General features: G+C 41.0%; 4 protein-coding genes across 6 annotated transcripts; all 4 read left to right on the forward strand.

The window, feature by feature from the left end:
- The first annotated feature begins 7,791 nt into the window (after positions 1 to 7,791).
- Positions 7,792 to 24,941, forward strand: ap1g2 (adaptor related protein complex 1 subunit gamma 2). 2 transcript variants are annotated; one of them, XM_053627941.1, is made up of 22 exons: positions 7,792 to 8,026; positions 9,775 to 9,977; positions 10,090 to 10,214; positions 12,495 to 12,636; positions 12,989 to 13,085; positions 13,178 to 13,254; positions 13,371 to 13,466; positions 13,581 to 13,661; positions 13,774 to 13,872; positions 14,166 to 14,221; positions 16,695 to 16,808; positions 16,958 to 17,098; positions 18,781 to 18,835; positions 19,002 to 19,124; positions 19,789 to 19,878; positions 20,005 to 20,132; positions 20,248 to 20,352; positions 20,499 to 20,646; positions 20,732 to 20,885; positions 21,206 to 21,357; positions 23,771 to 23,869; positions 23,949 to 24,941. In XM_053627941.1, exons 2-22 carry the CDS (start codon positions 9,777 to 9,779, stop codon positions 24,048 to 24,050), a joined length of 2,385 nt encoding a protein of 794 aa, XP_053483916.1. In that variant the 5' UTR covers positions 7,792 to 8,026; positions 9,775 to 9,776; the 3' UTR covers positions 24,051 to 24,941. The 2 variants fall into 2 exon arrangements, with proteins under 2 accessions (XP_053483916.1, XP_053483918.1); XM_053627943.1 differs by having other exon boundaries at positions 7,794 to 8,026; positions 20,732 to 20,876.
- Positions 24,942 to 25,550: 609 nt separating this feature from the next.
- Positions 25,551 to 30,523, forward strand: zp3f.2 (zona pellucida glycoprotein 3f, tandem duplicate 2). Its single transcript, XM_053630051.1, has 7 exons — positions 25,551 to 25,683; positions 27,407 to 27,489; positions 27,677 to 27,780; positions 28,159 to 28,250; positions 28,314 to 28,509; positions 28,607 to 28,709; positions 29,134 to 30,523. Exons 1-7 carry the CDS (start codon positions 25,551 to 25,553, stop codon positions 29,224 to 29,226), a joined length of 804 nt encoding a protein of 267 aa, XP_053486026.1. The 3' UTR covers positions 29,227 to 30,523.
- A 90-nt stretch (positions 30,524 to 30,613) lies between these two features.
- LOC128609469 (RING finger protein 212B-like) lies at positions 30,614 to 37,124 on the forward strand. Its single transcript, XM_053627944.1, has 13 exons — positions 30,614 to 30,772; positions 31,340 to 31,467; positions 32,201 to 32,253; positions 33,395 to 33,469; positions 34,751 to 34,857; positions 35,120 to 35,180; positions 35,279 to 35,307; positions 35,428 to 35,471; positions 35,736 to 35,760; positions 35,888 to 35,945; positions 36,029 to 36,089; positions 36,399 to 36,429; positions 36,533 to 37,124. The coding sequence occupies exons 2-13, from the start codon at positions 31,368 to 31,370 to the stop codon at positions 36,615 to 36,617; spliced, it is 729 nt and encodes a 242-aa protein (XP_053483919.1). The 5' UTR covers positions 30,614 to 30,772; positions 31,340 to 31,367; the 3' UTR covers positions 36,618 to 37,124.
- A 5,381-nt stretch (positions 37,125 to 42,505) lies between these two features.
- Positions 42,506 to 57,793, forward strand: dhx9 (DEAH (Asp-Glu-Ala-His) box helicase 9). Of its 2 annotated transcripts, XM_053627945.1 has the most exons (28): positions 42,506 to 42,602; positions 43,519 to 43,643; positions 43,735 to 43,875; positions 44,041 to 44,149; positions 44,242 to 44,378; positions 44,566 to 44,714; positions 47,058 to 47,104; positions 47,257 to 47,393; positions 47,489 to 47,578; positions 49,250 to 49,405; positions 49,548 to 49,625; positions 49,753 to 49,944; positions 50,081 to 50,222; positions 52,363 to 52,445; positions 52,568 to 52,724; positions 52,850 to 52,947; positions 53,112 to 53,325; positions 53,426 to 53,520; positions 53,606 to 53,679; positions 53,822 to 53,974; positions 54,163 to 54,323; positions 54,446 to 54,557; positions 54,661 to 54,822; positions 54,996 to 55,123; positions 55,293 to 55,522; positions 55,620 to 55,735; positions 55,858 to 56,058; positions 56,247 to 57,793. In XM_053627945.1, exons 2-28 carry the CDS (start codon positions 43,533 to 43,535, stop codon positions 56,584 to 56,586), a joined length of 3,813 nt encoding a protein of 1,270 aa, XP_053483920.1. In that variant the 5' UTR covers positions 42,506 to 42,602; positions 43,519 to 43,532; the 3' UTR covers positions 56,587 to 57,793. The 2 variants fall into 2 exon arrangements, with proteins under 2 accessions (XP_053483920.1, XP_053483921.1); XM_053627946.1 differs by lacking the exons at positions 42,506 to 42,602; positions 43,519 to 43,643; positions 43,735 to 43,875; ... (1 more) ...; positions 44,242 to 44,378; positions 44,566 to 44,714 and adding an exon at positions 45,707 to 46,843.
- The last annotated feature ends 3,155 nt before the right edge of the window (positions 57,794 to 60,948 follow it).

Here is a 60,948-nt window from a genome sequence, read left to right on the forward strand (position 1 = left end):
ATGGACCGGAAATTCCAACCTGGAAGTCTGGCTGGCCGAACCCTGAGATCAGAAACAGGACGTACTCATAGACCTCAGTTCTCTCAGTCTCCTCCCTCATGGCTGAATTACTGACTGTCAAACTAGTGCAAAGGAAAAAAGTGTCAAATGAGGAAAATAAATAAATATGTATGTGTGTGTGTGTGTATATATAATATATATATCACACACACACAATACCCGTCACATCCAATCAGTTGAATCATCAATGTGATCCCAGCTCCACGTGTGCCACCACGTAGCAGATATGTGCTGCATGGATCAACCCTCTGGAGGCTAAAGATAAAAAAAAACATGCAGGTAAGGATCCAGAGTTCATAATATACACCAACTGTCCACGTGCCAAATCATCCATCATGCAATCAACCAATCATCCCTGCTGAAAACAAACAAACAAACAAAAAACCCAATAGAACCCATCACAGAAATTCTAATGGTTTCCACTACAAAAACCATTACAAACCATCAGCTAACCATTAAGACCAATACTGGTCCTTAATGGTATCCATTAGATATGTGGATGCCACCGATAGACTGCAACAAATTACCAGTAGAGATTACACAATTACAGCTTCCATTAAAACCATTACAAATTCTATGTGGATTTTTATTTCAGCAGCGATCTTTCTGAGATACTCAAACTGACACCATCACAGATCCCCCCCCCATCCCATTCTGATATTTGAACATCGTGAATATTAATTGAAGCTCTTGACCTGAATTGACAAGAGTTTATGCTGATTGGATAATTACAACAAGCAGATATACAGGTGTTCCTAATAAAGTGGATTGTGAGTATAATTACATTACGTTCATTCCAGGGAAAAAGATGGAGTGCATCTGTACCGAACTCGTTTCCCATTACAGTGATGGCTTTTCTGTGTTTGTCCTCTGGAGCAGCGGAGCATAAAAGACCGGCCAGGAAGACACCGGTTCTCCCTTTTCACAACACGTCCGAGCTGTATAACGGAAAGTGTCATGTTAGTCCATGTGATGCTGACAACAACATGCACACAGTACGGATAGAAGGTGATGCGGATACACTCAATTTTGACACCTTTTTCTTCAGAAGGTGGTAGCCCTTAAAGAGGATTGTGGCAATTTAGACCACTGTTGTTCTCCGTAAAAGAACAATAACTTTAACTAGCATGTTTAATTGATGGATATTTACTCATTTGTGCACAAAATCTCTGACTAAAATGATTTCATTACTCATTCTTTAAAAAAGAAACATGCTGAAATGATTTTAAATATATATTTTTCTCATGCCAGCTAGTTAGACCTAGCTCGTATAAGCTAGCTAGATAGCTAAGAACAAATCAGTATCAAATCAGCACATAGCTTTCAACAAACTTCAAAAACAACACCACAACACTCCTCATGCTTAAATGCTGGCAAGTGATACGTTTGGTTTATTTTAACACACATAATTTAGTTAATAATACAGCTAATTCAGTTAATTAAAAGCTATGTACTATCAAGCTAATTTAGCTAGTTAGCTACCATTCTTGCTCAACTCACAGGAATAATCTTTTTTTTTCTTCTTTTCTTTTTTTTTTTTTTACAGTGTAATGAACTCCAGGACTTACCCCATTTTGATTACAGAAGCGTTCCATAATCAGCCAGAAGAAATAGGTATAATGTTGCTCAGGTTCATCCAGTCATAGCAAACATTCCTGATTTTCTCCTGGATAAATCTGATCGTCATCTTTCTTCATCTTTTCACTGTAACAGATGTTGGAACAGCTGACTTGGATTATTGGATTATTGCACGTGCGCACACACATACTTTAACCCCCTGATGATATGGTTCTGAACATTACTGCTGAAATACTGAATGTGTGAGAGGAGAAAGAGCATCTCACCTGATCAAAGGGCCCAGAACTGGAGGATTCTGCCCATCAGATACGTATTTACCATCACGCTCCAGGACATCGGGCTACCCTGGAGTCAAACTGAGAAAGAACGGGGAAGAAAGGTTGTTCGTCATGGCCGTAGCTAGCTAAAAGGGCATCAAGTATTGAACACGTCAATATTTTTTTCAGTGAGGTTATTCTATACATGAAATTTTCACCAGACATCAGTATTAACTCAAGAAATCCACAAATATAAATATTTTTTATATTCACAACACTGAAGTCCTTAAATAAAGTTATGTGTAATAAAGTGGAATGACACGGGGAAAAAGTATTGAACACGCTAAGAAAAAGCAGTTCTCCAAGGCAAGGTAAGGCAAGGAAGCAGCTGAAATCTGTAAGTAGTTACCAAGGTGTCACACAAGAAAGATCTCATGAAGGGTAAAAGCAAAGAGCTCTCGCAAGACCTTCACAACCTTATTGTGGTGAAACATATTGACGGAATCGGATACAGACGTATTTCAGAATTTCTGAATCTTCCAGTAAGCACCATTGGGGTCATTATCCACAAGTGGAAGCAACATCACTCCGTCATCAACCGGCCACGCACAGGAGCTCCTCACAAGATTTCTGACCAGGGAGTCAGAAGAATAGTCAGAAGAGTAGCCCAAGAGCCAAGGACCACTCGGAAAGAGCTCCAGAAACACTTGGAGGCAGCAGGTGCCATCGTCACAGAGAAAACAATAGGCAATGCACTCCACTGCTCATGCTCACCCCGCAAGACTCCATTACTAAAGAAAAGGCATGTCGACGCTCGTTTAAAGTTTCCTACAACTCATTTGGACAAGCCTGTGAAATACTGGGAGAGTGTAGTCTGGTCAGATGAGAGCAAAACTGAACTTTTTGGCTGTCAGACTACACACCATGCTTGGAGAAGAAATGGCACTGCACATCACCCTAAAAACACTACACCAACAGTGAAGTTTGGAGGTGAAGCATCATGGTGTGGGGCTGTTTTTCATCACATGGTCCTGGCAGACTTCATATAATTGAAGGAACCATGAATGGTGTTACGCTCCCGCAGGCAGATGGCACTGCAGCGTTGACATGCACGCGTGGCTTTAGAGCGTGCATGCACGAGACTTTTGTATTTGGACACGAGCCTTTGTGTTTCGATTCTCCCTGTGTGCAAGCATTGGTTGATTTACTCCAGGTGTCTGTGATTTAGTTTAATTATGTTTGTTATTTAAACCCCTCGTGTTGCTGTGCACTTCGCGCAGTATTATTCGTTTACGTTACGTTAACCAAGAGTATAGCTATATGTTTGAATGTAGTAGCGAATGCGTGTAGCCTGTTAGCGGTCTTATTTCCATGCCCGGTTCTCGTGTAATGCCTAGACTTTAGTCTCATGTTTAATCTAGATAGTCTTGTTCAGTATAGACCGCGTTCCCTGTGTTTTGTTTGCTTGATTTGTTAATAAAGACATTGCTCTTGCGCTTACTTCCTGTTAACCGTCTCGTATCGTTACAGAATACTGCGCCCGTCATGTGGAAGCAGCAGGTCACCATGAGCGCCGCCAAAGCGGGCGAGTTTGAGGCGTGGCGTCGCTCGTTCTGAGAACAGAGCAAACAGCTCAATGAGGAAATCGCTCAGCTCCACCGCCTTCTGAAGCCGCCGCAGCAAGCCGGGCCACGTGCCACGTCGCAACCCACGCAAGTTCCCCCACCCCCGCTGCCGGAGAACTACGCCGCGCTACGCAGGCAGCAGAGTTACCCGAATTCCTGGGGCTTCCCACTGCAGGGGAATTACACAACGCCATGCAGCCGGCAGAACTACTAGAACTCGTGGGGCTGCCCACTGCAGGGGAATTACACCACGCTGCCCAGTCCGGAACCGAAGGCTGGCCTAGAACTTTTTTTTGGGGGGGGGGGGCAACTGCAACGTCAGAGCTCCAGCTGGAGACCTACAGGGAGGTCTCAGCTGTGGAGTTCCAGCCCGAGGTCAACATGGCAGCCTCAGAACTCCAGGCCGAGACCTACGGGGAGGTCTTGGCTTCGGAGCTCGACAGCATAGGGCGCCAATACTTTTGAGAGCCGGACTTGCACAGCGTTCGCTCCACTTAATCTAAGCCTAATAATAAATACAGCTAATAAATTTTACTGTACAAAGACTAAAAGGAGCTCCTTCGTTGTTTTTTTTGCTCCCTGATTTTGAATGAAAATCTTGGCCATGGTCTGCCCTCTTCTTACAGTTTCAGTTTCAGATGCTTTTCTTAAATAAGGTCAACATGAGCAGTGTCAGCTATTTTGTGCCATAAAGTAACTAGGTTGCGAGATGAGGAAAGAAGTGACAACTACTGTATCTAGCCAGACTTATAAACAAAACATTTCACTTGTAGTAGCAACAACTCTGGATATTCCACTGCAAGCACATCCATATTATCCAGCCAGATTGTGGATGTAGTCCCAGATGTTCAGCTGCATAAGGAGGGGGATGAGGACGCAGTGAATTAGGATGACAAAGAGCACAAGTCTCAGGAAGCCGAGGTTCCCTCCAGTCATACTGGCCCTGCATCTTCAGCTTTAGGTTCGACCATGCATTAAACCAAGCCTGCCTTGGAAGCTTGCTGAACCTTGCACAATGGTGACTTCCCACCTACAAACCACCAGGAAGGAGGCTTAAAATAAGTTGTAGTAATGATAAGCTTTGCCATTTGCTCAGCGACAGCAATGTCCAGTCTGGTCCATACAGTACGTATTTGAAACGTCGGACAATTTTCAGAATTTTGCTTCTGTACACCAGGTCAATGGATTTGAAATGAAGTAGTCAAGATGTGATTGAGGTGTAGACTTTCAGCTTTTATTGCGTTAACTGTTTAGGAATTACAGCCATTTATAACATTTTTTACATAGCCCTTCCATTTTCACAGGCTCAAAAGTAAATGGACAAACTATCAATTATAGAGAAAGGATTATTTTTAATACTTGGGTGCAAATGCTTTGCAGTCAATGACGGCCTGAAGTTTGGAACCCATGGACATCACCAAATACTGAGCTTCCTCCCTTGAGATGCTTTGCCAGGCCTTTACTGCAGCTGCCTTCAGTTGCAGCTTGTTTGTGGGTCGTTCTGCATTCAGTTTTGTATTCAGTAAGTAAAAAGCATGCTCAATTGAGTTGAAGTCAGGTGACTTTTAGAACATTGAAGAACATACCATTTATTTTCCTTTAGAAGCTCTTGGGTTGCTTTTGCAGTATGTTTTGGGTCATTATCCATCTCTATTGTGAAAGGCTGTTCTATTAGTTTTGCAGTATTTGACTGAATCTGAGTAGAAATTATCGCTCTATAGGCTTCAGAATTCATCTTGTTACTTCTATCAGCAGTCACATGATCAATAAACACCACTGACCCAGTTCCACTGGCAGCCGTACACGCCCATACCATAACACTTCCTCCACCATGTTTGACAGATGATGTGGTATATTTTGGAACATGAGCCCTTCCTTTCCTTCTCCATACTCTTCTCTTCCCATCATTCTGGTACAAGTTAATCTTGGTTTCATCTGTCCAAAGAATCCTGTTCCAGAACTGGGCAGGCTTTAAAAAAAATTTTTTTTTTAGCAAAGTTTAATCTGGCCTTTCTGTTCTTGAGTGTTACCAGTGGTTTGCAACTTGAGATATACCTTCTGTATTTATATTCATGAAGGCATCTCTTGATTGTAGACTTTGACAATGATACCCCTATCTCTTTGAGAGTGTTCTTGACTTGGCTAGATGTTGTGAAGCGGTTTTTCAATAGCAAGGAAAGAAGTCTGCGATCATCCACTTTTGGTTGTTATCCGTGGTCTTCCAGGCCTTTTGTTGTTTCTGAGCTCGCCAGTGCATTCCTTCCTTTTAAGAATGTACCAAATTGTTGATTTGGCCACTTCTAATGTTTCTGCTGTATCTCTGATAGGACTGTTTTGGTTTTTTCCACCTAATAATGGCCCCCTTCACTTGCATCAACACCTCTTTGGATCACAGATTGAGAGTTCCCAGGAACAGCTACCAAATGCAAATTCAACACTTAGAATCAACTCCAGACCTTTTATCTCCTTAATCTGTCATGAAAAATGTGGAAACAGGCCACACCTGGCCATGAAACTGCATATCAGTCAATTGTCCAATTACTTTTGAGCCTATGAAAATGGTGGTACACTGTAAAAAAAAAAGGATATAATTCCTAAACAGTGAATGCAATATGTTTGTTAAACCTCTTGAATTAAAGCTGAATGTCTACACTTCAAGCACACCTTGATTGCTTCATTTCAGTTCCATTGTGTTGGTGTACAGAGGCAAAATTAGGAAAACTGTGTCACTGTCCAAATACTTATGGACCAGACCATATGTGTGACAAACACAGCACCATTTTATTTCAACATCAAGTCTGTAGCAGCATGGTGAGTCTCACTGGCTTTCAGGAGCTCTGAGTGTGAACAAATATTATGGAATATCAAAAAAGTGATTCTATTTTTAGCTGTCATTTTGTCTCCTATCGCTTGAGTATGCCAAAATTTTACAGGGCTGTTTTATTTAAATATAAAAATAAAACTCCTGATGGTGTAAACTGGAGTAGACTTCAAGGTGGTGGAGGAAGCAGTATTCAATGTAGGTTTGTTGTGATTCTTTCCACCTTAGAAATTCAGCTAGTTTACTGTGTGGTTAACGTGCTTGCCTCGCACCTCTAGGGTTGGGGGTTCGAATCCTGGCTCTGCGTGCATGGAGTTTTCACGTTCTCCCCAGTTTCCTCCGGATACTCTGCTTTCCTCCCCTAGTCCAAAGACACGTGCTGTAGGCTGACTGGCATTTCCGAATTGTCTGTAGTGTGCGATTGTGCCCTGTGATGGGATGGCACCCTGTCCAGACCTGCAGAAAGAAAAAAACCCAATAGAAACCATCCATCCATCTTCTATACTGCTTATCCTTTTCAGGGTCATGGGGAACCTGGAGCCTATCCCAAGGAGCATCAGGCACAAGGCGGGGTACATCCTGGACAGGGTGCCAGTCCATCACAGGGTACAATCACACACCCATTCATACACTATGGACACTTTAGACACACCAATCGGCCTACCATGCATGTCTTTGGACTGGGGGAGGAAACCAGAGTTTACCTGGAAGAAACCCCCGCAGTACAGGAGAACACACAAACTCCGCACACACAGGGCCACGGTGGGAATCGAACCCCTGACCCTGACCCTGGCGGTGTGAGGCAAACATGCTAACCACTAAGCCACCGTGCACCCCGCCGATAGAAACCATCGCAGAAATTCGAATGGTTTCCCCTACAAATACCATTACAAGCCACTAGCTAACCGTTAAAACCATTATTGGTCCTTTATGGTATCCACTAGTCATAACATGCCACCACCAACAAATACAAGGCAACAAATTAGGGAAACATTACAGTTTCCATTAAAACCATTACAAATTCTATGAGGGTTTCTATTGTTGGGTGTTGGGTGTCTCCTGGGTTCCCTGTGAAAGGCTCCAGGCTCCTGTGTAATAAGCAGTATGGAAAATGGATGGATGGATTGATGGATATTCAAAAAGACACTACTCAAATCAAATCATACAGCTGGTCATGTCAAGCTGTATACACTTTTCATTCTTGCTGCACTTTAGCGATGGTCCCTAATGTTTCAGCGACAGAGGGCTGTTTTCTACCCGCATAGCGACAATCCCCGCCTCCTGGGTTAGGATTGGACTGTCCTGTCTCCTGTAGGCTGGTCGCAAGTGTATTCTTACACTCCATTGGACCAGACCGGGCGCAAAGGGCGGGACATGTCGGAATACAGGTTGGAATAAGGGGGGGGGGGGGACAACAGAAAATGGGGAAAGGTGCTTCTGACGCTGGTTTGTGTACACACACACGCACACACACACACACACACACACACAAACAGCCGGATGGAGGTGGCGCTGGTGCTGTCGGGCTTGTGTGTAATAGCGAGTTGATCGTATTCGGTTTCACAAGCAGGAAATAGGGTTGTTTGAATGAGTCTGCTGATGATATGAATGACATTGATACGCTGTGTACACTGTTGTTGTGAAGGGACAGAGCTGGAGATCTTCTGGAGATCTTCTGAGGTAAGGTAAGATCGTAGCAGATGTTTCCGTGTCTGTGATCAACACTGAACCTGACTTTATTTCTATTTTAACGACACTATCCGGACATTATAGTGCGACGTTATGAAACCTAACCTACAGAACTGTGCATGCGCGTGGGCTTGGTGAAAATAAGTCAGCTGAATAAACAAACACAAGCGCTTGCAACAGGGTTCTTATATTTAAAAATAATAATAATAATAATAAACGATATGAAAGCTGTGAGGTATTTCTGCTTGCATTTAAAATACAGTATGGCAAGGATAGTGCTGGGACAGGTGTACAAGTCTCTTTCACCTGCGACACGGAAGTGCCTACAGCCTACTTCCTCTTTACACAAAAAAGAATGTTCCATAAGGGTTCGTGGTAATAAGACACCACAGGTGAACAGGATGATACAAACAATAGATAAACAAATTGAATTGAATATCCCAATTTATCTTTTACTAGAATTTGCTACAGTGGATTTTTTTTTTTTAAAGGTGCAGTCGTCAATATTTTACATTTCTTACTAATATACATGATGTAGAAAATGATTTTCAAATTTAGCTTAAGCTATTCTCACAGAACAAGTGTGTTATGTAGCTGAAGGTAAAAAAAAACAAAAAACAGGTTGGACACCCAGCTTCCAGTCCGGAATTTGGATCGGCCTCTTGTCAGTCATTTTATAGCCACGCCCCCAACACCCTTTCACCTCCTAGTAAGACCAAGAAGTTGCAGGTTTATAGAGTACTAACTCTGCTTTCCAGGGGTTGAATGTCCGAGTGTGCTTGAACGTGATGTCATGACAGTCCTTGTTAATGCTAACCCAGGTTCAACCACCATAAGTTTTGGGGGTGGAGCTTTGTTTGCATGAGTGGAATTTGGGGAGGGGTTATGTGAATTAGGTGGTGAATTTGTATATGATGTACACGAGTTCGGGCACTGGTATGGACCCTAGCTCACACGCACTTCTATCGTGGTACTTCTTCAAAATCGTACTCAAACAGACCGTATATAGAACGTCAAATAAAGTTAAACAACGCTAACTTGAGTAATCATTTGAGAGCCACAAGAACTCTGCCATCTTTTTCGAGCTGAGAGGCTTCAGAAAATATGATGTTTAGAAAATATTTCCAGTAAGGGAACATAGTGAGCATCGATGCTCCCTGGATTTTTATTTATTTATTTTTTTAAGGCAGCAAACGTTCCAGTGCATTGGAAGGATTTTAGGATTTAGACAGCCCTTAAAATGGCCAGCTCCCTGATCAGTGTCCTGAAGACTGAACTAGGGAGCTGATTGCGACATACCCTTTATTCAACTCAATGTATTTAGTCATTAGAGACCGTACCCCCGCACCCCACCCCACCCCAGTTGTCACCTAATGCACCTTTAAAACAAAAATTCAGTATAATAAATATTTGCTGGTTGACTGTTGATGATCTACTTACAATTATTTTATTGGAAGTTTTCTTCCCACCAAAAATGTACATTTATTTATGTATTTATTTATTCTTGCAAATAAGTCATCTTTTATTTCAGTGTTCATGTACGTAATCAAGACTCTAAAGGTGAATCGACTATTTCTTTTTTGCCACTTGATTGCTGATATTGTTATTTTATTGACGTCACCTTTCAGTGGTTTTAATGTTATGACTGATCAGTGTGTGTATATAAATTAGATAACAAGCTTTTCAGTGTTGTGACCTGATGAGGGTGTACTTATACTTATACATGCATTATACACACATGCAGACATGGCTCCATCAGTACGCCTACAGGAAATGATCCGGGCAATCCGGAGTGCCCGGACTCAGGCAGAGGAGCGGGCGGTTATCCAGCGAGAGTGTGCTGCCATCCGAGCGCAGTTTCGTCAAACTGACACCGATGCCCGCTTTCACAACCTAGCCAAGCTGTTATATGTGCACATGCTGGGCTATCCTGCACATTTTGGGCAGGTAATGTTGTCGTGTGACTTCTGCATGGCCTCTTTTTAATGTGTCTATAGCGTCATGCATGCATACATTACCTCCTAGACATGGCAAACAAATAACCAATGTTTTTTTTCAGATGGAGTGTGTACACATGATAGCCAGCTCACGATACAGCGAGAAAAGGATCGGTTACCTGGGTGCCATGATGCTCCTGGATGAGAAGCAGGATGCCAGCCTGCTTATCACCAACTCTATCAAGAAGTAACCTCCTTCATCTCTTCTCCTCTAACCACCATAATGTGGGATGAACTCGGGTAATTTGGGGACTGTGGTAAATTGTTGCTTTGTAATTGCCGGTAAGAATCATGCAGTTAGCAATTTCAAGCAAAAATCAACAGCTCCAGAATCAGAGCAAGTCATATTTCATTACTTGAACATGGTGCTAGACTACTCGTTGCAGAGCACACTGTTAACACACTGTTAACGGTAAACACTCGCCTTGAGATGTTTTTTTTTTAATTATAGGATTTAGTACCGTAATTGCGCACATCAGTATTCAGATGTCAGACGTAACTACAAACTATTCAGAAGTTACACAAGAGTAACACACATGGGGCAGGGTTAGAGTAAAAACAGAGGTGTGTCTCGGGTTACACATGATTCCCACCTTATTCTTAAGCCCGTTTTTCTTGCACAATATCAGCTTGAGTGAGGAGCGGAATTAAGTCCAGCTGAAATTTATGCCGTGGGCTGTAAATAGACTCCCTGTTAATGACACTGTTATTTACAGTATACTAGACTTCTATTAGACTCCTCTCTCATCTTCTGTAGTATCTTCTCACTTATCGCTGTATTAGTCTTTATGTCTAATGACCAGACACAGAGCTATAAAATCTTAATTAAAGAATGAAAGTTTCACTAAAACAAGGCAATGCTAATGAAGCATGTACAGTTAAGTGAAAAAATAAGTACACCCTATGGAAATGTTTGGCTTTTTTGACATATCTGGACACGCAAACATTTGATCATCTTTGAAACAGTCATTATTCATGAAGTTGATATACTTGAACAAAACCACAAGAATAATCATTTATTCAACAGAAATATCAATAGATGTGATATTTTTCTGTGGAAAAAGTAAGTACACCCTTGGTCTCAGAAGAAGTGTTGCCCCCTTTAGCAGAAATCACTTCTTGTAGGCGTTTTTGCATAATTGTCCTCCAGTCTTGTTGGAATTTTTGACCACTTTTCCATGCAATATTCTTTCAGTTGCGAGATGTTTTAGGGTTTTCTTACATGTTGTGCACGTTTCAAATCCCACACAACATTTCAATGCAGTTCAAATCCGGGCTTTGACTCGGCCGTTCCATAACCCTCCATTTCTTCTTTTTCCTTTGTAGAAAAATCATTCCTTGGTAGATTTGTAAATCATTCCATGGTAGATTTGCTAGCGTGCTTAGGATCATTATCCTGTTGAAAGGTCCACTTTCGGTTCAACGTCAACTTTCAGACAGATGTCCTCACATTATCTTCAAGCACTCTTTGACATGATGCAGAAGTCATAGTTAAATCAATGAATGCAAGCTGTCCAGTCCCTGAGGAAGTGTAGCAACCCCAAACCATAACATTTCCACCACCGTGCTTCACAGTTGGTATAAGGTGCTTCTCCTGAAAAGCTGTCTTTGGTCTGCGCCAAACATGTCTGATGTTTCTGTGTCCAAACAACTCTATCTTTGATTCATCTGTCCAGAGCACATTATCCCAAAATACCTGGTCTTTGCCTGTGTGCTCATTGAAAAATTCTAGTCTTGCAAAGGCTTTTTCCTGACACGCCTCACATGCAGGTCAGATTTGTGCAATCTCTTTCTGATTGTAGAAGCATGCACTTTGATACCAAAAGCTGCAAGACTTACTGCAGATCCTGTGATGAAATGTTGGGGTTCTCTGTGACTTCTTTTTCATCAGACAGTCTGCTCTTGGGCTGAATTTGCTGGGGCGGTCAGTCCTGGACAAATTGGCAGTCGTTTGAAATCCGCGCCATTTGTAGATGATTTTCCTTACAGTGGAATGATGTATTTCAAATAATTTGGAGATCTTTTTAGATCCCTCGCCAGACTCTTAGGCATCCACAACCATTTTTCTGAAGGCCTTACAGAACTGGTTGACACCACACACCTCAATAGCAAAGGGAACACCAGACACTAGATATGAGAAGGGTATAAATAAGACCGGTTCCACCTGCACTCCCTAAACAGGATCTAATCACTGGCACTCAATCTTGAACACCTGATTCTAATTTTATGGATTTGACGGTGTGATAAATGTAGGAGTGTACTTACTTTTTCCATGTGACTGACATAATACACACTTTCACGTAGAGATGACCTCATTTACTGACCTATGATTTTAGATCCAGACATAGGCAGTAGGATATCAACATGTACTGGTCCAAATTGTCCCACACCACCAGAGTTCACCCTACATTCTGTAACTCTTCTTACTTGTTTTAATTTCGTTTAATTGCTGTGTGTTGTTTCGCAGTGACCTTTCACACGGGAGTCAGCATGTGCAGTCTCTGGCCCTGTGCACTCTGGCCTGTATGGGTTCTGCGGAGATGTGTCGAGACCTGGCCCCTGAAATCGAGCGCCTCCTCAGGTCCTCCAGCTCCTACATCAGGAAAAAGGTATATGGCCTGTGGGATAGCCTAGACTGTCCGCATTTCCACAGAGACCTGAAGAGAGGTTTCAATTCGGTCAAATTCAGCACACTGCAGCACAGCAGAAGTAATTTTCGTTTGAACTGTCCGTGCGAGTCAGTGATGAGGGAGGACAAAAATCATGTTAGTAGGTAAAACAGTTGTGCACTCACCGGCCATCTGTAATTTGTGCAATTATTCAACCAACCAATCATGTTGCAGCAGCACAGTGCTTAAAGACATGCAGATTCACGTCCTTGCGATGTCCGGATGGTAGCGCAAGCTGCAGTTACTATGAATTCATAACGAAGTGGTTGTAACGATGATTTTGCTACTCCAGGCAGCTTTGTGTGCCGTCCATATCGTGAGGAAAATTCCTGACATGGGAGAGATGTTCACACCTGTTGCAGGCTCCCTGCTCTCGGAGAGGAACCACGGTTAGTCTGTCTTTTCTCAGGTCGTCTGTGTCTTCCCACGTGTCTCCCGTCGCTGTTCAGTGCTTAATCTAACTGTTGAAAATTTCTGTCAGGAGTTCTACACGGTGCAATGGTTCTGATCACGGAGCTGTGTAACCGCAATCCTGACACTCTGGAGCAGTTCCGCAAGGTATCGAAGTAGCACGTAAACACGTTGATACCTAGGGGAGGGTTAACGAGGAATCGGGTATTGGTGAACGCGTGCATTACTTTTAGTTCTAACGTCTTTTTCGTTTTCGCTTTCAGTCTGTTCCACAGCTGGTTCAAATAATGAAGGATCTGGTCACGTCAGGTTATTCTCCAGAACACAACATAGCCGGCATCAGTGACCCTTTCTTGCAGGTCAGCCTGTATCTCCGCGTATTGATCGCTCAGTCGGCATAACAGCCGACTAATTCGTTTATCTAATACGAGATACGAGACCATCTGTTAATCACATCTGTCTTTCTCTCATAGATTCGCATTCTCAGATTGCTGAGGATTTTAGGTCACAATAACGACGCAGCAAGTGATCTTATGAATGATCTCCTAGCACAGGTATACAACGAACCATTTCTTTTTTTCCCCTGCAAATACATCTACAGTGGGTTTTTTTAAAATTTTATTTTATAAATCTCTTTAAGGATTGTTATTTGGTCTTGATGTGCAGGTGGCCACTAACACCGACAGCAGTAAGACTGCAGGCAGTGCTGTGCTGTATGAAACAGTTCTCACTGTCATGGACATCAAATCAGAAAGTGGTCTCCGGGTACGTGGTCTCCGTAATGTCTTTAGCCTTTGGTGGGGATGCATGGGTACCGATACTAGTATGGGCACAGCATATTGTTTTTTGAAGATCAGCCACTAGCAGTCCTTGACAGTGAGGGATTGGGACACGGGGAAAACAATGACGACACCTTCATAAAAGCTAAATAGTATCGATGCATCACTGGTCTTAAGCTTTCTTCCATTTAGGTGTCTGCATCAGCGGTCTCTCCACATATTATCTGTCTACTTTCCACATAAGTAAGTAACCATGCGTGCTTGCGTGTTCCCTGACAGGTTCTTGCTGTGAATATTTTGGGACGGTTTCTTTTAAATAATGATAGGAATATCCGGTGAGTGCCTTTCTTTCGTCTTGTTCTCTCTCTCTCACTCTCTTTTTTTTTTTTTTTTTTTTTTAATTAAAAAAGAAATTTAATCTCAGGATTTAGGGTGCTTTCACATAAAGTTCCAAACTATTGGAACGGCAAGGCCAATTTATTTGTTTGTGCTATACACCAAAGACCTTTTGGGTTTGAGAGCAAAAGACGGATATGAGACGAGAGTTTAGGATTTCAGCTTTTATTTCCTGGTATTTACAGTTAGATGTTAAACAACATAAAACATAGAACCTTTTGTATCACACCAGACAATTTTAAGGTGAGCAAAAGTATAGGAACAGACAAGCCTTGAAGTAAATTCAAGTAAATTGCACTTAATGTTTGGTTACAATAGCTGCATCAAGCCTGTGACTCATTGACCTCACCAAATTGTTAGTTTCATAATTTGTGATGCTTTTCCAGGCTTTTCCTACAGCCTCTTTCAGTTGTTGTTTGTTTCAGGGGGTTTCTCTCTTCAGTCTCCTCTTCAGGAGGTGAAATGATGCTCAACTGGGTGAAGGTCTCGTGATTGACATGGCCAGTCTAAAACCTTCCACAGTTTCCCCCTGATAAAGTCCTTTATTGAGTTGGCAGTGTATTTTGGATTGTTGTCTTGCTGCATGCTAAAGTTCCTCCTGATTAATTCGGATGCATTTCTCTGTAGTTTGGCAGACAAAATGTTCCTGTAAACTTCTGAATTTTTTCATCATGAGTTCATCATCAATAAAGATTAGCGAGAATGTTCCAGAAGCAGCCATGCAAGCCCAAGCCATGACACTACCTCCACCATGTTTCACAGATGAGCTTGTATGTTCTGGATCATGAGCAGATCCTTTCTTTCTCCACACTTTGGCTTTTCCGTCACTTTGGTAGAGGTTCATCTTGGTTCCTGAACTTTTCTGGCTCATCTCTGTATTTCTTTGTGAATTCCAATCTGGCTTTCTGATTCTTACTGCTGATGAGCGGTTTGCATCTTGGTTTGGTATGATCTCTTTATTTCTGCTCTGGAAGTCTTCTTTGAACAGAGGGTTGTGATACCTGCCCTGTGATGGTTGTTGGTGATGTCACTGTTGGTTTTGGGTTTTTCTTCACAGATGAAAATAACGATAATGTTTGTCATCAGCTGTTGTTGTTTTCCTGGGCCGACCCATTCGCTGTCTCTTACTCAGTACATCAGTGATTTCTTTCTTTTTCAGGACATTCCAAATCGTTGTATTGGTTATGCATGTTTGTGCAGTGCTCCGATTGATTGTCCCTCTTTTCTGAGCTTCAAAATGGCTTGCTTTTCTCCCATAGACAGCTCTCTGATCTTCATGTTGGCTTGTCCTTTTTAATGAACAATGCAGTCTTCACAGGTGAAACTGAAGGCTAAAACCAAGAGGAGATGTTCAGAGCTGTTTATTGTTCAAAACGTCAGTCTAACCGAACACACCTGGGTAACAAGACATTCATTATTCCAATATTTGCTTGCCTACAAATTGGGTGGTCAGATACAAAATGTGTTATGTTCTTTGCCATTTAACACATCTTCACATAAATACCAAGAAATAAAAGCTGAAATTCTAAACTCTATCCCCTTTTGATCTCAAACCCAAATGTCTTCAGACTACAGCAAAAACAATTGAAATGGCCTTGTCGTTCCAATAGTTTCAAAGGGTATGCAGTGATTAGTCCAACATGATATATGTTATGTCCTTATGTAATCATTTCTTTTTTGTTCTTTGTGCTCTCTGTGCTTGGCTTATTTGTTTACCTTTCTCTGTTGCCGTATTTCTGAAGAATGCATGAAGGAGTTTTGTGAGCACGTTTTCAGCCATACATATCCCTCATCCACTTTTTTGCTTCCTGGTTTATTTGAAGCCAAACCAACATGATCAAAACAAACCAAGTAGCAAATGAACCAAAAATGTCAGTTTTCTCTCTGATTCAGACTCGACAAACAGCCTAACAGGTGTGAAAGCACCCTTGAACCAGTACAGACATAGAGGAAAGTCAGACGTGATGTGCTATCTGATTACGTTTAGATTTTTATCACTGCATGTGGGCTAATCATGGTAATTATGCAGAACAATCAGGCCTAACAGGACTGTCTGCTTTCCTCAGCTTCTCCCAGTTCTTACACCTTTTCAGGATGACAGTTGGCCTTGATTCCCATTCAGGCCTAATAGACACCTTTTGGTTTTTATTTTGATGTCTAAAATGGCATGTAATTTGAGCATTTGATTTGAATTTGTTTGATTTTTTACAAAATACAGGCCCCAGAAGGTGTACATCCACTAAATAAATGATTAAATAAACAAAATTTCTGGTTTGGTGCAAGTGGTTAGGTAAAGTTTTAGAAACCAATGATGAGGCATTATATTATCACAACATGATCTAGCTCTAGTTCACTTTTGAAATATTTGGGGAAAAAAAATTCCTGATGGATCCCTCCATATGGTTTCCACAGCTATATATCCATGACCTCGCTCCAGAAGATTGTTCAGACAGATCACAATGCAGTGCAGCGACACAGGGGTACTATCGTGGACTGCCTGAAGGACCAGGATGCTTCAGTTAAACGGTAGTGTATATACAGGACTTATGGCATAGTTGGACATTCCTTTACCTTAGTTTTATCCTCGATTTAAGTTTATTATTTGTCCTCTTTTTTTTAGCTATACATGATCATATGTATGTATAAAGGTAATATTTTGTCTTCTCGTTTCCCAGTCGCGCTTTACAGCTTTCCCTAGCTTTAGTAACTGCAGCGAACATCCGCACCATGATGAAAGAGCTTCTCGCTTTCCTCTCTACCTGTCCACCAGAACTTCGATCAAACACAGCATCTGGCATATTCAACACAGCTGAAAGGTACTGAAACGTCTACAAGCGTTCTCGTCATATACAGTCATGTGAAAAAAAGAAAGTACACCCCATGGAAATTGTTGGCTTTTTTGGACATATTTGGACAAGCAAACATTTGATCCTCTTTGAAACAGTGCCTATTAATGAAGGTGATGCACTCTATCAAACGACATGAAATTGACATTTTGTAGTAAACAGATCAGTTACATGGAAAAAGTGAGTACACCCCTACATTTATCACACCTACAAATCCATATAATTAGAATCAGGTGTTCAAGATTGTTACGGGTATTAGAATCAAATATGAGTCTGGCAAAAGATTTAAAAAGATCTCCAAATTATTTGAAATACATCATTCCACTGTAAGGAAAATCATCTGCAAATGGTGCAGATTTCAAACAACTGCCAATTTGTCCAGTACTGGCTTTCCATCCAAATTTGGCACAAGAACAGACTCTCTGATGCAAAAGAAAGTCTCCAAGAACCCCAACATTTCATCACAGGATCTGCAGTAAGTCTTGCAGCTTTTGGTATCAAAGTGCATGCTTCTACAATCAGAAAGAGATTGCACAAATCTGACCTGCATGTGAGGCGTGTCAGGAAAAAGCCTTTGCAAGACTAGAATTTTTCAATGAGCACACAGGCAAAGACCAGGTCTTTTGGAATAATGTGCTCTGGACAGATGAATCAAAGATAGAGTTGTTTGGACACAGTAACATCTGACATGTTTGGCGCAGACCAAAGACAGCTTTTCAGGAGAAGCACCTCATACCACCTGTGAAGCACGGTGGTGGAAATGTTATGGTTTGGGGTTGCTTCGCTGCCTCAGGGACTGGACAGTTTACATTCCTTGATTTAACTATGACTTCTGCATCATGTCAAAGAGTGCTTGAAGATAATGTGAGGACATCTGTCCGAAAGTTGAAGTTGAACCGAAAGTGGACCTTTCAACAGGATAATGATCCTAAGCACGCTAGCAAATCTACCATGGAACGACTCGAAAAGAAGAAATGGAGGGTTATGGAACGACCGAGTCAAAGCCCGGATTTGAATCCCATTGAAATGTTGTGTGGGATTTGAAACGTGCAGAACATGCAAGAAAACCCTCAAACATCTCGCAACTGAAAGAATATTGCATGGAAGAGTGGTCAAATATTCCAACAAGACTGGAGGACAATTATGCAAAAACGCCTACAAGAAGTGATTTCTGCTAAAGGGGGCAACACTTCTTCTGAGGCCAAGGGTGTACTTACTTTTTCCACAGAAAAATCTCACATCTATTGATATTTCTGTTGAACAAAACCACAAGGAAAATGAGCTTTTTCAGTCATTTATTCAAGTATATCAACTTCATTAATAGGCACTGTTTCAGAGATGATCAAATGTTTGCTCGTCCAGATATGTCAAAAAAATCCAAAGGGATGTACTATTATTTTTTCACATGACTGCACATGTGCCACTGAATGCCACGCAGCAGGGTCTCGCTGAATACATCTCTCTGTTCACCGAGCTTAGTATGTCTTTGTGTTCACAGTGAGGCCTCTGGGGAAAAGCCACTCTCTCTTAACTTTGTGAACGCGTACGACTTTTTTTCTTTGTGTTCAGTGTGCCAGCCTGTGCCCAACTGTGTCACAATGGCATAACACAGGCGCTGGACAACACTAGGTCTCTCTCTGTGTCTCTGTCAGGTATTCACCATCTCAACGCTGGCACATCGACACCATCCTGCATGTCCTCATCACGGTAAATCTCTTCGACCTGTTCCATTAACCTCCGCTCCGGTTTCTTCTCCAAATAACTCGACGCCAACAAATTTATCCATTACACCTACTGCATATGTATTTGTTTGAATTTTATAATATAACGCTTCACTGCGTATTCCTAATATTCTTTTTTTTTATTCCCTCAGGCAGGGAGTGACGTGAGAGACGAGACCGTGCCCAACCTAGTTCAGCTCATTGCTACAGCGACCAAGCTTCACTGCTACACCGTTCACAAGCTTTACCGAGCACTAATCAGTGACATTTCACAGGTAAGGATGCGCCATGCCGTGTCTGTGTTGTAGACCTGCTAACTTTTACAAGCTCCGCATGCTCCTGCATGGCGCAACAGAAAAGGTGCTCGCCCGATTTGTCTCATCATCCCTTGATTGTCTCGAGGGTTCAAATCCCGATGATGCCGTCCTTAGCCAGAAGCCAAAGGAGCAAAATTGGCCATGCTTTCTAGGCAGGAGGGATGACATTGCAATCTCTCAGCTGTCAGTCACAGAGACACTTATCAATCAAAGCACGTCGTATGATAAGAGAGAGCTAGCCGATGGGTGGATACTGACAGGTGATCAAAATGGTGAGGGGGGGGGGGGGGGACAAGCAAGCAAGCAAGCAAAAAATATATAGAATTGCAGATAAAAAAAAAACACCACACAAATTAGCCAGTCAACATGTGACGAAGCCCTGCCCCTTTCCTCCCATTTCATATTAGTAATCTTTTAGCCTTGAATTCTGTGAAGTTAAATGGAGAATGTTTTTGAGTGAATTCGTTAAATAATTCATGATTCATTGCTGAAATAAAATGAATGTTTTGAGCTCATTAATGAAATAAAATGTATCAGTGTATGATTTACTTTGGCTAATTTGGTTTACAACTAACCAACCTTAAACCGGTTCTACCTTAGACAAGTAATTGTTATCTTTCAGCAATCCCTGGTTCAAGTAGCCTGCTGGTGTATAGGGGAGTATGGTGACTTGCTGCTGAAAGGGGAGTGTGAGGACATAGAACCTATGCAGGTAGGGCAATTATGTGTCTTTGGTATGCATCTTTATTTATTTATTTATTTATTTATTTATTTATTTTTAGCAAAAAATAAAAGTTTACCTGTGTCTTTTGTGTCCACTTTTATTCTTTGGTTCAAGGTAACCGAGGACGATGTCCTTGATGCCTTGGAAACAGTCTTACAGTCACACATGTCAGCTTCCGCAACCAGGGGTTTTGCCCTAACTGCCATCATGAAGCTGAGTACCCGCATCACAGCCAATGTGGAGTAAGAGTCAGCTTTTCTTAAACTGCCATTATATAGCAAAGGTTATTAAGTTATTCTTGTTATTAAGGCATTCTCTCTCTCTCTCTCACCTGCCCTTCCACCTCCGCCACAAAAGCCGAATCAGGAGTATAGTTAGTATCTACTGCAGCTGCATTGATCTGGAGCTTCAGCAGAGAGCAGTGGAATACAACGCCCTCTTCAAAAAATATGACCACATAAGGTCTTATACTGTATGATCAACATTCAAGTTCATTGATAACTGCATGCATTGCGTGTCTGCCAGTACGGTGTTGCCTTCTACGTTGTATGATATGCCGTGTGGTGTAATAGTATGTAACGCGTGTTGTTTGTCCGTCATCCGGACAGGGCTGCCGTGTTGGAGAGGATGCCAGCAGTTGAGAAGAACTCGCCCGTTTCCACCAATGGAGATGTAATCAGGGAGTCTATTAAAGATCCCAATCAGCACAAGCCACTTGCAGGGGTGTCGGTTTTGCCTCTGGAACCAGCAAATCAGGTATTTTTTTTAGATCGTGTTTTAACCTGATTGGTTGTAGCTGCCCTTGGTGGACCACAGGACTGACGTGGAGTCTGGGTTTCAGGCGTGTGACCTTTTGGACTTGCTGGGTGAAACAGATACGCCTCTCCAGGAAAGCAGTGTAAACGTCAACACGATGCCCAGCTCTACTAGTTCAAGCACAAGCGGAAACCTGCTGGATTTGCTGGGAGGTCTAGCGTCCCCTCCTGGTACTCCTGGTTTCTATTAGTGGTTTCCTTCCGTAACATCATGCAATTTTATTCAAGAAAAAGCTTAGGAATTGCAAATTTTTTCTTTTCTCAGTGTAAGACTGTATCCCTACATGGAACAGAGTCTAAATGTGTGCATGTAGGAAAAAGATTTATTTTTTTTTATTCTAGACAAAATTAGAGCATGAATATAAAAATCTGCATCTAAGGATTGTAAATAACATTATATTAATTGCAGGAAATATTTTGTTAGCCAGTTGGTTGTAAAGATTTGAGTGTATATTTTTTTGGTGGTAGGTTTTCTATTTTTTTGGGTGTGTTTCTCTTAGCTCCTAATGTGACCGTGTATGACGTTGGAGGAGTGAGCCTGAAACTTCAGTGTGACAGACAAACAGAGACCGGCATCACAGTCACATTCACTGCTTCTAACTCCACACAGAGTGATGTCACCAACTTCACCCTACAAGCAGCAGTACCTAAGGTTTTGGATTTTTATTATTATTTATTTATTTATTTTATTTTTTATACTGTATCTTGGGCTTTTAAATACCTTCTTTATATCTAAATTACTAGTTTAGTCTTTTCATACCTAGTTTGTTTGGTAAAATTCTCACCCAAGTTTGATTTGTGTGTGTGCGAGAATGTGTGTGTGTGTGTGTGTGTGTGTGTGTGTGTGTGTGTGTGTGTTTTTCATTTGGGCTGGTTTCAACAGTTTTAAGTGCGCCAAATTATTTGCATGTGTAAGTGGTCTTTGATTAGTCAAGAATTTGGGAGAATGTGCTATGATGGACACTTCTTATTGGCACTAATATGAAGGGTTCTTTAGCCTCTGTGAGTCATGCAGGTGCCTGTAATTAAAGAAAATATAGAATACTGTAGATCTTGACTACCAGTTAATAATGTGACAAGATTACTAGTAGTTCTACATCCAATTATAGGCCATGTTGTGGTAAAGGGGCTTTTGTACCTTGGTGAAACGCAGGGCTATATCATCGGGTGCTTAGTGTTCTCAGTAGGGCCTCCCTTGGTGAATGGATCTGAGGGAAAACGAGCGATCCTAATGATAAATCCAAAGTGCAAAAAAGACTAATGGGTACCCTGCCCAGATATGGTTTACCGGGACCCAACCATGGGGCTGGGGTGGTGGCTGCAGATGATTGCCTGGTGACCCAGATAATCTGGTCGGGTTCAGCCCAAAATGGTGACCTGATGCCATCTTGTGGGCTCATCCCCTGCAAGGTGAAGGGTCAGCAATGCCATTTGGGTGCTAGACATGTAATAGAAAGACAGTCTTAGATGGTCTAGACCCTTGAATGGAAACCAGCATGGGGAATGTGAATCTGAATCCAAGTGGTGAAATGTTATTAGACTTCTGGGTAAGCCATAAAGTCAAAGGGCAGTTTGGTTGAACAAAAGGTTGCTGATGAGTATACTTGGTATCAGAACACCGTGGGACAAAATTCAAAGAGAGGGCCACAGCTGTCAACTGATCAGCACTCGGTTAGTTGGATTTCTGGCACAAGGTATTCTGCAGATTTACCTGGTAACGCTGTGGCCAGAAGACTGTCAGTTCCTGCCATGGTAATGATCCTGAAGACATGCTAGTGGATACCAGTGATGAGAGAACCTGGCAAGCTGAAGGAGGAGGCCTTCTGAGTAATGGTCAAGGCTTTACTGATTCAGTTGAGAAGTATAGGAGAGCTAAAAAGGCTACAGAAAAAGCAGTTATGGGAGGAGTTTGGACAGGCCATGGAAAAAGAGTATGAGGTGGCCTCAGGACCACTCAACACCTCAGGGCAGAAGACGAGACCACGCACAAGCTCTGTTGAGCAAGTGTTGCAGGAGAGTGTTGACACCTACTGGGGAGGTTGTTGAGTGATGGAAGGAGCAGTTTGAGGAAGAGGAACTCAACCAAGTGGACATGTCCTCCTACAGGGGCAGTGCAAATAATCTCTGGTGTTTTGTGATCTGTCTCTGTGACTGAGGCACCTTCGTAGTGGCAAGCCTGCAGGGGCGGATGAGATTCAGCTGAAGAATTGAAGGCACTGGACAAGGTTGGGGTGGTGCAGTTAATATACATTTTCAGTGTTGCATAGAGAGCTGGGCAGTGCCTTTGGACTGGCAAAATGGAACTGTGGTTCCTGTTTTTATAAAAGGGAACCAGACCTTGTGTTCCAGTCCATTTTATAAGGGAGTTGCACTCATCAAGGTCCCAGGAAAAGTCTATACAAAGGTACTGGGTTGGAGACACATCTAATAGTTAGGCATTCATGAATTTTGTGGAACAGTGGACTAGCTCTTTACTCATACCTAGCTTTGTGAGGGGTCATGGGAGTATGCTAATCCAGTCTACGTGTGTTTTTGTAGATTTCGAGATGTCTTTTTGCCAATCCTCCTGTTTTGTTATTGGTTTTGCTACGGAGTGTGAATACCATTGCAAATCGAGTAGTCACAGCTTCCACAGTATATCCATATGTAAGCCTAAAGTTGAAAAATAACGTAACTTTACTTCAGTGGTAAGTGCTTAGTTCACTTCACCAAACAATTGAACATTGGTCTGCCAAAAATCAGGGGTCTCGGTTCTTTCCGGTAACAAACCGAACCAGTGTTAACTTTGATGAGGACAATTTAATGATTTCACGCAACAAAATGATGTGGAAGGGACTAAGTGCTTGTATCACTGTGAAAACAAACTGATGTGCTCTACATCACTGAAATTGAACTCGACATGAATTAAAATGCAAAGATCCCCCCAAAATATCTAACTGGGACGGACTTTAGCGAACAAACTAGGAGTGAAAACAGCCTTAGTCCATGCTTATGGTAACTACAGTTTCTGAACTTTGCAAAGCTCTTCAAAGAATGTGATCTGTGTTAATGGGTTTCTTCTATAGAGTGTACAGCTTCAGATGAAGGCTCCAAGTGGTGATGTGATTCCAGCACAAAATCATGGTACGGTCACACAGACCGTTTTACTCAACAGTACCAACAAGGTCAGTTGTTATCCAGACTTCTTCTTTTTTTTGTATGTTGAAATCAGCCTGCTTAAAACCATTTTGTCTCTGCTTATAGGCAAGCCTAAAGATGCGGGTTCGGGTGTCCTACTCCAATCGAGGCACGGTCTGTCAGGAAACGATACAGATTGACACCTTCCCAAGCCCTGCTTTGAACTGACCGTGGCAGTTGCCTGGGCCTGATACAGTATCTGATCTTGAAGGAAATTACAGTTTGTTTCTAGTCATGGTTATTGATGTACAAAGAACTCCATTGTTGGCGAGTGCAGTGGAACATTAGTGCAGAATTTATTCAGACAGCTCCCAAATTGCAAATGTTTAGACACAAAGTAACTAGTGGTTAAAATATGTACAAATAGTAGACAGTTGTTGTTTTTTTTTGTTGTTTTGTTTTGTTTTTTTTTAATGTAAAAAAATCAAATGAAATAAAAGCTATTCACATGAAAAGGAATGGCTTGATGGAAATCCAAGCTAGTGTTTTAGCTTGACCTCTTATGGTTGTGGTCAAATATACTGATAAAAACTACTAGTTGTTGGGCAACAATCATTTTGACCAATGAACCTTTTGATTCCCTACTCTGCTATCTTAAGATATAATCAATAGAAATGTAAAGACAAAATGATTTCATCTAACATAGTTAATACCAGCAGCTATACTGTTGTATTTGGTTTGGACTCTATGGAAACCCTACTGATTTCAAAACACTACTATTAGTTTGGACACATCTATACACATTCCATATACACACAATTTAACCTGTGCCAGACCTACACCAGTCCCAGTTAGCTATGGGAATGGTCTCTGGCTGTGTAGACCATTTATTTAGAGTTGTAGTTATCCACAAACAAAAAAAAAAAAAAGTTTGATCTGGAGCACTCAGAATTTTTTTTCATCTTGACTGCAAAAAGTGCACTTTCTTTCATTTCACACTGCAGCCATACCAGACTAACATGGGCACTCCTGTCAGTCGATCTGATACACGTTCAGGTTATTTACAAATTGTCTGAGACACATTTTCATTTTAAAATAAAAAGCTGTTTCCTGTGTCGATTTTCATTTTGTTTTTGTTTTTCTTTTCATTCAGAAACATTTATTTTATTATTATTCTTCGTATTTGCGCCACTAGCCTACTTCACAAGTCTTGAAATCAAACCAAAAAAACCCGCCACTGCACTATATTTCAATGGGAACAGACTTGACTAGGAAGTACGACTAGGCTATTCTCAGGTTAAGATGTGAATGGTATGATGAAAATGGGATCAAAATACACCCAGTGTCCACTTTAATAGGAACTCATTTAGTCAGTTATCCAATCAGCCAATCATGTGGCAGCAGCATAGTGCATAAAATCATGTAGATGCAGGTCTTCAGTTAATGTTCACATCAGACATCAGAATGGGGGTAAAAGTGTGAATCTCTGTGACTTTAACCATGGCATGGTTGTTGGTGTCAGATGGGCTGGTTTGAGTGTTTCAGAAACTGTTGCATTTTCCTAGAAGTGACACAGGATAGTGTGAAAAAGAAACAAACAATGCGTCGGTTCTGTGGGCATAAACACCTTGATGATGAGACAGGTCAGGGGAGAATGGCCAAGTTCAAGCTGATGGTAACTCGAATAACTATTCTTTACAGCCATGGTGAGCAGAAAGGCATCTTGGAATGCACAACATGCTGCACTGTGAAGTGCATGGACTTCCCACGGTAGAGGAGGCTACACTGGGTTCCACCCCTGTCAGTCAAGACCAGGGATCCGAGGCTACAGTGGGCACAGGCTCATGGAAACTGGGCAGTTGTGTGTGAAAAACAAATAAACGTAACATACACAGATCGATCATCAGTAGTAACAAGTGGATCTTTTATGAAGTAATAAAATCACCATGAATATGCATTACTATTTATACTTAAATAAAGCAGCCGTGTAAAACATTGGCATACTATTCAACGCACTGTTATACAGTTTGAGATGAAATGATGGCTAAAGATATAACCCATTTTTATATTCGTTCATGTTCGGAGCTCCGGAAGGAGCCGCTGAAACTCGTCATGCTGCAACGGACTTGATGTTGAAATAAAATGGTGCCGTGTTTGTCACGTATAGATGGCAGTGGTTGTGAAGAGCAAATTTTTGTGGATGGATATGCATATGGATGTGGATGGACATGGATACTAGCATCCTGGATGGGTTCCACACACACACATTCACACACTCTTTCACACCTAGTGGTAAGTTTTTGGGAGGAAACTGGAGAACCTTGCAGAAAGAACGTACAGGACACAAACAATAACCAGAGCTCAGGATCAAATCATGGATTCTGAAGTGATGATGCAGCAACACTACCTGCTGTGCAGGTACTTGGCAGAACTTGCCACTTACTTATACAGTGCATTGATTTTTAAATATAGTTGTAATAATTTACCATAATACACATGAATAGTAAGTATGGCTAAAATAAAATAAAATGAAGCTGTCCTTCTACTTGTGTTGAAAAGAATTTGAAGCTTTTACTCGAACACAGTGCACACTGGTGACATCTGGTGGTCAAAAGGATGAAGTACAGCTAGTAATCTACTGCATGCTAGTAGAGGCTAAAAATCTGTACATACAAAAGCATTTTTATCAATAAAGGCAATTCGTAACACGAAATAATGCTGTATTTAAAAAAAAAATACAATTCCCTTATAAGAAACTTCTAGAACAGGTTACATCTGTTTATAGTGAATAATAAACACACAAATGTATTCATTTCCATTTAACCCATGGCCAGCCATTTCCTAATATTTCATAGGCAAGGCTCATGCAAGACTTGAGGGTGTGGTTGTGCTTGTTGATTTTGCCAGTGACATTATTAACCATTTCATGTTAATATGAATTATTTATAGTGTTGACTAGAAAATATCATTTTAAACAAAATATTATTGACATGTACACAGTTTTGTGGTATTCCTTGGAGTCTGGCACGAAAATATTTTTTTTTAAAAACGATTTAGGATTTTGTGTACAAAGTTATACAGATATAGGCTAGTACCAGACACATACTGCACTGAGAATGGCAAACAAAACAAAAAATATATGATTAGGAAGTGATTTACATGTTAGATGGTCTTTAAATTGGCTGTGCATAAGTCTACTGCTACTTCCTGGGACCATTTTCTGAAAGCCTTGATGCCCTGCCCTCTGAAAGAGGTTAATTGTTTCAGAAAGCTGATTGGGGAAGCATAATAAATACGGCTGATGGCAGCGAGGCCAGGTTTAGCTTGTGTTTAAGCAGATCTCTCAAGCAGACATGTATTTCATTTGGCTGTGTTGTTTTGTTTTAGCAGCTGCAAAAGTGGTCTTGTCCAGAGAAGGTTATTCACTAGCTTTAAACAATGTTTTTTTTGTTATTATTTTAAAGAATGAAAAGTTATATTTGCCACACTTTATACTAAATGAATATGCTATGCTCGGTACTTGATTATTGAGCTTTGTTTTTCTTTTGATTGTGGCTTTTTGTTTTTTTGTTTTTTATCTGCAGGTATTCATGTAAAGTGTGGAAAAGACTCGGCTGTAGTCACGTGGAAAGTGACCGAAAGCCTGGCTGAAACCCCCTTCAAACTTGTACTGGGTGAATGCTTTCCTTCGAAGTTCTCATCTACAGCTGATGGAGAAAGGGAGGCAGTTTTCCACTATCATTTCTCTGAATGCCTTTTCAGACAAAAGGTTAAAAAAAAGGGAAAAAAGTCTGTGTGAGATTTTATGATGCCTAAAATGTGGTAATCCAATAGAATGAGTCTTACCCCACCAGGAAACACCTGAGGAGCTGATCTATGAAAATGAGCTGATCATTAGGCCCTTAATAAAGTCAGATTCTGCACCGGTCATCTACCCTATTAAGTGTGTTACTGAAAGGTAAGCTTACAACTGAGAGTCTTTTGCTGTTGGTGGTGTTTTGTTTTTCCCACCCTTGAGAATACAAAGTTTTAAAGGTGCAATAGTCATAGACTGCTGGTCTGGAATACTTGTTTGTGTTTGGATGCACCTCCAGTCAGTTGTCTTTATAGCAGTGGTCACCAACCATCCTCTTTTGAGAGCTACTGTACCTTCCTGCAGGTTTCATCTCAAACCAAAATCTAACAGGCCTATTTTGTTTAGTTGATCAAGAACTTCTTAAGGTAATAGATTGTCAGGTGGGCATGACTATGGTTGGAGTGCAAATCTTCAGGAAAGTACCAGCCTTCCCTAATACACCTCTAAATGCATTGCTGAGTGTTGTGTACAACCTTTTAGGCCTTTTCCAGTTGCACAGCCTGCTTTTGGTGTCTTACAAGGTCAAGGAGAGTTGACTTTTCATATGGATCTTTTGAATGGTAAGTATGTCAAATGACTGTAGCAGGAAATTAAATTCAGGAAAGTCTTTATGTAATAAACATGCCTATTCCTTAAATTCTCCCAAACAGAGGATTTAAGTGGCCCGGCATTATCCAACACCTTTCCTCTCGGCTCATTTATTAACCTCTGGGCTTCAGTAGTGCAGCAGGGTCATCAGTCCTTAATGCTATATCTGGAAGAGTGTGTCGCATCTAACACCGTAGCACTTGAACCACAGTCATGGACATATCCCATCATTACTAACAAAGGGTATGTGGATTTAACATTTAAAAACATTGCACAATGCTTTCAAAAATGAAGGAAGCAAAATGCTAATACAAAGTGGTTCTTCTATCTTCCCCCATAGCTGTCTTGTGGATGGGAAGACTGGGTCCTCTAGATTCTTGCCAAGAAATCAGCCATCTTCACTTGTGCTTCAGCTACAAACCTTCAAATTTGCAACAGAACAAGTAGATGCATCCACATCAGTTTTTTATATTTTTTAATAATTCAGGTGTATGCACGACTATGGAATAAAAGAGTTCATGGTTTTCAGTTTCAGAGTGGATTTCCCCCCCTCACTGTGTTTTTGTTCACGTCTTGAAAAGCTACGTTCAATAATTCTGGCACTAATCTAATCCCATAGTTGTGGTCCCTCCTTGTACTTCATCATTCCCAGCAAAGTCTCTAGATCTGCCATGAGCCTGACCAGGATAAAGTGACTATGAAGATGCGTGGATTAGAATGATTGTTGCATTGTTAAGCAATTAATATTCTTAAATAATATTCTTAAACCGGAATCCCTGTAAAAAATGTGAAGCTTAAATCGTGTGTCTCTAGTTGATGTATCTTTGATCTCTTCTCCTAATTCAGTTCTTCTGCATTTCTACCCAGGTGTATATCCATTGCAAGCTAGTGGTATGGGACCCAGAAGATTTAAATGAGAGAAACAAAGCTTGCAATTACAACAAATCTATTGAAAAGTAAATATGCCTTTTTTTTTCTTTTCTTTTTTTTTTTGGAAGCTCCATAATCCATTTTTTCCCAATCAATCTTTGCTCCAGCTTCAGAATTTCATTGACAGGTGGGAGCTTGTAGATGACCCTTTCCAAGATGATCTGTGCCATTGCTGTGATTATGACTGCAATCAGCAGATGGATGGTTTGCCCTCAGGTGTGTGTACTTCAGCTTTTAGTCTGCTATTATGCTTGTGTAATTATCCTTCTTGTTTTTTGTTAATGTGGTGTTTTAATGTTCCTGGCCTTAGAAGCCCAAGGACCAGCTCAAAATTCTGTCTTGGGACCACTGCTTTTAACGTCACTTACCTCGTGAACGAGATGAGGCATTTCAGTAAAGACTTGACTCCTGGAAACAGGTTGGGTACTTGTCAATTGCTGAATATGATTCACTCGCTTTTAAAACATTGTTTTTTTTTTTTTTTTAAAAATTCACTTTTGTATTGTGAGCCTTGATGCTACAAGTCTGTGCAGCTGATGGGTGTGTGCTGATCTTAAAATCTCTGGCCACTGATGGAAAGTATTTTTTTTTTTCTTTTTTTTTTTTTCTGTGCTCAATTTTCAGGAACTGCATGGTTACATAAAGAGAAACCTGCTTCAAAGCGGGTTGTTCAGCCACGCATTCCTATTGCTTGGTAACTTGGACAAATGAAATAAAAGGCTATTGTGCTGCCACTTGTCTGAGGCGTGTTGTGTTTTTAAATATTTTTTTTTTTAACTTTGTCTCTGGCGTAATTTTACCTTACAACTGTGTTCATCCCCTTACCAGTCTCTTATTAACTTCAAGAGAAACAAATGACTTACACAGTTTATATCATGGAGAAACCAGGAAGTGCAGAAGTCCTGTCTGGAAGATTTTCATCTGGTGGGAAAACTTACTGTTACAAAGTGCTGACACTGGAGACTCCTTCCCTAAGCATCAAAGTGCACACTATCAACAACACTTTTGATTTTTATTATGCACACCTTTCAATATAGGATTATTAAGATTTTAAATGTATATGCTTTCCAAACAATTCCCTGAAACTGACCTGTGAGGTGCCAATTCTACCTCTACAGCAAATTCAAAGACGCAAAATCACCCCTTATCATACTGCTTTTAAAATCCAGTAGGCTTGCATGGTTAGGATTACCCTCTACCTAAACTGAATAGTAATATTTAGAAGTTGTCATATCCTACTCCCTCTTAAGTCATACTTTTTATCACAACCCTAAAATTGTAATGTTATATTTCAATCAGTTACAAAGTTTCGATTCAATATGATTGGTCAGCAGATTCATTAAAAAAAAGAATCGGTTTATAAGAATGATTGATTCAGTCGAGTCCGGCATCGCTACAACTCTCTCTCTCGGTTTGGTTCAACTTTTCAGACTGTAAAGCCGTGAAACAATTTAATGTAGTTGTTTGATTAGTCTTTTTTCTTCGCCGGATATTAATTAACATCAGGATTAGGCTCATTTCTGTTTGAGTCAGCTGTATGATACATATCACCGAGGTCATGCAACGCTCTATATTCGTGAGTGCACGAATATTACGTGCTGCACGGTAGCGGTAACCTTGACATTTCTCTACTCCATTTGCAACTAATTTCATGCGTATATACACATCTGGGACCAAATCTTTATTAAATATTCTAGCTTGAACTTATACTACACCTGTTAAGTGTTCACGTTAAAGTTCTGCAGCGGAAATCCTAAAATTTGTTGTAAAAAAAAAAAAAAAGCGATGTCATGTCTGCAGCCCTAGATGGCGATGTAGTGCTGTTTAATATACTACCGTACACCATGTAATGTTCGCGCACTCTCAATTTGGGCTTTAGCCTAACGGTCTGACGAGAAAATCGTTCCTTTGTGTTTGATCAAGCTAGCGAGTACACTGCAAGATATTTAAACTTGTCAGAACAAAACTGTTTCCGTGCTGCATAGTAAATACATATTTCACTAGATAGTTAATTATGCTCCCCTATTGATTGGGCTAGCCTTTTCGCTCCATAAATGAGTAGCTAGTTAACTAGCCACCTGCTTCGTTATGGTAGTGTTTAATAATAAAGTATTTTATAAATCTCTAAAATCTTTTTCCACAGGTCCACAGCTGTGTTTTTCTGAAAGGAAATGGATTGGTTTCACTGTAACAACTGTTTTCTGAGGCGAGGCAATAACTTTGTGGTGTCGAGCTGTGGTCATGTTCTTTGTGAGGGCTGCACCCAACCGAGTGAGATATAGATATACGACCTTGGAATGTAATGTCATGCAGTGTTTTACAGAGTAAATAGTTCTTCAACCACGACGGAATAAACCATTATAGGCCTAGGACATACAGTCTGTAGTTACATCTGCAAGACAAGTCAGTTCCTGTTATCGCTTGCATTATTCCAGCTATACACAGATAAACGTTCTCTCAACAGCCTCTTGTTTTCCTCCGTCTTGAAGTTTTCATCTTGTAATGAGACAAAAATGTTTAGCGTGTCATGTTATTAAAAAAAAACAAACAGTAAGCACAAAGTTCTCTGCCCTGATACAGACTGTTACACTATGCTAAAACTGGAGACTCCTTCCATAAATGTTACATCTATTCCATATCCTTACATGCACACGTAGCCAAAATTTTTGAAAAACATTATATAAGATCCAGCTCGGTCTGACCAACTAACAGCTGCCAAACACAGGCCGAGCTGGTCAAACTGGTAGCCTGTCTTCATCAGCTGCTTAACGCTGGTAGAAAGGAAAGAGTTTCTGCAATGTTGTAGATAAATTCTTTGTAATAAATTAACAGACCATCAAGGCGATTGTGAACTTATTGATCAATTTTGTAAAATGCAGGAAAATAATTTATCAACTGCTTAAGATGGTATACCAGTTTGACCAACACTGCCAGTGTTTTCGCTTGTCAGATTCAGCTGGATTAGGATTGCTTCTAATATTTTTGTCTCTGTCGTCCTTCTCAGATCACTGCTGTGTGTGTCAATCCAGCTGCAGCTACCTGCCTATATCTGACCAGGTTTGTGTGATAGGTTGACTGTAAGTGTAGACACTTTCCTACAGTAGGTAGGGATTGTGCCAAATAGATTGGTATTTGGAGGTATACACAATTCACTTTATCTTGACTACAACACCAGTCCCCAGCTGAAGAAAAGCAGTCCCTAGCATGATGCTTCCACCACCATGCTTCACTGTGGGTATGGTGGGTTTATTTGGGTGATGAGCTGTCTTGTTGTTGCACCGGGTTATACACAGTAAATGTATTTTGGTCTCATCAGGTCATAACACTTTTTACCACATGGCTGGCAAAATTTAGGCAGGCTTGAATGTTGGAGTATTTTTTCATGAGAAAGAGTTTCCGTCCAGCCGCTCTACCCCATAGCTCAGACGTGAAGAATCGAGACTGACCAGTACTTGTCAGGTATTCCTACACGTGCTATATCACATTAATGGTGGGAAAAGATTTGATGGGACTTATCTTAGTTTGAATTTTTTTTGTTACATCTCAAAAACCTGCAGTTTTAACAGGGTTGTGTATACTTTTTATATTCACTGTGTGAGGTGATGCCATTTTAAAGGGTTTTGAAGTCACCCTCAATTTTATAATCCATTTGGGGAATTAGGTTTTAGCGTTTTGACTTGTAGTAGTGATATTCTTTTTAAGGAAACAGGGCAGAGCTGAAAGTAGAATTAATAAAATAATGTGGTCTTCATTGCCTGTCTTGCCATTGTCCATACTGTGTGACTTTAAATTGGTCCAGACTTTTTCTCCAGAAACTTTGTTCTTATGGTCTCGATTGTGGTGCCATGCCATCCATTTTGGAACACATTAATTATAATAAAATATTTATGGCTCTTCTCTCCGGATATGTTTTTTTTTGTTTTGTTTTGTTTTTTAAGTTAGTGTAACACGTTCCCCAATAACTGCAGCAATTCCCAGTCCCCTTGCTTCAACAGAAGGGAAACAGAGCAATTTTTCTCTTCATATATTTAAAGTTGTACAGAAGTTCAGCATTAAGTGAGTGCCCCTGTTTGAATGATTAAAGAGCGATTGAATGATTATTGCCCCTGTAAGAACGATTTAAGTAAAACTGTTTGCTTGACATTGTTTGTTTGTCTTCTTTTGTCCACGCCCATCATCTTTGTTGAACTTGCTGAAGATGAAACCTCAGGAGCAGATGTTCTTCAGAAACCCAATAAACATCATTCAAACTCGACTGGAGCGTATTGCACAGGTCTATATTGTAATGTTTTTGTATACAGATTTAATATGCTTTATGATGGTGAGCTCATACTTTATATTTTGGAAAAAAACAAAGAAAGTGCCTACACATGCACCTTAAATGTTCTTAAATGAGTAACTTTTCATTTCTACAGTATGTTTTAATGTTGTCACTGCTGTTTGAAGTGAATTAATGAGATGTCATTGTTAGCTATACATATACCTCATTCATTCATTCATTCATTCATTCATTTTCCTTCCGCTTTTACTTATGGGGGTTGCAGTGGCAACAGGCTGAGAAGCCCAGACTTCTCCATCCCCAACCACATATTCCAGCTCCTCCTAGAAGATCCCCAGATGTTCCCAAGCCAACTGTTAGATATAATGTATCCATTGGGTTGAGGGTCTACCCCAGGGTCTCCTTCCAGTGTGAAATACCTGATACAGGTCTAGATGGAACACACCAAGGGGCGTTCTTGTAAGGTACCGAAACTACCTCAGCTGGCTCCACTCAATTCAGAGGAACATTGGTTCTATTCTGAGGCTCTTAAAGATGGTCAAGCTCCTGTGACAGAGACCAGCCCAGCCACCCATCGGAAATAATTTTGTAAACTTTCTTATTTAGAAGATTTCGATGAGAAATCTGTTATTTGCAGAACATAAATAAGCAAAATATTTTACCCAGATGAGGACGGGTTCCCTTCTGAGTCTGGTTCCTCTTAAGGGTTCTTCCTCATATCATCTTAGGGAGTTTTTCCTCACCACCGCCACCACCGACTCGCTCAATAGGGATAAATTCACACATTTAAATTCTGTATTCTGTGTTTATATGTTTCTGTAAAGCTGCTTTGAGACAATATCCATTGTTAAAAGTGCTGTACAAATAAAACTGAATTGAATTGAAAGTATTCACAAAGCCTAGTTCTGTTCAAATCTTTTTTGTCTTTGAAAATGCTTTTGCAACAAAAAAAATCTGCCAAGTAGTGTGCAGGGGACCGAATTCTCCTGATGCTACATCCAAAATCATTGATACAATATTTTATATAATTATAACAAGTATACGAATATCTAAAATATGGCAAACCATTAATTATGATCTTTTTCTGTTTGGGAGCTTATATCATTAAGAATATCTATGAATCTGCATTTTGCAGGCTTCTGTACAGTTTTGTAAATGTATTTCGTGCAACATTATAATATTAGTATAAGTAAGGTTATTTTGGCCCAAGCCTTTAGTAAACACTGCGCATTATCTAGTTTTTAACTTTCGTTTCCTTTCGTTTTTTGTTCCCAGATTGCGGCATTCCAGAGAAAACAGAAAGAGAGAGTCATAGCCTTCCACAAGCACAAATTTGTGGAGATGGAAAGAAGACTAAAGGAAGTCAATGAACAGTACCACAGGTGCAAACAGTAACCTTCCAAATTTATGATGTTCTCTAGTCTCAAATTTGGCTCCAATATGGCACTTTGTGTCTTATGTATCTCTTGTGTTATAGTCTGGCGATTAGCGGGAGTGACCGTTAAGAACGATATACCGTAACGGGCTTATGTTTATTACTGACTGCGTTGTGGAGAAGTATGAGAATTGGGCCCAGTAAAAATACCTGTTCATATACAGTAGATCCATCGAGTTCTTATTTTCTGTCCTCGTCTTTGTGTTTAGGCAGGTGTCAGAGCTCAGGAAGGAGAATGCTGAACTGAGGAAGCCTCTTTCCCAGAGGAGGGTGAGACAGACGGATATGTTTGTGTGTATACTAGGTGTGGTTGTAAAAGAAAATACTGCAAAAAAAATACTAGAATCTGTCTCTCTCCTAACGCACAGGTATCACCTGGGACATTTAAGGCTAACGGGTATTATCAGTACTTGTTCACTTTAAATGAGTATTTGTGTATAGTGTGTAATTCACTAGCAATTGTGACGGTTTAAATAATAATCCCGTTTATTCGATTGCTTTTCTTTTTTATTCACAGAAGCATTCCTAGAATGACATTACCAGTGGCCATCACTTCCCCAGGTATTTAGCGACTGAATGGCTTAACAGGGTTATTCCTTGGCTTTAAGTGAGTCAGGCGACTGGTGACTGGTGAAGCAAGGATTGGTTTCCTTCAATATCCTCCACATAGACCTAGCTTTCTGCCTAATGTTAAGCTGGTTAGCTGCCTTTTGAATTCTTTATTGTGGAAAACATCCTGCTATGCCATGTATATTTTTTTTGGAATAAATAAACGTGTTCGTTTACAGAAGATTATATTATAGCTTTCTCTTCCATTTCCCAAAGTCACTCCCCTCTCCAGGACTGTAAGGTAGATAACACTTAATTGAACTCTTAATTATTTTGTTCCTTTTAATATTGTGCTATATACTAAGGACTCACTTTACAGGCAGTGCTATTTTGGAAATAAAAAGTGTATCTTTGTTCACGTTTGATAGTCACCCAGGTTCCGGTGATACCATGGAGAGGTTTCGACACTTCACACCCAGCATGGCAGTGAGTTTTTAATTGTTCTTTTACAGAGTAATCCCGTTTTCTTTTTCTTTTTTTAAAGAATTTTTTTCATTTTTATGTGAAAGTCTCCGCTAGATTCAGCCACCCCTGTATCCTCTCTGAGTTCAGTGAACGAGCATGGATTTAGTAAGTTGTGCTTACTTTCAAAGCCTACATCGACATAACTGCTCTAAGCACACATTGCTGCTCATTTACTACATTTCATTAACTTGTACGCAAAATAATCAGGTTTCACTTGGTTGCCATGCAACACATTGATATGTGTGTGATATGTGTTAAAAAGTTGTCATATAAGCATTTTGGGATTTATCCTCCACCAAACCTGAAAATCTCAGTCAAACATGTCCAGTGAAACACATCTCTTCTCCAGTGAAAGATGTTTGGAGCAGTAATAATATCGCCCTCTTGATAATAATGCACTCTTCTCATTTTAAGGAACACCCACTCCTCTTACCACACCAGTGAGGTAGGTTAAATATAATCAAACAACATTAATAAGCATTCAAGTTCAAATTGGTATAAAGTTTAATATAGAGAATTTGCTTTCATTTTTATTTGTATTTTTTTAGGCCAGACCATGTAACTCCAAACATTTTTCAGTTCCAGTTGTTGCCTGGGGCAACATTTCAGTCTCCCCAGCCATGGAATGTGTAGTGGTCCGGCAACATCTAAGCAAGACATGCCGTATCAACTGGGTTGGTTGTAAACGTGACACCTATTTGTTTCAGAGAAATTAGATTGCAGCAGCAGTGGTTTAAATGTACCCTTATTTCAGTTTGTATGTTTTAGATAAGTTAATGGGTATAATGACCGTAAACTCAGCTGCATTTGTGCAGGTCAAAGCCTGTTTGTGAAAGATTTGAAGCAAATGGAAATGTGTTATTTCTTGTTTACGTACTGTTGCAGTCCTATAAAAAAGTAAAGTTCTGAAATTCAAGTTTTGAAGTTCTTATTCAGCTTTTCTAAAAGGCCAGTAGAAATCATGCCAGTTTCCAAGAGTAATTACGAAAAGGATCCTAGACATTCCAGGAATTTCAGGAACGAATGAGGCCTACGCGTGAGAATTTCTCAGATGTGGCTTCCAGCTGGTCACGTTGCCATAGAGGTCAGATTTGTGAAGCGCTGATGATATTGTGGAGGTCTGCACAGGTCTTCCTGTTTTCACCATTGAGCTCTGTAACTCCTTCAGTGTTGTAGTTGGCCTCTTGGACACCCCCCTCAGATTTCACAGTGCTCATCGGAAGGTTCAGAACTTTGCTGATCTTTTTATAACCTTGTCCAGCTTTTTTTTCCTCCTAACAACTTCATCTCAAAGCTTCACGGGCAGTTCCTTGGTCTTCATGACAGCAGGACTGATCTGATCTCCCATTTTAACTGTGAGACCTCCCAAATATTCATTGTGCAACCATACAGTTGGACACAGCTGGATTTGAAATGAACACAGGTGTACCTTGTTTAACATATTTAGTGTGAGTGCTCTGATTTCACACAAATCCTACAAATAGATAAAGAGAACTCAATTAAACAAATGAGATTTTACTGAATTTACAGAACTTACTGCAGTTACAATCAGAGTTCATGAGTAATAGTGCAATAAAAGAAACATTTAAACTTTAAAAAAAAAAAAAAAAAAGAGACAAAAATATTATATGTTCTCATTCATTTATTGAGGAAAATGTTCCAATATTACATATCTGTGAGGGGTAAAAGTATGTGCACCTTTGCTTTCAGTATCTGGTGTGAGCTCCTTGTGCAGTAATAACTGCAGATAAACGTTTGGGGTAAGTGTTGATCATCTGCACATCGGCTCGGAGGAGTTTTATCCCGTTCCTCAGTACAGAACAGCTTCAACTCTGGGATGTTGGTGGGTTTCCTCACATGACCTGCTTGCTTCAGGTTCTTCCACAACATTTCTATTGGATTAAAGTCAGGACTTTGACTTAATTCTTCTTTAACCATTCTTTGGTAGAACAACTGTGCTGCTTAGGGTCGTTGTCTTGCTGCATGACCCACTTTCTCTTGAGATTCTGTTCATGGACAGATGCCCTGATATTTTCCTTTAGAATTTGCTGGTATCATTCATTTGCTGGTTTATTCAGAATTCATTGTTCCATCAGTGGTGGGAAGTCATTCTGGTCCACATGCAGCGTGTTAGCATATTTTTCAGTAAATATATTTCCAATGAGGCTATTCACATGAAAAGCTGAGCTGGTTTTGGCACCTTAAAATTTTTATTAACTCAAGAAATCCACACATATAAAGAAATCACAACATTAAAGTCCTTAAATAAAGTTGTGTGTAATAAAGTGGAATGACACGGGAAAAAAGTATTGAACATGCTAAGAAAAAGCAGTTCTCCAGGGCAAGGTAAGGCAAGGAACCAGCTGAAATCTGTAAGTAGTTAGAAAGTAATTATACCTCCTACCTGTGTAAATGAATATCAGCTGGGTTAGTAAATTGATGGTCTATAAAAAGGCTTTTCGTTACCAAGGTGTCACACACGAAACATCTCACAAAGGGTAAAAGAAAAGAGCTCTCGCAAGACCTTCACAACGTTATTGTGGTGAAACATATTGATGGAATCGGATACAGACGTATTTTAGAATTTCTGAATCCTCCAGTAAGCACCATTGGGGTCATTATCCACAAGTGGAAGCAACATCACTCCGCCATCAACCGGCCACGCACAGGAGCTCCTCACAAGATTTCTGACCAGGGAGTCAGAAGAATAGTCAGAAGTGTAACCCAAGAGCCAAGGACCACTCGGAAAGAGCTCCAGAAACACTTGGAGGCAGCAGGTACCATCGTCACAGAGAAAACAATAGGCAATGCACTCCACTGCTCATGCTCACCCCGCAAGACTCCATTACTAAAGAAGGCATGTGAAGCTTGTTTATCATTTGCTACAACTCATTTGGACAAGCCTATGAAATACTGGGAGAGTGCAGTCTGGTCAGACGAGAGCAAATTGAACTTTTTGGCTGTCATACTACACACCATGTTTGGAGAAGAAATGGCACTGCACATCACCCTTAAAACACCATACCAACAGTGAAGTTTGGAGGTGAAGCATCATGGTGTGGGGCTGTTTTTCATCACATGGTACTGGCAGACTTCATATAATTGAAGGAACGATGAATGGAGCCCTTTACCGGGAGATTCTTCAGAAGAATCTGCTGCCATCCACCAGGATGATGAAGATGAGACGTGGGTGGAGCTTCCAGCAGGACAACGATCCAAAACATACAGCAAAGGAAACTCTCAATTGGTTTCAGAGAAATAAATCAAGGTGTTAGAATGGCCCAGTCAATCACCTGACTCGAATCCAATTGAACAAGATTTAAAGACAATACGTTTAGAAGAACGGACCAAAATCACACCTGAATACTGCGGCCCATTAATTTCTTCATACAGGAAGTGTCTTGAAGCTGTCATTACAAACAAAGGCTTCTCCACTAAGTATTAAATACATTTCAGTTAGCGTGTTCAATACTTTTTTACTTTATTACACATAACCTCATTTATGGACTTTAATGTTGTGATTTCTTTATATTTGTGGATTTCTTGAGTTAATACTGATGTCTGGAGAAAAGTTCATGTGAATAACCTCATAGGAAATATATCTACTGAAAAAAAATGTTGATTCGTTAAATACTTATTTCCCCCACTGTTGGTGGGATAAGGTTTTTATGCTGGAATGCAGTGTTTTCCTTTCTCCAAACATAGCGCTTCTCATTTAAACCAAAAAGCTCTATTTTGGTCTCATCTGTCCAGAAAACATTTTTCCAGTAGCCTTCTGGCTTGTCCACGTGATCTTTAGAAATGTTCTTTTTGGAGAGCAGTGGCTTTCGCCTTGCAACCCTGCAATGCACACCATTGTTCGGTGATCTGATGGTGGACTCATGAACATTAACATTAGCAAATGTGAGAGGGCCTTTAGTCGCTTAGAAGTTACGCTGCGTTCCTCTGTGACCTCGCAGACTATTACACGTCTTGCTCTTGGAGTGACCTTTGTTGGTCTGCACTCCTGTGGAGGGGAACAATGGTGTTAAATTTCCTCCATGTGTACACAATCTGTCTGACTGTGGATTGGTGGAGTCCAAACTCTTTAGACTAGTCCAAAATACATCAGACTCCAGGGATTCCTAAGGACAGAATATCAGCCCTATAGGTCTTCCAGAAAGGGAAGATCAAGCGCTTAAGATCCCAAAAAGAGAGCAGACGGAACTATTTGGCCACAGTCACCAAAGGTACACTATACCAATGTATGACCAAAGGTTTGTGGCCACCTGACCATAACATATCATATGTGCTTTTTGAACATCCCATTCCAGATTTACTCACCTCTTTGCTGTTATAATAACCTCCACTCTTCCGGGAAGGCTTTCCACTAGATTTAGAGTGTGGTTCTGGGGCACTGATGTTGGGTGAGGAGGCCTGGGGTGTAGTCAGCATTCCAGTTCATCTAAAAGTGTTCAGTGGGGTTGAAGTCATGGCTCAGTGCAGGCCACTCAAGTTCTTCCCTTCCAACCATGGCAAGCCATGTCTTCATGGAGCTCATTTTGTACACAGTGGCATTGTCATGCTGGAACAGGTTTGAGCCTCTTAGTTCCAGTTAATTCTTCAGCATACCCTGCTGGCAACAAAGAAAAATAGAAACCCTCATAGAATTTGTAATGGTTATAATAGGAATTGTATTGGTTTTAATGGAAACTGTAATGGTCCCTGTGGGTCTCTACTGGTAATTTGTTGCCTTCTTTTGGTGGCATGTTATGTCTAGTGGATACCATTAAGGACCAATAATTGTAATGGTTAATAGCTGATGGTTTGTAATGGAAATGTAGTGGAAACCATTAGAATTTCTGTGATGGTTTTCAGCAGGGCACAAAGACATTCTAGACAATATGTGCCTCTAACTTTGTGACAAGAAGCAAAGGTGTGATGTCCACATACTGCATACAATGTTTCTGGTTAAGATTGGGGAGGGTCCACACTCCATACCAGTAGGTGGCGGTAATGCATTCACTTGGTTTTTTGCTAAGTAGAAGACCCAGCACGACTCAAATATACTAAGATGGATCAAAAGACCCAAAATCAGGTAGAACAGCAGTAGCAGTATATATTCCTCAGCACAAAGTTAAAATAGCAAAAAGAGTGACTGATCATATATCTGTATTTATGACAGAATTGATAGCTTTTCCCTGGCATTACAGTGGGTTGAAGATAAACAGCCTGAAAGTTATGTGATATGGAACATGGGGCACAAGGCGGGGTACACCCTGGACAGGTGGCAATCCATCGCAGGGCACAATTACATACACATTCACACACCATGGACACTTTGGACATGCCAATCAGCCTACTATGCTTTTGCACGAATTACTGCATGCATGCAGCGTGGCATGGAGGCGATCAGCCTGTGGCACTGCTGAGGTGTTCTGGAAGCCCAGGTTGCTTTGATAGCGGCCTTCAGCTTGTCTGTATTGTTGGGTCTGGTGTCTCATAGATTCTCTATGGGGTTCAGGTCAGGTGAGCTGGCTGGCTATTCAAGCACAGTAATACCATCCATCCATCCATCCATCCATCTTCTACCGCTTACTTCTTTTGAGGGTCACGGGGAACCTGGAGCCTATCCCAGGGACACAGTAATACCACGGTCAGTAAACCAGTTACTAGAAGTTTTGGCACTGTGGGCAGGTGCTGAGTCCTGCTGGAAAAGGAAATCAGCATCTCCATAAAACTCGTCAGCAGATGGAAGCATGAAGTGCTCTAAAATCTCCTGGTAGATGCTGCATCAACTCTCGACTTGAGAAAACACACTGGACCAACACCAGCAGATGACATGGCACCTCAAATCATCACTAACTGTGGAAACTTCACACTGGACTTCAAGCAGCTCAGATTCTGTTCCTCTCCACTCTTCCTCCAGACTCTGGAACCTTGATTTCCAAATGAAATGCAACATCTACTTTTTTTTCATTTTCCCTGTGATTGTGGTTGTGTACTGAATTAGACTGAGATTCAGAAAACCTTTGCAGGTGTTTTTAGTTAATTAGCTGATTAGAGCTCTTCTCAGGTCGACATTTCTGTATTATAAATTCTTTACTCTAATAGTTTGAGATACTTGATTTTTTATTTCCATGAACTATAAGCCATAATCATAAAGATTCAATCAAACTGGGCTTAAAATATTTCATGTTATGTGTAATGAATCTAGAATATGTGAAAGTTCCACTTTTTGAATTCAATTACGGAGAAATAATGAACTTTTCCACGATATTCAAATTTTTTGAGAGGCACCTGTATATAAAATAGAGAAAGATTGCAATTATTCCAAGCAGTGAAAGAATGGGGAGTAAGTAATTATTCACTCAAGGACATATTTGGAGATGAAACAGATGATAGAATTCATAGGGAATTTTATTTAGATTTTTTATGTTACAGGATTGGTAACTAGGATTTAAATAGTAGGGTTTTTCCTGCTCAACCAAGTTGTGCTCTATACTCCAGCCCTGTAGGTGGCAGAATTGCACCTTCTAGTTGGTTTGCCAACCGCTATACAAAAAATAGAAGAAGACGTCCCTTCTCTATGCTGTGTAGCGGGGAAGATATTGATTCTTGTGCGTTTGTGGAGGCATTGTGAGTTACCTCCTTCTTACTGTTTATTACAGGCCATTAACATCATCATCATCATCATCATCATCATGTTGTGTCATGTTTGGTCTTTTTGAAACATTTTTTTAAAATGGCCGCTTCCGCTACATGTTAGTCCGCGGAGCCGATCTGTTATTAAATTATTACGTTCAATTCAGCGCGTTTTAGATAATATGTTGGAAACGTTCGAACTAGCAGTCATGTAAATTATATTGCATTTTAAACACATTCGCCAAAATAATAAAATTAGTTAGGTGTTTCTTTGCTAGATAACGAAGCTAGCATGCTAGTTTCGATAAACAATCAAAACATCTTTATTGTGACGTCAGAACACTTGGCGGACATTTTGGTGATGCTCCTGGCATTGTGTCTAATTCTGCGGTTTTATCCACATATTTGTCCGATTCTCAAACTGTATATGGTCAATAGAACTGTTTTGGGCGGGATATTTCGCCAGCCAAAATCGGAATTAATTTAAAAAACGATCAAAGGAGAATTGACCTTCTATATGTTTGATTAGTATAACACCGTTGTGGCAACCGACCGATCAGCATAGTTTGTCCCGCCCTTATGCTTTGTTATTAGGTCTCCTTTTTTTTCTTTTTTTTTTTTTAAATACACAAATAATTACTTTGTGGTGCCATGACTGTCAGCAAGTTATAATCTTTGATAAAGTTCTGTTCTAAATGTCTTTAGGACATGTTTTGATATGCACATGTTCATGACTATTCATGATATGCAGATGATTCCGTGAAGTCATTTGGTACCTTGTAGTTAGCTAGTCGGTTAGTCTGTAACAGTTTGTAATCTGTTTATCGTTTTACAGCTAGCCTTAATTACGGTTTATTCCTTATCTCATTAAGGTTATGTCAGGGTTTTTTTTTTTGTTGTTGTTGAACAGGTGAGCCCTTGACCATGGGGGACATAAAAAATTTTCTGTACGCCTGGTGCGGAAAAAAGAAGTTGACTCCGAACTACGATATCCGGGCGGCGGGAAATAAGAACAGGCAGAAGTTTCTGTGTGAGGTAAGTTCAACAGGATGGTCTTTCACATCGACTACATGGTAAATGTGTGTGTATCAATTCAGACATGTCTTAACGCGATGCCTACCCATAGGTGAGGGTTGACGGTTTCAGTTACATCGGAATGGGAAACTCCACCAATAAGAAAGATGCCCAGGCCAATGCAGCAAGAGACTTTGTAAATTATCTGGTCCGTGTTGGAGAGATGAGTGCTTCTGAAGTACCTGCTTTAGGGGTAAGTATCAGTGGTATAATAAACATTTTCGAATAGATCATGTGTGACCCCAAAGAAGACGCTGTTAGGATTTTTGCAGTAGTGGAAAAGAATGAGGGATACAAGATATTGGCTTGATGAAATATGCTTAGTGTGCATGAGAACTTTCTGTCCTTCTGTTAACAGGCCAGTTTTCCAGATGTTCCTGATGGTGGAGGAGGTGAAGGAAGTGGGTTTGGGACTCTGCCTTCCAGTGGTCCTTTGCCTCCACATTTACTTGTGAAACAAGAGATAGGTACGATGAATATGATTTTGGTTGTACAATGCTACGATGGTGTTGAATCTGTTGTAAAAGTGACTCACTCTAAATCTTGTTCTCGCTCCCAGAGACTACTGAGCCGAGCGCCGTTCCGGTTCCTGGAGTGACTGGTCTCGGCTACTCTGGCATGAATAATCCTCAGTGGGACCGAGGTGCTAACCTACAGGACTACTACTCCAGGAAAGAGGAGCAGGATGCAAAAGCTGTATGATATAATTTGAGTACTTTTAGTCAAATGAACAAACGGGCAAAACTAAAATCTCCAGCATGTTGAGTACCCATGAGTATTACCATACGAATGTGACATTTTATATAAGCAATTTTACTTCCTAATTTGTGTTCTTGAGTGCACATTAAGCCTTTTTTTTATCTTTATTTATTTTCCTCACCAGACCCTGGAGTCTGAGGAAGTAGATCTAAATGCCGGTCTGCACGGAAACTGGACTTTGGACAACGCAAAGGCTCGTCTGAACCAGTTCTTTCAGAAAGAGAAAGTCCAAACAGACTACAAATACAACCAAGTGGGACCAGACCACAACAGGTTTGAAAGCCACAAAAAAAAAGAGAAAAGAAATACTTCATCCATAACTCAGAATGCATATTAGAAAACCAAGGAGCGTAGAATTTTAGATACACTACACCACAGAAGTTTGGAAGCAACACTAACATAGACAGTAAACAGAGAGACACATCTCTATATGCAATGAAAAAGGTGTAGCTAAATGTCTAGAGAAATATCGGACACCTATATGATTCCTTGTTTGATTTAAATAACATCTTTTGGAAAGTTGCCACATTTGCTATTTTTACAATTTAAAACAATGCAAGTTGGTTACTTGGAAGAACCACCTTTGGCTACAAGCTTTTCACATTGGGGTCCTGCTATTTTTGCCCGTTCTTCTTGGCACACTCGTTTAAGCTCTTGTCAAACTGGCTGGAGACTGTTTGGTGAACTGCAGTTTTCAAGTCTTGCCACCAATTATAACTCAGATTTGAGGTCTCTGTTTTGACTGGGGCATTCTACCAAGCCAGAGCCATTTCTCCCTGCAGTTCTCAGATGGTTTCTCACTGAAGCTAAGCAGGGTACCAGGCCAGTACCTGGATGGGAGACCTCCGGGGAAAACTAGGGTTGCTGCTGGAAGTGGTATTAGAGAGGCTAGCAGCGGGCGCTCACCCTTTGGTCTGTGTAGGTCCTAATGCCTCAGTATAGTGACGAGGACACTATACTGTAAAAACAGCACTGTCTCTCGGATACGATGTTAAACCGAGGTCTTGACTCTCTCTGTGGTCATTAAGAATCCCAGGACAGTTATCATAAAACAGAGTAGGGGTGTAACCCTGGGTCCTGGTGAAATTCCCCCACTGTCCCTTCTCTATCATGGCCCCCTACTAATCCCCATCTCTGAATTGGCGACATCACTCTCTCCTCTCCACCAATAGCTGGTGTGTGGTGGGTGTTCTGGTGCACTTTGGCTGCTGTCGCATCATTCAGGTGGATGCTACACACTGGTGGTGGTTGAGGAAGGCAAACCCCCCTTTTGGAAGGCAAACCCCGACTGCATTCTCAAGTCTCTTGCAGACGGGAACAGGGTTTTCTTCTAGGATTGCCCTGTATTTGGTTTCATCCCTCATCTTTAACCCTGATCAGTGTCTCATCCCTGCTGATGAAAAGCATCCCCATCCTACCCCTCCCCCTAAAACATCATCACCGTGCTACCACCACCATCCATGCTTCACTGTCAGAACGATGCTTTCGAGGTGATGAGCAGTGTTTGGTTTCCACCAGGTGAAAGTATGTAGATATTTTGTGCAGGTTCATGCTGTCGTCGTCTTATTAGTATTCTTATTATCGTTATATAAAACAACTGTCCATTTCAGCTCTGTATAGCAAAAAATGCTGAAAATTTCAAGGGTTGTGAATATTTGCGCAAGGCACTGTACATCCGACCCTCACGTTTAGGCACTCCTGTAGGCTGACTAACTGAACAGAGAGGGAAATTGGGATTTGATATTTGTTAATAGTATCCTAATAGTTCACTGTAAAATCTGTTACCGTTAAAATCAGGGGAAATCACCGAATCGGTGTGAGATTTTGGGAGAACGTCTTTAACATAATCCTAAAGTGTTTTTGAACCCGCTGCTTGCTTCCACATCTTCAGCCTGTAGTGTCGGTCGATTCGAGTGTATGTTTTTCTGTTGGACTTGTAATTGAATGAGAGAACTCCTTGGTGTACATTAAACCCCAAAGGGCTCTCGTGCAAAAAACAACTGTAAAATCATTAACAAAGTTCTGTTTACTATTCTGTCTATTACTATACTTTTCATAAACATTGAACTTGACATTTGAAGGATTTAAGGAGATAAGCTGGGGGGGATAATGATACCAGAAATCACAACCTTTTTATTTGTGCTAAACATGGGCATCGCTTAGGCTGCACTAAGGTGCCACATGGAGGGCTTGATTTGGAAGAGTGCTGGAGGTGTTTGTGGGGGTGTGGTACCGGCTGGTTGTGATTTCTGGTGTCACTCCATCAGGAACGGAGGCTCCCGTGGTCGCGATGGAAGCGTTGATGGTTGGAAGTCTGGCAGAAAAACATACCTACTCAAGATGAGGCAGTGACATGCGGACACTCTTTTATTCATGACATGGGGTTCAGTTGCTAGGCAGAGGTCAGTTCTTTTAACGGAACTGTATAAATGTGCGTGTGGTATCCTCTTGCTTTTTAAAATGTTTGAGGTTTATTAACTGTTACTTTTAAGATGTTAATAGTACTGGACTTAAAGCCATACAGATAATTTGTAACTGCTTTTTGATTCACATCTTTTCCTTTTTTTTTTTTTTTTTTTTTTTTCTTTTTCTCCTTAAACAATCTTGTACTTGTAGGAGCTTCATTGCTGAAATGACTATCTTTGTGAAACAGCTGCGTAGGAGTAAGTATCTTTAATCTTTTGTGTTTCATGTTTACTTTGCACTGTCACCGGTCGACCTTGTACAAGAGGAAATGTCAGCACAATGCCAGTTCTGCTCTAGAATTTCTACATTATAGTGCGTTATTGTTGTGTGTGTGTTTAATAATGTGCAGATATTTTTGCTCGTGAGCATGGCTCCAATAAAAAGCTGGCCGCCCAGTCGTGCGCTCTTTCCCTGGTCCGTCAGTTGTACCATCTCGGCGTCATCGAGGCTTTCACGGGACAGACCAAGAAGAAAGAAGGAGAGACGGTGAGTTGAACACCTCGCACGTGTCCGGAGAAGTAGAACGGTATTGGGACGGTACGGTTTAACCGTCTTTGGTGATGTTACCATTTCTTTGCCAGCTGGAGGTGTATAACGTGAATGTTAGCGACGAGCTGAAGCATCAGCTACGGAGCGTCATCCAAGAGCTTGGCATCCAGGTTCCTCCACCTGTAAGTATTAATGTCCAATCCTGTCCTTTATCATGTGGTCATCAGCCAATCATAGGGCAGCAGCGTGACGCATTAAAAAGCTTCGGTGAACATTCACGTCACGCGTTTTAGAAGAATGTGATCCCGGTGACTTTGACCTTGGCGTGGTTGTTGGTAACAAGCAGGCTGTTTTTGAGAATTTTTTAAACTCCTTGGATTTTCATGCACGATTTTTTTTGCCTGGGTGAACTCTAAAAACTGAGAAGAACAGTAACTCGGATAATCACTCTTTTCAAACGAACCGCAAAGCATTGTCAGGAACCTTGATGTGGACTGGCTACAACTGTAGAAGAGTCTGAATTCTCACAGTAACTTGATAGTTAAAGATTTGGAAAACCTTGCCTAGGTGCTTCTATTTTTGTTTTGTTTTACATGAATGTAAAGGTTGTAGGGCTGCACGATTATGCTCAAAATGATGATCATGATTATTTTATTAAATTTTTTAAGGGACAACATTTTTATTGCACTTTCACATTAAATAAACCGACCGCTGCTTTCACCTCCATGTTGTGCGACATTCCTGCTAATGTACAAATCTTTGCATCAAATTAGACTGGTCCTTAAAGTTCATCATCTCGTAGAAGTAAAATATAAATAAAATTCTACACAAAATATAGGATAAGTAAAAATAAATACCATCAACCAAATGAAAATATGCATCAAATATAACAATATGCAACCAAATGAAAACAATTCAGGCGAATGCAGAAAAGTCAATATCAGCGTTTACAGGAGGAGAGACGCAGACAGATCTCCCAATAGAGCGGTGCAGGGACAACGTCATTCTGTACTGGAACCCGGGAGTTATCATCACACCGGTTCCCTCCACAAAAACCCAACAGGATTTTCACACAGACTTTTGGATTATCACAAAAAATAATCTGTGACCAACAAAAGTTTACAACGCTAACACGTCCTGTCCATCAAGATCATCTTCACAAATGAACACGTACGCTTTAAAGGAACTACACCACGGTCGCTCGACTTCAACGCCACCATCACCGGGCTTCCGACTACTCCAAACGTTATTTAAAACGTTTTCCAGAATACGGCTTTACTCTGTAGATGAACCTTGTCCACTTTTTTTGGGAGTTGTGCACAGCAAACCTGAACCAGTTTATCCGCAGAGACTTTTCCTGTTCAGCGCGACGATGTTTAACGTCCCCGACGACATCTGTAGTCTCATTTAGCAACATGTTAGCGACCGCCTTTTCCAATACACTTAAAAGCTTTAAAAAATCATGCGTGGGGTATTACTGTTCTTTTTTATGTCGTAGAATAAAACCTGAAAATACTTTTGTTCACCACAGACCTTATTCCAGGGTTTTTACCAAAATCCCATTCAAAAAACCCACTGACCTCGGGACGATGTAACCGGAAGGGATAAAATGCTAACTCGTTTCCAGGTTTTGGCGTTACAAATTGACGTCATCCCTGCGCTCTCTATAGTGACTTGCTGTAAGTGTAGGAAGCGCTTGATTTGATCTGCAGCGGAGTTTTCTATGAGCGGAGGATGAACTTTAAACGTCAGTATCGCAGTCGATCATGTTCGTGTAACTGTGGGCCGTCAACATCAAGATCGTTATTCGATTAATCGTGCAGCCCTAAAAGGTTCCTTTTTGTGTCCCCCAGGATCCTAGTGGTCCAGTGTCTTTGATTCAGGGAAAGTTGGCGCACTTTGAGCCGTCCCAGAAGCAGAACACAGGAGGTGTGGTGCAGTGGTCTCCTCCTCAGATCAACTGGAACCCTTGGACCAGCAGCAACATCGATGAGGGACCTTTGGCTTTTGTAAGTTTATTGGTGTTTTTATTCTCTCGGAGAATGAATGTTTTTAGATTTTTCACTGAGGAATTTTTTTTTTACATAAATTTTATCTGAAAATGGGTTTTTATATATATTTTTTCCCCACCCACTACGAACCTGTTGGCAGTGCACCCCAGAGCAGATCAGTTCTGACCTGCAAAGCGAACTCCGCTACCAGTTAGATCATGACCCCATCCTGCAGGAGGTGAGATGAGGGGGATATGCTCCATAAGCACGGTTTTCAAAGACCATTCTACTTTCTTCAGCATACTAATCATCAGGGTTATCGTTCTAGTCGTTCAGTAGTTTGTTTTTGTTTGTATGTTTGGCAGAGGCTGCATGAGCGAGAGCAGTTGCCTGTTAAAAAGTTTGAAGAAGAGATCATGCGCACGATCAACAGCAGTCCGGTAGTGATCATCCGCGGGGCCACCGGCTGCGGAAAGACCACTCAGGTGCCGCAGTACATCCTGGACCAGTACATTCAAGAAGGAAGAGCCTCTGAGTGCAACATCGTCGTCACCCAGGTGAGCTGCTACACCCCGGATTCAGCAGAGTTTAATCGTTAGGCTTGTTACAGATTTTTTTTTTTTTTTTTTGTGTGTGTGCGCATTAGCAAACACACTGCATATTAACTCTGAACAAATCTGGTTTCTAACGTAGCCTCGGCGAATCAGCGCAGTGTCTGTGGCTGAGCGCGTGGCGTATGAGAGAGCTGAGGATCTTGGGAAGAGCTGCGGGTATAGCGTGCGTTTTGAGTCCATCCTGCCAAGGCCGCATGCCAGCATCCTCTTCTGCACCGTCGGTGAGTGGACATCAGACCCGCCGGCCTTCACACCTTCTGCGCAGTATTCATGTGCTCGGTTATTTGGAGAGGGGGAAAAAATAGTAGTATAAAATAATACGATTTTGACTGCCCACGATTAAATGAACATGATCGACTGCGATACTGACATTTAAAGTTTGTCCTCCACTAATAGAAAACTCTGCTGCAGATCAAATCAAGCGCTTCCTACACTACAGCCAATCACCTTAGAGAGACGCAGGGATGATGTCATTTTGTAGTGCCAAAATCCCGAAACGGAGTTAGCGTTTTAGCCCTGGAGCGGCCAGCTTCGCTTCGCGCTCCAGCGCTTTGCTAAATGGCACTACAGAGGTTGTCAGGGACATTAAACGTCATCACACCGAACGGGGAAAAAACTTCGCAGATAAACTCAGGGCTCTACAGTACCACAATTTCACTCGCATTTGTGACTGAAAAGTACTTTGTGTGACTGTGAATAAATATTTATTTGCACCGGTGCAAGTGACCTGTTCGGAGTTGTATAATACAATCAGAATAAAAACTACAGGGAGTCCAAAATGCATCTACACCATGCAACAGTTACTTTCACACTGCTTTTCATCTCCTCAGTCCACTGTACGAGTGTGTAAATACTGCAGAGAAGTCATCATGATGACGAGGAACACTGAACATTTGCTTCAACTTCCTGATCTCACAAACCGCCATCTTTTATTGATCCCGCAAAATGACCTGAACTTTCACCTGCTCGTGTAGACACAGCAGCGTCGGGCAGAGTAAATTAATAATAACGCTACAAGGTGGGTTTAATTCAAACTTCTTTATTAAATAATTCCAAACCAATCATAATCAAGAATAGCAACTGTTCCGTCTGTAAACATACAGGACACTGCAGCTCTCCTTCACTAACTCTAATTCACTCCATTTAAACTCATGGTTGCCAGATATCGCTAGAAAAGTCAACATGGAAACTGGAGTTTTGATTAATCCCCCAAAACACAGACATGGGCACTGTACTGGCGAACTGATCTAAAAGGAACAACTGAAAAACGAACAAACAAACAGAAAACTAATAAAATGTAAAGACAGAAAATGTGCTTAATTATAAATAAATCATTTAATATAAAAAATAGATATTATAATAACGTCATAAAATGAGAAATTAAGTGATGTTTAATTACTATGAGTTGCATTTAATATCAATTTGACATTAAGAGAAGTTCACTATTCCCATTAAAGGCTATTAGCCTTTTTTCTTAATGTGGATCATTTTTGTGTTAGTCTACTTTTAATTAGGACTCTGTTGTTTTTAAGGTATTTAAAAGTAAACATTTTATGCTGTTTATTTATCAATTAACCAACAGTATTTCTCATTGCTATTATTTTAATTCAATTAACAGTGACCATGAGCAGAGAGCTTACATTTAACTGTTTATGATAGACTGTATGATTAAAGTTTAAATTAAAAAAGATTGGTATATGGATCGGTATCGGCTGTAAAAATCCTGATCGGAGCATCCCTAATGAACAGCATTAAACTAAAGCACTGTGCATCTGACGGGTAAATGAACTCACCCAATCACATCCTATATGAGATTATTCAGATATCTACACAATACACACAGAGCGGTTCGAGAACTGACTCCAGCCCGGAACCATGACAGTGGAAATGTCTAATAGTGTAGCTTTAAATATATTTAAGAGGAGCAGACTTCACACACTGAACATTGAGGTTTCTTGAATTTTTGTTTAGTATTGTTTTGTTGTATTTTTGTTTTGTTGTATTTGTTTATAAGGTGAACAGGTTAACGGTTGTTTTGTGCATACAGTCTGTAAAATGAACTGAAAATATTAGATTTAGTTTATCAGAAGGTAAATTAATGTGTCATGGCTCACACTATGTTCCTAAATTCTGTCATAATTGACAAATTCAAGGTTTCTCATGCTACCTGTGTGTTATATTGTGGCATGAGAACTTAATGAATATGAAAGTGCAATAAAAAATGTTGTCACTAAAATCAATTAATAATCGAGATCTCAATATTGATCAAAATAATCGGGATTATCATTTTGGCCATAATCGTGCAGCCCTACTTTTCTTGATTCTTCATAACTTGCCTTCTTTTGGTTCCTTCATTGTAAGGGGTTCTCCTGAGGAAGCTGGAAGCCGGAATTCGAGGGATCAGCCACGTGATCGTGGATGAAATCCATGAGCGAGACATAAACGTAAGTCGATTCGTTTCAAATGTATTCAGTGTCTGATTCCTGAATTGGAAGCTGTCCAAGTTCGTGTGATTTTTAAATTTAAAAAATAAAAAATTCAAGCATGGTTTTGTCTTCGTCTCCAGACCGATTTCCTGATGGTGGTGTTAAGAGACGTGATCCACGCCTTCCCCGACGTCCGCGTCGTCCTCATGTCCGCCACCATCGACACGACCATGTTCAGAGAATACTTCTTCAACAGTCCCATCATAGAAGTGTTTGGACGCACGTACCCCGTGCAGGGTACGTAATTAGCGGACCCCCGTCACTTTATTTTATTATTTTATTGTTTTAAAGAAATGTTTGTGGGAAGTTGTGCAAGAGAACTTTATATATATCGCCATGCTGAAAAGAAAAATGTTCTCCAGAGTATTTCCTGGAGGACTGCATTCAGATGACCGGGTTTGTCCCGCCGCCGTCTGATAAGAAGCGAAAAGACAAAGACGAGGAAGGTGGTGAGGAGGAGGTACGCGAGAGCGTTTTTGAGTCTTGAGTCCGTCAGATCCGAGCTTGTTTTCTGTAAATCTGTTTAAAAATTCTTTTTAATGTAGACAGTATGTTAGGTACTCGGGTGCGAGTACATTTTCCTGACATCACGTTGCCTCGCGTGGGGGTTTCTGTGTTCCACAGGTCAACTGTAACCTGGTGTGTGGACCCGAGTACGGTCCGGAGACGAAACGCTCCATGGCCCAAATGAACGAGAAGGAAACGCCGTTCGAGCTGATCGAGGCGCTGCTGAAATACATCGAGACGTTACAAGTGTCCGGGGCCGTGCTGGTCTTCCTGCCCGGCTGGAATCTCATCTATTCCATGCAGAAACACTTGGAGATGAACGCACATTTTGGTCGGTTAGACTTTGTAGTTCAGTCGTGTTGTATTGTTGAGTAAGCTTAAGCTGCCGATGAAGCTCGCTCATCTGCGCGGTTTTGTTTTGCGTGTACTAGGTAGCAATCACTACAGGATCCTGCCTCTCCACTCTCAGATCCCCAGAGAGGAGCAAAGGCTGGTGTTTGAGCCTGTACCTGACGGCGTGATCAAGGTGTGTTTGTGCGTTTTTAACATCGGGTTTAACATTACTGTAAAATACGCAGCTCCCTCACTAACCTGTTCGATCGTGTTTGCAGGTTATTCTATCAACAAATATTGCCGAGACCAGCATTACAATCAACGACGTGGTCTACGTCATTGACTCCTGCAAGTATGTTCTATGTTGATTAAGAAATCTTGCACATCAGCTTTGCATAATGTTTCTCAACGTCCATCTGATCTGCTTGAGCATGTTTTGTTTTTGAAGGTTTTATTTATTATTATTATTATTCACTGTGATTCTGACTCCACAGACAAAAGGTGAAGCTATTTACTGCGCATAACAACATGACCAACTACGCCACTGTTTGGGCATCCAAAACCAACCTGGAGCAGCGAAAGGGCCGAGCTGGCCGCGTCAGACCGGGCTTCTGCTTCCACCTGTGCAGCAAAGCACGCTTTGAGAAGTATGCGCGCGTTAATTTAACACCCGAGCGAAACTATCCCCGTTCTCACGGACGTACTGATTCCCAGTCTTTAGCGAAATTTTCTTTTATTCTCTGTTAACGTTTGTGTTGGGGTTTTTTTTGTTTGGGTTTTTTTTTTTTGAGAAATATTCCATTGCCAATTACCCTGTGATTTACCCACTCTGTAGATTGGAGACCCACATGACTCCGGAGATCTTCCGCACGCCGCTGCACGAGGTGGCGCTCAGCATCAAGCTTCTCCGGCTCGGTGCTATCGGCCATTTTCTGGCCAAAGCGATCGAGCCACCTCCTCTGGACGCCGTCATCGAAGCCGAACACACCCTCCGAGGTAGCTCATCACACCACGGCCTTGCAGATTAGTCCAAACTGTTACTTTAAATGGCCAGTAAGATTAAATTAAACTACGTGGGGAATTAAATTTTATTTATTTACTTTTAAATTTTCCCCCAGAGCTAGATGCCCTCGACGCTAACGACGAGCTGACCCCGATGGGACGCATCCTAGCACGACTTCCCATTGAGCCTCGTCTGGGAAAGATGATGATCATGGGCTGTATCCTAAAGTAGCTGATTTGGTGTTATTTTTATTTTTTTTTAAAACATTTCTTATTTGCTTGCCACGACTGTTTAATGATTTACACGAGTCGTGTGTGTGTGTGTTTCTAGCGTCGGAGATGCCGTTTGCACCATTTCCGCCGCCTCGTGCTTCTCCGAGCCGTTCATCAGCGAGGGCAAGCGTTTAGGGTTTGTTCACAGGAACTTTGCAGGCACACGATTCTCTGACCACGTGGCCCTACTTTCTGTCTTTCAAGCCTGGGATGAAGTTAGGTAGGGATGTCCTGCTTTTGCTCTAAACTGTGTACGAATGCACGTATATGCACAGATTTATGTATTTATCTTTTTTACAGCCCCTGATAATGTTTTATGTCCTAAAGGATTTTATGAAGTAATGAACACATGGGTATGGGGATTTATTTTTAAAAAGTGTTTATCTTGTTTAGGATGGGTGGCGAGGAGGCAGAAGCCAGGTTCTGTGAGCACAAGCGTTTGCATATGTCCACTTTAAGGATGACTTGGGAAGCCAAAGTCCAGCTAAAGGATATCCTAATTAACACCGGTTTTCCTGAAGGTATGTAAACGGTTCTTTAATCAACCAGCTAATAGTGAGCACTGTTATTAAGGTGATGCTTTTCATAAAATGCTTTGTTCTGGCATTTCTTTAATTCTTTCTTATTTTCATTATCCTCAGTTAAGAACTACGTGAATGTTTGTTTGATAAAAAAAATTCTTCTATACAGAGTGCCTAATGAATCAGGTGTTTAACAACGTGGGGCCGGACAACAATCTGGACGTGGTGATCTCCTTGCTGACTTACGGCTCCTACCCCAACGTCTGTTACCACAAAGAAAAGAGGAAAATCTTGACTACTGAAGGTCGAAACGCGCTCATCCATAAGTCTTCCGTTAACTGCCCCTTCTCCAGTCAAGACCCGAGCTACCCGTCACCTTTCTTCGTCTTCGGGGAAAAGGTCCGCGCTGTGCTCATCCTGGCCCCTAAAACAAATGATGCGTCATCGTTTGTTAATCGCAGCTGTTAACGTCAAATGCTGTTTGTAATTATTGCAGATTCGAACCCGAGCCATTTCAGCCAAAGGGATGACCATGGTCAGCCCTCTGCAGCTTATTTTGTTCGCTGCCAAGAAAATCTCATCTGACGGAGAGGTGGTCGTACTTGATGACTGGTAAGTTTAGAAAATGGCCGCATTGTCACATTTTTTGGTTTGTCCCGTAAGATAGATGAAAGAGTTGCCACTCCCCTACCGGTTGTTGCCCCTTGAAGGACGTGAGTTTATTCCGTTCACAGGATCAACCTGCGTATTGAGCATGAAGTAGCTGGTAGCATCGCAGGACTAAGAGCTGCGATGGAGGCTCTAGTGGTGGAAGTGACCAAAGACCCAGAGTACATCAGAAGTATCGATCCCACCAATGAACGCCTGCTGAATGTCATTCGGCTCCTCTCCAGACCCTCTTCTGCGGGACTCAACCTCATGACCAGCAATCCACGGTGAGTTTCCCCATTCACTTGAGCACTGTTTGCCCTCCTGTCATATTTTTGAAAACAAATTTATTCAGACTACTGAAAGAATTGTGAACAGAGATAAGGAATGCATTTTAGTCCAAAAATGGCACATTTGTGAGAGAATGTACCTGCTGTAGTATACATCCCATAATTTAAAAAAATTTTCCCCTCAGTTTTGGAGATGGTCCACGACCTCCGAAGATGTCCCGGATGGATGGCGGAGATGGAGGGTTCCGGGGTCGGGGAGGATACAGAGGAGGTGGAGGATACGGTGGTGGAGGGTACAGGGGGTCTGGGGGATACAGGGGGTCTGGGGGATACAGGGGATCTGGGGGATACAGGGGGTCCGGAGGGTACAGAGGATCTGGAGGGTACAGAGGTGGAGGTGGAGGTGGATACCGGGGGTCGGGCGAGTATCGAGGTGGAGGTGGAGGTGGAGGTGGATACAGAGGGGGTGGAGGTGGTTACGGGGGAGGTCGTGGGTTCAACAGAGGTGGATATGGAGGATTTTAGAGAGGGATTCAAAACTAGTCTTAACCTTTGCAGATGTCCGTGCCATTAGCACTATGTTCAGTGATTCCTTGCATGATTAATTTGGTCTGTTAAGAAAAGCCTGGTTTGCATAGTGGGGAATACAGGTGCATTTTTTAAAAAAAAAAAAATTTGAATATTGTGCAAAAGTTTTTTTATTTTGTCCTGTAATTCAATTCATAAAGTGGAACTTTCATATATTCTAGATTCATTACACAAAGTGAATTATTTCAAGCCTTTTTTTTTTTTTTTTAATCTCGATTTAATCTTGATTACGGCTTACAGACCTTCTGAAAAGTATGTTAATTTATGAACTGATACTTGGGCGGGGCTCCTTTCACATGAATTACTGCATCAATGTGGTGTGGCATGGAGGCGATCAGCCTGTGGCACTGCTGAGGTGTTCTGGAAGTCCAGCATGCTTTGATAGCGGTCTTCAGCTCGTCTGTATTGTCGGGTCTGGTGTCTCTCGTAGATTCTCTATGGGGTTCGGGTCAGGTGAGTCAGCTGGACAATCAAGCACGGTAACACCACGGTCAGTAAAACAGTTACTAGAAGTTTTGGCACTGTGGGCAGGTACAGAGTCCTGCTGGAAAAGGAAATCATCTCCATAAAGCTCGTCAGCAGATGGAAGCATGAAGTGATCTAAAATCTCCTGGTAGACGCTGCATGGACTCTCGACTTGAGAAAACACACTGGACCAACACCAGCAGATGACATGGCAACCCAAATCATCACCGACTGGAGAGGAACAGAATCCAAGTAGCTTGAAGTCCAGTGTGAAGTTTCCACACTCTTCCTCCAGACTCTGGAACCTTGATTTCCGTAATCATCACGATCAATAAGAAAAAAGGCTTGAAATAATTCACTTTGTGTAATGAATCTAGAATATATGAAAGTTCCCCTTTTTGAATTAAATTATGGGGAAAAATTAAGTCTTCATTGATATTAATTTTTTTTGATGCACCTGTAGTAGAAGCTATTGAAGTTGGACAATTGTTTCACAAATCTATGCATCATGGTAGAGGCTGGTACTTACAAGTTTTCCTTGGACAAATGACCCGATTATTGTTTTAATTTACTGTAATGAGTTACATGCAATGTTTTGATAAATTGCAGAGTGGTTGTGAAATTGGTATTCTTTCCATGAACGAAATGTCCCAGTAAAGTCAGTCATTAAAATATGAAATGAGCGTCATCATTTATTTAACACATAAATAATGCATCACTATTACAAATATTGGTTTAAAGTTAAGAACTCCAAACTGCTGTTAGTACACAGCTTGCTGAAGTACATTTTATCAACCTCTGAACTATTAATGGAGTTAAATATAATTATAAAGGCTCCAACAGGTCCTCTTAAGCTTTACCTGTGAATTACATGATTCCATTTTAGGAGCTGACCCACATCACCCATACTGTTGGACTCAAGCTTGTTGGTGCTGATTTCTAGACTGTTGGTTTTTTTTTTTTTTTTTATCTGTTTAGTTTCATAATCGTCTCTCTTTGCAGTTGCTCCTGAACTTCATTTATAAGGCCTTGGCCGTTAGACACCAGGATTGTCACCACAGCCATAGGTTTAGGGCAGGGGTGTTCAATCTTATCGGAAAAGGGCCGGTGTGGGTGCAGGTTTTCATTCCAACCAATCAGGAGCCCTGTGGAACAGGAAGTCATGGTTGAACAATTTCCTGTTCCTAGTCACCAAGGTGTACTAAAAAATGTAAGTGAAGATATACCAATACAGGTGCATCTCAAAAAATTAGAATATCATGGAAAAGTTCATTTTTCCCCCCCGTAATTTAATTAAAAAAGTGGAACTTTCATATCTTCTAGACTCATTACAAATAAAGTGAAATATTTCACATCAAGACTTTGTTACATGTCCTAGATGTACTGAATACTGAACTATAAAATATGAATCAACATTTATATTTCATTTTGTCTCGACTGTAAGATTTGCAAATGAAAGGTGTGTGTTTTCAAATCAGCATTTCCAAAGAGGAAGATGTTAAATTCAGTTACTGAAACTGGATAAAAATCTGTTAATCGGAGATGAAGGTCTGACCGTCTTTGTGCAGTCTCTCTTCAGTCTTTTATAATGTGCTATTAATTCAGTATATTGACACTATATTCAAAATATCCCTCCACTGAACACTTGAAGTGACTCTCATTTTATTTACGCTGTTTGTATACACCAAGTATCACTTCAGACGTTCAGTAGCTCCAAAAAATATCGGATATTTGAAAGAAGTGCAGTGTGGAGTGATTGCCGATAGAGGGCGCATCACGACCAGATTCTCTCAGTCACTGTTTTAACAAGAGAGACCTCTAGGTTTCCTGGCACAAATACAGTGAAATGGTTTATGTTAAGATAGTAACAGTGGGGAACCAGATGATGGCTGTTAAAAAGCGTGATCTAAATATGCTATATTATATAACAGTTAGTTCCAGCCCAATAATTTGATTGGTCGAGTGGCCTTTCAAGCGTGCCTATGTTTCCTATAACCGCACTGGGACGATTCACTCTTCGTATCACTCCGCTTGTCTGTGTTCGCCATGTAAAATTCTAGTTCCTAGTTCGAAACAGTAGTGTTCACTACATCTCAAATGAAGATGAACAGGAAGAAGGGACACCGATTTCAACAGAAGCACACCTCTAAAGGGAATTGTATAAATCAATGTGAGCTAGCCAGCAAGCTATAAAGCAAGTGTGGCTTCTTCGGGATCTACAGTACCGTGAAACATGTTTGTCTGATTTCTTCTGTGTTTGTGTGTATCTCATACTAAAATGTTTCAGAAATGAAAACAAAATGTAAGATAAAACTAAGGCGACCTGAGTAAACACAAAATACAGTTTTGGTAGTTATTTATTGAAGCAAAAAAAGTTCTTCAATACCAACAGCCTGTGTGAAAATGTATTTGTACCCGTAGTTACTAATTCCCCAAATCTATGACACTGCATTGATAACGGGGTTCAGCTGGACGAGACGCAACCAGGACTGATTACTGCAAACCCTGTTCAATCACATCAACAGTTAAATAGAACTTTTTCAACAGCATGGAGTTGGTTAAAGATCTTACTCAGTAACACACTACACCAGAGTGGAAAGAAATTCCAGAAATGAAGGGGAAGAAGGTGACTGAAGTACATCAGTCTGGGAAGGGTTACAAAGATATTTCAGAGGCTCTGGGACTCCAAAGAACCACAGCGAGAGCCGTTATCTTCAAATGGAAAAACTCGGCACAGTAGTGAACCTTCCCAGAAGTGTCCGACCTTCCAAAATTCCTCCAAGAGCACAGCGACGACTCATCCAGGAAGTCACAAAAGAGCCAAGGAGAACATCATAGGACCTACAGGCCTCTCCTGCATCAATAAAGGTCACTGTTCATGACTCCACTATCAGAAAGACACTGGGGGAAAACGGCTCCATGGAAGAGTGGCGAGGTGAAAACCACTGCTAACCCAGAAGAACATTAAGGCTTGTCTGAATTTCACCAAAACACACCTTGATGATCCTCAAAGCTTTTGGGAGAATGTTCTGTGGACTGATGAGGTGAAAGTGGAACTGTTTGGAAGACGGGGTCCCGTTACATCCGGAGTAAACCAAACACTGAATTCCAAAAAAAGATCATCATACCTACGGTCAAGCATGGTGGAGGCAGTGTGATGGTGTGGGGATGCTCTGCTGCTTCAGGGTCTGGGCAACTTGCAGTAATTGAGGGGAACATGAATTCTGCTCTCTACCGGAAAATCCTAAAGGAGGATGTCCGGTCTTCAGTCCGTAAGTTGAAACTCGAGCGTAACTGGATTATGCAGCAAGACAACGATCCAAAGCGTAGGAGTAAATCCTAATCCTGGAAGTAAGTGAAAGACTGATCTCCAGGTATTGGAAGTGTTTGGTTGAAGTTATTGCTGCTAATGGTGGCACAACCAGATTTAAGTTTAAGGGGCAATTAGTTTTTTTTCTTGGGTGGTAGGTGTTGGAGAACTTATTTTTTTTCGCCGTGGCTGTGATTATATACTGCCGATGTTCAGTATAAACTCACTCTTGCTTGTGTGATATTGCTTAATCAAATTGAAGACCCTTCCTTTACGCATGGTAATATCTGGGCTAACAGGGTACCTGTCTTTCAAACCGGAAAAGACTAATAATAATTATTATTATTATTATTGTTGATTTTTGGCATCCATATCTGATTACAAATGGTCATAATAAAAAATACACTGGGTGGTATGAAGACGCGAGCCTGTAGCCTATCAGTGAAAGTTGTGTCACGTCATTAGACAGAGTGAAATGCTCCCTAGATTTGCTCTCTATTTGGGCTGATATTTTTTCGCTGACA

The sequence above is a fragment of the Ictalurus furcatus genome, chromosome 7 (genome assembly GCF_023375685.1).
Source record: "Ictalurus furcatus strain D&B chromosome 7, Billie_1.0, whole genome shotgun sequence".
Lineage (NCBI taxonomy): Eukaryota > Metazoa > Chordata > Actinopteri > Siluriformes > Ictaluridae > Ictalurus > Ictalurus furcatus.

Coding starts and splice junctions, on each gene's coding strand:
- ap1g2 (XM_053627941.1), top strand. CDS start 9,777: ATGGCTCCATCAGTACGCCTACAGGAAATGATCCGGGCAATCCGGAGT. Junction 13,873..14,165: donor AATCAGAAAGTGGTCTCCGG/GTACGTGGTCTC, acceptor GTTCCCTGACAG/GTTCTTGCTGTGAATATTTT. Junction 19,879..20,004: donor AGGACATAGAACCTATGCAG/GTAGGGCAATTA, acceptor CTTTGGTTCAAG/GTAACCGAGGACGATGTCCT.
- zp3f.2 (XM_053630051.1), top strand. CDS start 25,551: ATGCACAACATGCTGCACTGTGAAGTGCATGGACTTCCCACGGTAGAG. Junction 25,684..27,406: donor CTCATGGAAACTGGGCAGTT/GTGTGTGAAAAA, acceptor TTTTATCTGCAG/GTATTCATGTAAAGTGTGGA. Junction 28,510..28,606: donor CCCATCATTACTAACAAAGG/GTATGTGGATTT, acceptor CTTCCCCCATAG/CTGTCTTGTGGATGGGAAGA.
- LOC128609469 (XM_053627944.1), top strand. CDS start 31,368: ATGGATTGGTTTCACTGTAACAACTGTTTTCTGAGGCGAGGCAATAAC. Junction 31,468..32,200: donor TGAGGGCTGCACCCAACCGA/GTGAGATATAGA, acceptor CGTCCTTCTCAG/ATCACTGCTGTGTGTGTCAA. Junction 33,470..34,750: donor GACTGGAGCGTATTGCACAG/GTCTATATTGTA, acceptor TTTTGTTCCCAG/ATTGCGGCATTCCAGAGAAA.
- dhx9 (XM_053627945.1), top strand. CDS start 43,533: ATGGGGGACATAAAAAATTTTCTGTACGCCTGGTGCGGAAAAAAGAAG. Junction 47,394..47,488: donor AGAAGAAAGAAGGAGAGACG/GTGAGTTGAACA, acceptor TTTCTTTGCCAG/CTGGAGGTGTATAACGTGAA. Junction 54,558..54,660: donor ATCATGGGCTGTATCCTAAA/GTAGCTGATTTG, acceptor GTGTGTTTCTAG/CGTCGGAGATGCCGTTTGCA.